The 72089-nt window shown below is 41.7% G+C and overlaps 1 long non-coding RNA gene across 1 annotated transcript; it reads left to right on the top strand.

Annotated features, from left to right (window-relative positions):
- The first annotated feature begins 35017 nt into the window (after nucleotides 1-35017).
- Nucleotides 35018-65339, top strand: LOC132822725 (uncharacterized). Its single transcript, XR_009645467.1, has 4 exons — nucleotides 35018-35246; nucleotides 45477-45583; nucleotides 45745-45922; nucleotides 64852-65339. It is a non-coding gene; the product is annotated as an uncharacterized LOC132822725 (long non-coding RNA).
- The last annotated feature ends 6750 nt before the right edge of the window (nucleotides 65340-72089 follow it).

Genomic DNA, 72089 nt, shown 5'->3' with positions numbered 1-72089 from the left:
ATGTCACTCCCCCTCCTCTCTTGCCTCCCTTTCTATCCTTCCTGTAGCATTTGTATCCTGGAACATTAAGCTGCCAGTCCTGTCCAACCCCAGAAGAAGATATCCCAGTCCCATGTTCATAACCATGCCCTGAGTTCATCTGCCTTCCTTGTTAGGCCTCATGCATAGAAATAAATGCAGTTTAATTTATCAGTCCTACCTTGATCTCTGCTTTGTTCCTGCCTGCCCTGACTGACTCGCTTCTTTTCTCAACTGTACCAGTCTCAGATTGATCTCTTTCCTCACTATCATCTTGGGTCCCAGCTCTCCACCGAACTAGTTTAAGTCCTCCCAAGCAGCTCTAGCAAATTTCCCTGCAAGTATATTAGTCCCCTTCCAATTTAGATGCAATCCGCCCTTCTTGTAACGGTCACTTCTACCCCAAAACAGCTACTAATGATCCAAAAATGTGACTCCTTCTTGCGTACACCAGCTCCTCAGCCATGCATTCATCTGCTTTATCCTCTTATTCTTGTCCTTACTAACTCGTAGCACCGGGAGTAATCCAGATATTACTACTCTTGAGGACCTCCTTTTTAAATTCCTGCCTAACTTTCTGTAATCTCCCTTCAGAATCTCAACCTTTTCCCTCCCTATGTCTTTGGTTCCAATGTGTATAATGACTTCCTGCTGGTCCCTCTCCCCTTTGAGAACATTCTGCACCCTCTCTGAGACATCCTTGATCCTGGCACCAGGGAGGCAACACATCATTCTGATTTTTCACTGCGGACCACAGAAACGTCTGTCTGTACCTCAGACAGGAGAGCTCCCTAACACAAACGATTACTTGGAATGCGAGCTACCTCTCATTACATTAGAGCCAGACTCGATACCAGAAACTTGGCTGTTCGTGCTACTTCCCTTGAGAATTCATCACCCCCTTCATTTTCCAGAACAGCATACTTGTTGGAAATAGGGCTAGCCACGGATGACTCCTGCACTACTTGCCTACCTCTCTTACCTTTCCTGGAGTTAACTCATCTATGAGACTGTATCTGAGACTTGCCCCCCTTCCTATAACTGCCACCTATCACACCTCCTTGCTGTTGTAAATTTCTCATTGCCTCTAATTGTTGCTCCAACTGATCCATTTGATCTGATAGGATTTGCAACCAATGGCACTTATTGCAGATATAAACCTCATATAATATAATTACAGATGTAAACTCTCCCTAAATTCCCACATCCGAAAAGAAGAGCATATCACTCTACTAAAGGTTTTTGATTCTTTCAATCTTCAGACCAAGAAAATAGCACTGTCTTATTCCTCTACAAAACGCTGCACCAGGTTAAATTAATAATTATTGCTTATATTTTAAATTTAATTGAGAGACATCACTCAATAAAACATATAATCAAGAAAGAATCCACTCTACTCACTACTGCAGACTTATTTTAAGGCCACGCTTAAAATCCACTTATCTGCTTCTGTGCTGTGACCTCTCCTAAACAGGTTCCTTCAAGTTGTGAATTTCACTGTTTTTAATTTTTCCCAGATGCACTCTGATGTCCAGCGACACATGAATTCAACAGCAAAGGCAGTAACTGCTAACTCTATCAGTTAGCAATGTGGATTTCTCTCTCTCTCTCTCTCCTGCGCTGACGTTACCTCAAAGTTTTAAATTTTTGTATTCTTAGAGGCATCCTTCAAAATTTCTTTTCATCTAGTAGAGAAATTGAAGGTTTGTGGTCTATTTCTATGACCACTTTTAGACCAAGGATGTAGATCCTCCTCTTCAATCACAGCAGATCAGTGGTCAGTAAAAGTGAATGGTCAGTGTGAGGGAAAATTTATCTGACTGAGGCAGAGGATGAGTGAGGAAAGCTGGGAATTTGGTTCAAATTAGGTATTTGGTGCAGAGGGGAAAGAGATAAAATGTGCAGAATGGGAGGTTTAGTGAACGGTGGGAGGAGGCACTTTTTTCTCCCACTGTCTCTCAACAAGTTCATTAATTAGTAAGAAATTGCTGTTAGGAACTGTTGTTAAATCACTGAATATTAGAAAAGCATATTATTTTTAAAGAAGTAGCTACATTTACATTTAATTAAAAAGCACCAGGAATAAGGGAAAGTCAATCCAAAGTAAAATAAAATTAACCGCAGAAAGGTGGCAGCTCAGTTTGATTGAGTGGAAAGTGTAGCCTGGAGTATGTGAGAACTCATGGGCCTCACTAATGTCCCAGATGAGCACATGTGCAGGAAGTGCTGACATGTGTAGAGATTTCAGCATCAGTGTTTGGTATTTGAACAGTGGTTGAAGTCACTGTAGTGCATCTTAAGGCTGAGAGTTACATGGATAGCATGGAAGGAGAGTTGGTCACATCACAATTTAAAGGCCTGGAGGCAAAAAGGGAAAGGGTGCCTGCCAGGCAATTAAGTAGTGCCGGAGTCGTCTAGGGTCTCATTCACAAATTGATTCATCATTTCAGAAGCTGTTGAGAGCACTGACTCCTCAAAATAAGAGCCACACTCATGAAACTCTCAGCAGCTTGGCTGTCTGGAAGAGGAGGAAGAAGAAAGGAACAGCAATAGTGTTTGAGGAAAGACATACATTTCATTGGTCATAGACATACCCCGAGGTAGTGTACTGTCTCCCTGGAGCAAGATCAAAAATATAAGAGAACTGCTGCAGGTCTTCCTTCTGCAGGAAGAGTGAACCCGTCAGAGGTTGAACAGCCAGTAGGTACAATTGACTTCGTAGGAAGGATATGTGTCCTTAAAAAGGAATTAAAGAAGATAGGTAGACCTCAATTGGAAGTTTTATTTATTTATTCATTCGTGGAATATGGGCATCACTGGATAGACAGAATTTATTGCCTATTCCTAGTTGGTCTTGAGAAGGTGAGCTGCCTTCTTGAACGGCTGCGGCCAAGTTTCTGTAAGTGGACGCACGATGCTGTTAGAGCGGAAAATTCCAGGACTTTGGCCCAGTGACAGTGAAGAAAATGAATATATTTCCAAGTCATGATGGTGAGTGGCTTGATGGGAAACTTGTAGGTGATGGTGTTCTTGCCTATCCCTTGATCTTATTCTTCTAGATAGTAGTTGTCCTGGGTTTAGAAGGTTCTGTCTAAGGAGATTTGGTGAATTTCTGGAGTGCATCTTATAGTATACACACTTCTGCTGCTATACGTCAGTGGTTGAAGAAGTGAATGGTTGTGGATTAAGTACGTTACTTTGTCCTGGATGGTGTCAAGCTTCTTGAATGCTGTTGGAGCTTTACTCATCCAGGCAAGTGGATGTATTCCATCAAACTCCTAACTTGTACCTTGTGGATAGTGAATAAAGCTTAAAGCATTGAGAATTCAGGAGGTAGGTTACTCACAGCAGGATTTCTAGCCTTTATATTTATCTGGCTAATCCAGAGCTGACACAACTGACCAACAACCACAAACACCTTCATTTGTGGTTGGTAAGACTCCGACTAGTAGACACTGTAGTTTCATTAGGGCTCCTTCAGGCCAAACCCGGTTATATACTGTCTTGATATCATGGCCAGTCACTCTTACATAACCTGTAGAATTTAGCTCTTTTGTCCATGTTTGAACAAGCTGTCATGAGGCCAAGAGCTAAGTGACCCTGGCAGATCTTAAAATGAGAATCAGTGAGCAGGTTATTGCTGAACAAGTCCTGCTTGATAGTATTGTTGCTGGTGCTGGTGCTTACAGATGCTGGAGAGTAGACTGATGCGCTGGTAAGGGGCCTGGCTGGATTTCTTCTGTTTATTTGTGTACAGGGTATAACTAGTCATTTTCCACATTTTCAGTAGATGTTAGTATTATAGCTGTATTAGAAAAACTTAGCTTGGGGGTGTGGCAAATTCTGGAGTACACATCTTCAGTTCTATTGCTGGGATGTTTTCAGGATCCCCTGAAATCTCCTACTTGAATGGGCTTTTTCAAGGGGTCCAGATGCCAGGGAATTGCCTATTGGAAGAATTTTCAATTTGTTAGGTAATTCGCATAGAATTTCTGCACTGGGGTTTTGGCATTGCCCCGATACGTGCTTCCTCTCTGTGCTGCTACAACAACTTTCTGGCTATTGGAGTATCCAGGCCACAGCTTATTGAATGTTAGCAACTAGTTACAAGTTATATTTATATGATAAACATTGATACAGAGAGTTGAAGAAGGTCCATATAATCTCAAAATAGTGAACAGTGTTCAGCACTCAGTAGTAAACACTTTAAGCTTTATTCTTTTTTTTGTTGCAGTCCTGTGCCAACCTCTCCACCAACTCATAAACCTGCCTCCCATCACTCCCTCCTACACCTCGAGTGTCCCCTGGGTACCTACTTTCATATCACACTTCCTTGTCTGAGCCTAGACAGAGATTAGACTTTTCGCTTAACAATCTCTCTTTGCAGACTCTCTTCCAGGCCTCCAGAGAATGGAGAGAGGGCTCGTTCTCACAGATGGCAAAAGTGAGGACTGCAGATGCTGGAGATCAGAGTTTAGATTAGAGTGGTGCTGGAAAAGCACAGCAGGTCAGGCAGCATCTGAGGAGAAGGAAAATCGATGTTTCGGGCAAAAGCCCTTCATCAGGAAAGACAGATGGCAACACAAAGCTCTCCTTCTCGAAAAGGTATAGTGGACAGCTCTTCAGAGAAGATGAGCAACTATGGGATCTTCTTGGACCATGGACTAGAAAAGGGTCAATGACCAGCTCTGATCTGGCAGAGTAAATTAGCCATTTAAAGAGCTGGATGCCACATGATGATCACAAGAGAATGAAAGACATTCCTATTTTGTGGAGAAAACAATGTCATGTGTTTGCAATCAGTTTTTTAAATTAAATATTCTTGTTAGTGTCCAGTTGGTACTCGTCAGTTCTGTGTATGGTTGAACATAGAGACCCAGTTCTGCCTGCTTTTCATATGTTGTCAAGGAGGTTGTCTGAGCTAACTCTCAACAGAGATTCTTGAATGGATGTAGGGGTACTCCAGGACCTGTAGTGATGGTGCAGGATCTGAATTCTAGGTAATGGTAGCTGATGGACATATGATCAGATACAAAGAGATGTCCTTTGGAACAGTATTTATGAACAAACGTGTGAGACAAAGGTTAACTTCTCTTTGCTCTTCAGGTTCCGAGTTAGCTCCAGGAGGGAGACTGGCAGGGGTTGGTAAACTTCCAAAACCAGCAGCGCAGTTTCAGCAATGGGAATATGGTCAGATGGCTATCTCACTCAATATTTATGAAGTTGCCCCTGGCATGAATCGAATACCTCTTATACTCTCGGGAAATGAGCCATAGTCCTGAAATCCAATGCTTTTGTTGCCTAGCTGCCTTCATCTGTGGAGCAATTGATCAGTTGTTCCCATGACAACTATTTTACACATATTCATGCCTCACATATCAGCAAGGACCTCAGAAATCCACCACTGGCAAAACAGGAGTCTTGCAGTCATTCAAGGTCATTGGCATGGAATTCCATCAGATCCATGTGACTTCAAGGTCCCACATAGCCTCTGTGGCTGTTTTCCCAGACAGCAGCCTCAGTTGTCTCTGGTACTAACCTGTTTGATATTTGCATCCTGAAGACACAGTGAGACACCAGGGCCCATCAGCTATGATGTTTTCCCTGGGTGGCTGACTCCTGGCCAGTCTCCTGTGCCGGTACTGCCTGCTGCTGCCTTTGCAGCCTCTACTGAGCCTGGCAACAGCCCTCTTTTGTCGAATACTCTGCTCCTGCACTCATGGCTGAGCAAATTGTGGGTGTAATGAGTAGAAATGAAGGTGATGGCTTTGGTCTTACTTGGAGGCATTTTGCACACATTCAGCACTTTCATATTCAGATATTGATTAAACAATCTAACAGCACAGAGGCAATGGAAAGTTAATAGAGAAGGTGAGGTGTAGCGTACAGGGTTTTTAAATTCATAGATGAAAATTTACACAAACAGCATTATGTAGGTATCAACAACATATAAAACTTAAGATAAGAAAGTATTTGTCATTTATGACACACAGTCTACCTTAAACTAAATTAAAAATTATGCAAGATATGGTGTCATCATGTGCATCTATATAAAAGAGTCACTCTGTGGAGTCTCATGGTGATCCACCTTCTCACCTTTCCTCCCTGTTCACCAATGTCTGGGTTTTCCAATGATGCATCTGGAATTATCTACTTACAGGTGGTAACATGCACACTGTCATTCTGAGACAAGCTGAAAAGCATTCTTATATTAAAGATCACTTACTGTATTGAGACTATTTCATAATAGTCTGAACAAAGTTAATTGAAGTAAAACTCCCTGAATAAGCTTTAACACCAGTAAAGCAATAGCCTGGCCCAAACTTTATTTAGCTGATTAAGGATAAGGATTACTGCTAACCCCTCCTTCATTTCATAATTGAAGGCTTATATTTCAGTGTGATGTCTTGGCCTCTAAAACACTCTTTTGAAATAACTTCTTTCTACTTCTTTGATACCTCAAAGGAAGCTCATTAAAATAAGCAATCTTAAGTGTGTGTGGTGCACCGAAGCAGATAGATCAGCATCTGTCATGCACCTTGTTTACTTGTTGCCCCACGCTTATCCCTGCCCCTGAGCTGAACACCAGCACAACTAGTAAAGGTGTTGTTTTTGGACTTCCAGAAGGCATTCGACAAGGCACCTCACAAAAGGTTGAGTCATAAGATAAGAGCCATGGTATTGGAGGTGGTATATTAGTGTGGATAGAGAATTGACTAATGGGCAGGAAACAACAAGTGGAGGAATGAGGGGTGTACACAAGGTAATGAGAGGCATGGATAGAGTAGATAGCTAGAGACTTTTCCCCAGGGCAGGATTGACTGCCACGAGGGGTCATAGTTTTAAGGTGTTAAGTGGAAGGTATAGAGGAGACATCAGAGGTAGGTTCTTTACACAGAGAGCTGTGAATGCATGGAATGTGTTGCCAGGGGTGGTGGCGGTGGAAGCAGAGTCATTAGGGACATTTAAGCGACTGCTGGGCTTGCACATGGATAGCAGTGAATTGAGGAGTTTATAGGTCAGGTTATTTTATTTTAGATTAGTATTAATCTAAAACATCATGGACCGAAGGGCCTATTCTGTGCTGTAATTCTCTATTTTCTATGTTCTAAGGGGCTGTTTTTCAGGTTGGTGACCCATGGGGGTCCCACAAGGATCAGTTCTAGGACCACAATTGTTTATAATATATATTAATGACTTGGAGGAAGGAAGGAGCCAAATTTGCAGATGACACTAAATAAGTGGAATTACAAGTTATGAGAAGGATACAGACAGTTTACAGAGAGATATTGACAGGTTAAGTAAGTGGCCAAAAAATGGGCAAATAGAATATAATGTGGGAAGTTATTCATTTTAGAAAGCAGATTAAAAGAACAGAGTATTATTTAAATGGAGAAGAACTGCAGAAGGCTGTAACACAAAGGGATTTGGAAGAACTTGAATATTAAACACAGAAAGCTAGCACATAGGTACAATAGGAAATCAGGAAGGCAAATAGAATATTAACCCTTATTTCAAGGGTTATGAGCATATGGGAAAGGGAGTCTTACTGCAATTGTACAAGATACTGGTGAGACCACATGTGGAGTACTGCAAGCTGTTTGGGTCCCCTTACTGAAGGAAAAATATCATTTTATTGAAGGCAGTTCAGAGAAGGTTCATGTGGATGATCTCTGGTTTGGAGAGATTGTCTAATGAGCAAAGGCTAAACAGTTTGGGATTCTACTCACTGGAGTTTAGAAGAATGAATGGTGATCTCATTGAGACGTAAAAGATTCTTAAGGAGCTTGACAAGGTAAATGCTGAGAGTTGAGAGTGCGTTGTTGGGAAAGCATAGCAGGTCAGGCAGCATCCGAGGAGCAGGAGAATCGACGTTTTGGACATAAGCCCTTCATCAGAAATTACACTTGTCAGCTGGGGGCTGAGAGATAAAAGAGAGGACGGTAGGGTTGGGGGTAAGGTAGCGGAGAAAGCAATAGGTGGATGAAGGTGAGGCAGAAGGTGATAAGTCGGGGGGGAGTGATGGACAGGTCAGTAGGGAGATGCCGAGTTGGAGGCTTGGGATTTGATAATGTAGGGGAGGGGAAATGAGGACGCTGTTGAAATCCACATTTATCCCATGAGGTTGCAGGGTCCCAAGGTGGAATATGAGGCGTTCTTCCTGTAGGCCTCGGGTGGTAACGATTTGCAGGTAAAGTGTTCAACCACGGGGCTGGTGGGGTTAGCGGGTACAGGTGTCCCAGAGATGTTCTCCAAATTGATTCACAGGAAGGCATCCTGTCTGCCTGATGTAGAGGAGACCATATCGGGGGCAATGTATGCAGTAGATGACATTGGTAGAGGTACAGGTAAATTTCTGACGGATGTAGAAGGTACCCTTGGAGCCTTGGATGGAGGTGAGGGAAGAGGTGTGGGCGCAGATTTTCCACTTCCTACAGTGGCAAAGAAAGGTGCCAGGAGTAGGATGCGGGCATGTGGGGGGGCATGGACCTGATGAGGGAGTCATGGAGGGAATGGTCTCTCTGGAACGCTGATAGGGGTGGGGAGGGAAATATATCTTTGGTGTTGGGGTCCGTTTCGAGGTGGAAGAAGTGGTGGAGGATGGTGAGATATATGAGGAAGTTGGTGGGGTGAAAGATGAGGACCCGGTGGTTCCTTTCTTGTTGCTTTGTGAGGGGTGGCTTTTGAGGGCGGTGGTGCATCAAGTGGAGGAGATGCGCTAGAGGACATCATTAACCACATGGGAAGGGAAGTTGCAATCGTGGAAGAAGGAGGCCATCTGGGACTTTCTGAGGTAGAAGTGGTCATCCTGGGAACAGATGCAGTGGAAGTGGAGGAATTGGGAATAAGGGATAGTATTTTTACAGGAGGTAGGGTGGGTGGAGGAGAAGTACAGGTAGCTGTGGGAATGGGTGGGCTTATAATAGATGTCTGTGGTTAGTCGGTCGCTGGAGATAGTGATGGAGAGGTCCAGGAAGGGGAGGGAGTTGTCCGAGATGGCCCAGGTGAATTTGAGGTTGGGGTGGAAGCTGTTGGTAAAGTTGATGAACTGTTCAACCTCCTCTTGGGAGCACGAGGTAGCTCCGATACAGTCATCGATGTAGTGGAGGAACCAGGTGGAGGATGGTGCCTGTGTAACTGCGGAAGATGGACTATTCCAAGTACCTGACAAACAGGCAGGCATAGCTGGGTCCCATGTGGGTGCTCATGGCTACCTCTTTGGTTTGGAGGAACTGAGAGGATTGGAAGGAGAAGTTGCTGTGGGTGAGGACCAGTTCAGCCAGGCAGATGAGGGTGTCGGTAGAAGGGTAAATGTTGGGACGCATGAAAGGAAGAAACAGAAGGCTTGGAGACCTTTGTCTTGGGGAATCGATGCGTTTAGGGACTGGATGTCCATGATGATGATGAGGCATTGGGGCCAGGTGAAGGGTGTAGGTGGTGTCACGAACGTAGGTGGGGAGTTCCTGGACTAAAGAAGACAGGATGGTGTCAAGGTGGGAAGAGTTTAGTTCAGCGGGACACTTGCAGGCTTAGACAAGGGTTAAGGGGGGCAGTCAGGATTGTGAATCTTCGGTAGGAGATAGAATCGGGCGATGCAGGGTTCATGGACACTGAGGTTGGAGGCTTTGGTTGAGAGATCCCCAGAGGTGATGAGGTTGTAAATGGTCTGGGAGATGATGGTTTGGTGATGGCGGGGTGAGGTCGTGATCAAGGGGGCAGTAGGAGGATGTGTCTGCGAGTTGGCACCTGGCTACAGTGGCATAGAGGTCAGTGCGCCACACTACTACAGCGCCCCTCATCCCTTTGTCTGTGGGTTTGATAGTGAGGCTGTGGGTTGGAGTGGAGGGAGGGGAGGGCTGTGTGTTGTGAGGGTGGTAAGTTAGAGTAGGTGAGTGAGGTGGACAGGTTAAGGCGGTCGATGTGACAGCAGCAGTTTGAAATGAAGAGGTCAAGAGTGGGTAACTGACCGGCAGCAGGTGACTGACCAGGGTGTGTTGGAGGCAGGAGAAGGGGTCCTCGGTGGGTGGGCAGGTGTCTTGGTTGAAAAATTGGGCCCAGAGGCGGATGTGGTGGAAGAAATGTTCAAGGTCGAACTCATTAATCTGGGAGTATAAACGGATAAAAGGAGGCCTTTGCTGAGGACTAAACGTTCATCCTCTGTGAGAGGCAAATCTGGGGGAATGGTGATCATACGGCAGGGCTGGGAGCCAGAACCTGGAGTGGAGCTGGAGCTGGAGGTGGGGACGGAGATAGTCACTTCAGTGGGTGTGATAATAGATCAGGAGTGACGACACCAGCAGAAGTGACACTCACAAAGGGAGCGGGAGTGACGTCACAAGTGACATGGGCGACGTTTCAGTTTGGTTCTCAGTTTGGGTGATGTCATTAGAGGTGGAAGTGATGTTGGCGATTAGAGTCTTCCATGTCTAGATGAGTGACGTCTTTAGGGGCAGAAGTGGCTGCCGTTGCGGTAACTTGGGGGCAGAAGTACTGTGCAAGGTAGGTATCATGTCAGAGAACTGAATGTTCCAAGTCATTGAGTACATTTAAGGTTGAGATAGATTTTTGATAATTGGGGATCTCAAGGGTCACAGGGAAAGGGCAGGAAATTGGCTGTGAGCAATGTAGGATCAGCCATGATTTTACTGAACAGTGGAACAGGCTCAAAGGGGCTGAATGGCCTACTCCTGTTCCTATTTTTCATGGTTGTATAGTTATTACCCACAGTTTGGAAGCCCTGTTCCACCAGCTAGAAGAACAATGGCAGTAGATGAAAACATGAAAACAGCACTACCCACAATTATCACTACTAGCCACATAACCATCCTGATTTGGAATTGTATCATTATTAATTCACTCTCACCAGATAAAAATTCTGCAACTGCCTCTCTAGCAACATGACACCAATTTGATTGCAGCAGTTCAAGACAGCAGCCAAACACTATCTTCTATTGGTCAATGAAGGATTGGCAACAGATTTTGGTCTTAGCAGCAGAGGCTCTCAAAACTTCACTGAGTAAAAATAAATTGCTGTTAGATCTTTATGCCACGAAGTACAGACAAAAAAAAATCCACTCTCAATTCAATGACATGTTAAAATTTGATATTCAATCCCTATACAAGTGCCTTAAGCTGAAGTTCCATTGAGGAATCTCAAAGCAAGATTTGAGTTTTCTATGGGAGCAAATAAGCCACTGAGCCTCTGTGTGAGAAAATGGTGCACAATGCTGGAGAGAGAAATGCTGTTGTTAAAGTGTTAAGTTTGACTTAGTTTTAAGTTGAGGCCTTGGGCAAATCATTGCATTTGGCCCGATGACCACATGAACATAGCAAAGTTTGTTCAGATTCTTCTCTCTACAGATCATGCATAATCTCGCTAACCATTGATTCGGTCCACATAATTCATTCCCTGGAGGGACTTTCTCTCTAACCTTCAAAAGCGAATCATTTGAAAGTGCAGAATGTCTGTGTTTGCTGATATGTCCACTACAAAAACTAGACTGCCTCCAAACAGACACTCTAGCAAGCTGAAAATGTATTGCTGGAAAAGCGCAGCAGGTCAGGCAGCATCCAAGGAACAGGAAACTCGACGTTTCGGGCATAAGCCCTTCTTCAGGGCTAAAGAAGGGCTTATGCCCGAAATGTTGAGTTTCCTGTTCCTTGGATGCTGCCTGACCTGCTGCACTTTTCCAGCAACACATTTTCAGCTCTGATCTCCAGCATCTGCAGACCTCACTTTCTCCTCGAAGACACTCCAGCAACACAGGTACAACTATTTCTGTTGTAGCATTTGATCATAGTTCAGTTTTACTGTTGATGCCAGAATTACCTCAGTCTATAATCAACTATAGTAGCATCCATTGAATGAGTCACAAGGTAATGCTGCAACACCACATTCATTTGCAAACTAATCTCTTATGACTGAGACAAAATCTCTTGCTTCTGATATGATCCAGTAAATAATTGCTACTTTCTAAGTGCTTGCTGTATACTTACACTTTTTTGACCCATAATAGTAAAAAAAATAGGAGGGTGCTGCTATGGGCTTGAGGGGGAAGTAAAAAAAGAACTTAAATGTTGTGAACAATTTTGTTTTAAAACATTCTTCTCCTTTATATACAGCAGCACGTCAAGCAGACCAGCTGCTGCCACTTAGAAGGCAGCATTACTCTTCCTGTGAAAACCCAGCTTTCCCACCACATTTTCACACACCACATTCACAGCAACCAAGAAACCAGCGCGCTCGTTTTTATCAAAAATGCTGCTGTGAAATTTGCACTAATTTCATGATTAAACCCCAAGGCTTTAAGTACTGAACACTACAAATGTTGAAACGTATCAACATACAAACCTTGTACACGTTACCACAGTACTTGTCAATATTCTGGAATGTTATAGAATCAAAGGCTGTAGCTGCACAGTATTGTTAACTTGAAGGTTACAGAAATGGCACAGTGTTGTGTAATGATTGAAGCCATCCACTTGGAGTATCATTGCACACTCAAGATTTACTTCTGCAATAAGCCTATCATTAGTGCTCTAATCACAAGCTGAAACGTGCTGTCAGTATTTGTTTTATGATTCCCATGAGCTAAATTAAATTGCTTACCTGAAAAGTCCTTTTTCTCCTCTTTTGGACAAATTTTACCCAATGCTTTGCAATGTCAATGTACAATAGGGTTTAATCTCCGACCCGCCATTCTCACCTCACCAGAGATTAGAGTTTGCATTTTCTCCCCCAGTTTGCTTCTAACACCATCTTAAAACATCATAAAATTTACTATTTTTAGAGCTTCAAAGTCAAAGTCAGGATCCAACACATAAGTCTCTTTAGAGTATCAAGAAAGAAAGCAGAGTTATTTTCCATCATCCACACCCATTATAGTACCTTGAGAAATTATTGGTTGTTCACCTCTGGACTCCCAGAGAGCGGAAGTCTATTCTTAAAACATATTAACCTGGAATAACACCCAAATGAGCAGGTATTTCATGATAAATTGTATTAATACACAGACATTCAATAGCAGGGGTGGAAGTTTCAAAGACCGTCAAAGATCAAATACACTGAGATGGCACCACAATTGTCTTCCCTACCAGAGTACAAAAAATTACAGATTTCACCAGCAGACTATGGGAGGAATCTCCATATGCTGGGGATCTACTAATCCACTGGATAAACATCCAGAGACTGGTCACTAAACAGAAGAGATCAAATATTCTACTAGATTGACAGTTAGGAAACAAAACTCAAGACCTTCTTTTATTGGTTTCACTCTAATTGCTAGCACAAAGTCAGTTTCTATGACAACGACATGCCTAACATCCGTGCTTTCCAGCCCCGTGTGTTATTTGAATTAGACTGAAGATTAAAACTGTCCCTCTTTCACTTCAGCAAAGTGCAGTCTACTTTCCTGTTATGTACATGATATTCCTCTAAAGCTTTCCAAACACTGTCAATCACTATCAAAATAGCCAACTTCAACATCCGTAATGCTGAGATCGACATTTTTGATGGACTCAATGTTCAGGAATATTTTGTTCCTCTCCTGTTCAGATTGTGACTAGTGAAGAGTTCTTTATCATCATAAATAATAATCAACAGTCTATCCATATTTTTGATTAGACTTACAAATTGCCTAATATTCTGTACATTTGCATTACAGCCCCTCGTAATGAATTTACTGGGCCTGTTTCCTCAACCTTCAAATGTTCTGACTCCTGTTTCATATCTGTGTTTTACAGAATATCCTGCAATGAATGATATTCTGTAAACAAAACTTGGAAATGTTGGCACTGTATTATCAATCAACTAACAAGAATGATCATTGAGAAATGCTTCACTGATTTTCCCTAGTGTAGCTTTGTTTATTCTTTTGATGCTTTTATGTATACAAGGGAAATGACTGAAGTTATTCCAACTGGATTGGAATGTATCATAGCACAATATTACTCCTAGATCAGTCTTGACATCTTGGTTTAAGTGTACCTGGTGTTCCTTTGAAATTATGCTTACTACACCTAGACTCATCCTAAACTCATTTTATCTCTGCTCTTGATTTTGTTGACTTTATGTCTCAACAGCTAAGCAGAATATTGTTAAAACATAGTGATAACAACTGTCTGCCTTGCTCCCAGAGATCATTTATTCAGACCCCTTGTAAGAATGATCACTGACAATGAATCACTTGAACTTTCAAGACAATTGACTGCATGTCTCCAAAATTAAATAAAATCAATTAATAAGCACTAATGGAATTTTTTTTAATCACAGTTCCTTCACATTTATGCGTCAAGCATAATAAAAATGGTTGAATTGTCATTCTTAATTATGTTTATCCATAAACTGTTCTAATGACCCATAAACACATAACTCCATCTTCAATAATGTCAAGTCTTGATAAATATTAATACTAAAAGATCTTATAGCTTGAAGGCTATTATATGCAATACATCAGTCAAATTTATGACAAATATTCAGAAGTATGGAATCTAAAATGGCACAAAGGTATTGAAATACTCCATTATTCTCATATTTAAGCACAATCTGAGCAATGTTAATTACTATATACTTTCAATGGGACATTGGTACATGAAGACTGTATCCTACATGTAAAGATTAAGCAGAAATCTTATCAACAATGTTTTGGAATATGGATAATATAGTAAAATATTCTTAAACTGACTTTCCTTTGGCTAACTTTGTAAAAGCACATTGTGTGCTTAAGTTTAACATAACAAGTATAATTAAGTCAAATTTTCTAATCTGGCTCAATTTTGAAACAATCCTTTAATTTCAACCAGCTTTTTTCTTTTTCTTCTAGATTTCAGTTTAAGGAATTTTGCATCAATGCTGCCTTTCAAATAGGAAATTTTACCATTAAGCAAACTTTTAAACCTCAAAGTCACACCATCAGGCCCAATTCAAAAATCAAAACATCTCAAAAAAGTATTTTCCAAAGACTTATATTTTATTTTATAGAGACTTAAATGAACAGAAAAATCAGTTATAGCATTGGTGTCATAACGAAACCATGTCCAATAAGTACAATTATGCGTCTGTCTCATATATATATTTTAATATATGTTCTGACATGTTGAGACACAAAAATGTCAAGCAAATGTTTTACTGAATTGTGTAGTATTTACACAGTTTCTTTGATGATGTGAAGCAGCAAAAATTACATGTTACTTGCAAATATATAATCAAATATAATGTTGAAAATTAAGAATGTCGACATAGCAGACATTGGGGAAGCAGTGGCATATAGTAATAACACTGAACAAGTAATTTAGAAGACTAGGCTAATGCCTTAGGAACAGAAGTTCAAGTCTCACCATGATGAAATTTAAATTCAGGAAAATTTGGAATGAAAAGCTGGTCTAATGGTAACCATTGTCATAAAATCCCACCTAGTTCATAATCTTCTTCAGGAGGGGTAATCTGCTGTCCTTACCTGCTTAGATGTAACTCTGAATGCTCCAAACTCACAACAATGTAGTTAACTCTTAACTGCCCTCAGAAGTGGTGTAGAGAACCAGTGAGCTCAAGGACAACTAAGGATAGGCAGCAAATGCTGGCCTTCCCATGCCAGAATAAAGCAGAAGAAAAAGACCTGCTAAGTCCTCATCATGAAAATGTTGCATTAAGTGAAGATACAAAATGCAGCCTGGCAAATAGCAACAGATGAGTTTTTCCGCCAAAAGGATTTCTGTATTTTCTGTTTCTTTCTGCAAAATAAATGTACATTTGATTACATTTTGTGCTGTAAGTTAATGCACTGCTGTTTGAAGATAAAACTGGAATGAACAAGTGTTAGGTGCCCACAGTACACACAGATAGCTGCATTAATATGTGATTTTTAACCCAGACTTAACTGCTCTATTATAGCCTATTAAAGTGTAAATCTGCTAATCCTCAATGAGTGCAAAAAATTGGAAATACAGATTGCTTCACTCTGTCATCCTCCTCAGACTGTTGAATGGAATTCATTAAAATGCAGCTAAGCATGTGCCATTTTTTAACATCATCTGTCTTCAATGGAGAGCATCTTTGCAGGAATGAATTACTAACGTGACCTTAATTTTACAAGTTGTATTTTTTAAAAACAAGCAAGGAGAGATGTTGACTGCACCAGTATAGATGGACAAGGACCTGTTGAGATCACAAGCAAACTTCATTTTATATATATATGTATATATATATGTATGCTTTGGCAAATTTAAACCATTTATACAATACTCATTGATATTTTATAAGAAGTTTACTGAGTAGCTATTTCCTCCGGTGTACTTTCTGTAAAGTCTTACTTCTGTTTAAGGTTTTGTACAAAAATGTAAAATTGTGGAAAATCTTTCCATGATGTCAGCCACCCCAGGAAATCAATGAATGAAAGAAGGACATCTGAAGGTAAAATTACCATGTAAGGAATACAGATGACAAACCTCTGTGCAGTCATAATTAAATCCAATAGGATATGTGTTCTTGAAGCAGTGTTAATAGATCATTGCCATACTTATCATTTCCATTGCCTTGGAGAATAATGAAATAGGTTGTTTGAGATATGAGAATTGTCAAAAGAGTTCCTGGAAGAGATCCTGGGAAAATAAAGAGCACAGGCATTTAGTAAATTAAAAGAAATGGGAATGGAGTAAATGCAGGAACCACCATTCCAATAAAAAAACATTTCCCAGAAGAACTGAGTCATTCAGCAAATCAGAGGTATTTAATTTACAACAAACCTAACAAGAAACTCCAAATCTCCTCAGTGGGTACTTCTCAGTGTGGAACACTCAGTGGTTAGGTAGCCAGCTCATTTTAATCATTTCCAGATTTGTGTGGGAGGTCAGGGCCCTGGGGTGTCGCTCCATGTCAACTTTATAAACAGTGCAGTTATTCCAGATGGCCGCTGGCTCCAGTCTGGCTAGCAGGTTGATTGGGCCAGACCAGAATAACAACAGGTGGAGAACAGGCCATGAGTTGCTCAGCATTCTACAACCACCCCCCCCCACCCCCCACACACACACACACACAAAACAGTTAACTTTTGATTGGAGGCAGTTAAGCACATAGAGAAATAAACACATAATTTCAGATGTGTTTATTTGGAATGATTTAAAGTCAAACCTTCACTTTTCTACAAAGAGGTCTCTCCTTGAGTCTGTCAGCAAATTGGTTTTCTATCAATTTAAGGAAGTTGCAAAATAGATTTGGAATTTTTGGTTATTCCAGCAATATCAGTTCAGAGCTCAACCAATTTACATTTCCTGTGCAAAAGGATTATTACAGTGGAATATCACTAATCTGAATTGGTCACAACTGATCACAGGCAGACCAGTGATTTGTTCAAACCAGTATATTGATGTCTCTATCATGGAGCAGTTTGAGAAGCCCCTCAATAGAAGGAAAGAGAGGCTTTTCATTTAGATGCAGCAACATAAACTAAGATGAGAGAGTAATGTCCTTTGAAGACAACTTTTGACCAAGTGTGGCACCAAAGAGCCCAGTTAAAATTAACTTTGATCAAAATTGGTAGGGAACTTTTCATGAGCTGCAATTGTGCCTAGCAGAAAGGAAGATAGTTTTGGATTTTGGGGCTAAATATTTCAGTTCTTCAGGGCAGTGTCCTATGTCCAACTATCTTCAAATGATCCATCAATGAGCTTCTCTCTGATCTTATGTGAGGAAATTCATCGATGATTGCAGCTTGTTCAGTACCATTTGCAATTCCTCAGGTACTGAAACTGTTTTGGAGTAAAAACCAGTACAACATTCAAGTTTGGGCTGAAAAATGACAAGTAATGTTTACTTAATACCAGGCAATGGACATGTTGAACATTTGCCACCATCCCTTGACATTTAATGGTATTGCATTGCTGAATCCCCTGCTAGCAATTTCTGGGGATACCATTGACTGAATTTTTAACTTAACCAGCCACATTAACACTGTGGTTACAATAATAGGTCACATGCTGGCTATAAGTTATGCATCTCGTGGTCCTCAAAGCTTTTTCACCACATGCAGGGCCTTTCAGGAGTGTGATGGAATATTCTCCTTATGTCACTTACTGCACAATTCCTACAACATTCATGAAGATTACTGTCATTCAGGATCAAACAACCAGCTTAATCCAAATGTTTGTTCAGGGGACACTGAGAGTACTTGTTTCTATTCGGCCCCCAAATATTGAGGGTTTCCTTGCTGGAGTCAAGTGAATATCCCTTGGCTACAGCCTCCAGGGATAGGAGGGGGACAGTCAGAGGTGCATGGCCTGGCCACCTTCAGAGCGTCCTGAGTGCTGACTTCAGAGGAGTGTGAGTGTGGTTCCTCCTCCTGGCACTGGCCTGTTTCATTGTAACAAAGGTGCACCTGGTATTTGCAGCAGGCACTCTGTCCACTGACATTGTGCTTGTGGTCCTGAGGACCAGTGGCTGGGGTGCTGCAGTGCAGTGGGGGGGGGGGGGGTGCTTCTCCATCACACCCTGAGGATGCTGGATCTGGCTCTCTGTGGCAGCCACCAGCCTGTCCATGGAAGTAGCCACCTGAACATAGTGCAAATTCTGGGCAATGAGAGCCAACATGGCCCACATAACTGCCTGTCATTCCTGATTCCTCTTGGGTATTCTGAGAAGTTTCCGGTTGCTGATAATACTGTGGTTGAGCAGGTGTCTGGTCTCTGGCAGTCCTCTGAGTGCCAGAGGATGACCATCTAAGGCTAACATTTCCACTGACAGGTCAGTATCTGAGCTGGTGTGGGGTATAGGAGGCAGCTTTGCCAAAGCTTCCTCTAAAGCCTTCATAGTCCTCTCCTCAATCATCAAGCACTTGGCTTTTGGGGGAGCTGGTCCTATCTCCGTGTGGTGGTGGACATGTCAGAAGTAGGGCAAAACAGAGAGAAGCTGTCAAAGGGGGTAATTAATTAGAAGTATTATGCAATGAATGACACTGACAGCGGGCTTAATGTGATAGTTCCATTGGAATGGAGAATGGTACGTACTCAGTTGGCAATTCATGGATGTCTCAGCATCCTACAGGAGTGGTCCCAGTCTTCTCCTACAAGGACTAGGATTCTCTCCTTGTAGGGGCTGAGATGTTGAATGTTGGGCACCCATCCACCCATATGGGCCCTATTGTTTATTCCTTCCTGTATCTCATCAACAGCACACCACCACTTTCTCAACAGCGATGTCTGTGTCCCAGGAATGAGTTTTTTTAAAAATCTGAGTAGGTATAAAAATGGAGACTGGCAGTCCAGCTATTTAGAAAATGTTTGTTGAATGATACGTCATTATGCTCCTGAATGATATATCATTTTAAAGGACAGAAAAAAGTAAATCTTATACATTATTAAATCCAGTCCCAACTCTCCTCGAATCTATGTCTGTCAGATCTTTCTCCCCTTTTCAAAGCTCCTTGATCTACCTTACAACATCAAAAATTTTATGATGATACATCAGGAGACAGGGCAGCATGGTGGCTCAGTGGTCGGCACTGCTGTCTCACAGCACCAAGGACCCAGGTTCAATTCCAGACTTAGGTGACTGCCTGTGTGGAGTTTGCACATTCTTCCTGTGCCTACATGGGGCTTCTCCAGTTTCCTCCCGCAGTCCAAGGGTGTGCAGGTCAGGTAGATAGGACATGCTAAATTGATCCTTTTTTTCTCACCGATGTACATTACCCGTTGTAAAGGTGGGATTACAGGAATAGGGTGGGGGTCTGGGTGGGATGCTGTTTGGAGGGTCACTGCAGACATGATGGGTCAAAAATCCTCTTTTCATGCTGTAAGGATTCTGTGCATTTTGTTCTTATTTTGTGCTAGAAGAGCAGTATCTCCTACATGTATTCTGTTCTCAGGACTGCTATCCACCTTCAACCAATCTGAATCACTCTAGCCTGCTTTCATCACCTCAAGGTTTGACACCTTCTGAGCTTTCATTGAAAAATTTTACTATCCATTATGTATGACTTTGGTCAAAATGCTAAAACCTGTGCCACATTGTCAAAAGGCCATCCACTCCTTTCACCTGTGTCATCTCCAAGTTCCTTTGGCTTCCTGTGCCACAATAGGTTGAATGTAACATTATTAACCTAATTTTCAACTTCACCCAAGCTCTCATCCCATTGTGTATGTCTATCTTTAGATCTCTGCCAATACAATTGCCTGAAAAATGGTACTTCTGATGAGAACTTCAAGAGGAATTTAAACACTTCTGACACAAGGTGATTGTGAACTATTCAGCTTTGTCCTTTTGCGCTCCTATGCCTGACTTGAAAGTGGATTCAAGGCCAGAATTAGGTCAGTTGTGATCTTTTTGAATGGTAAAGCAAGCTGAATTAGCTGCTCCTGCTCCTAATTCGTATATTTGTATGTTCCTCCCATTTGTCATTTAATTGCCCAATACTTTTATTTACAGAACAATTTCAGATGCTTTTGCAAACTATTGACAAATGAATGTCCAGCAAGATGTAGCAGTTGATGAGATTTTTGAGTAATGATTGACTGCCTGACTGGAGTCATAGAGTCATAGGGACGTACAGCATGGAAACAGATCCTTTGGTCTAACCCAAAGGATTAATATCCCAACTCAATCTAGTCCCACCTGCCAGCACCCGGCCCATATCCCTCCAAACCTTTCCTATTCATATACCCATCCAAATGCCTTTTAAATGTTACAATTGTACCAGCCTTCACCACTTCCTCTGGCAGCTCATTCCATACACGTACCACCCTCTGTGTGAAAAAAATTGCCCCTTAGGTCCCTTTTATACTTTTCCCTTCTCACTCTAAACCTATGCCCTCTAGTTCTTGACTCCCCCACACACAGGGAAAAGACTTTGTCTATTTATCCTATCCATGCCCCTCATAATTTTGTAAACTTCTATAAGTCACCCCTCAGCCTCAGATGTTCGGCTTCTCCCCATAGCTCAGATCCTCCAACCCTGGCAACATCCTTGTAAATCTTTTCTGAACCCTTTCAAGTTTCACAACATCTTTCTGATAGGAAGGAGACCAGAATTGCATGCAATATTCCAACAGTAGCCTAATCAATGTCCTGTACAGCCGCAACATGACCTCCCAACTCCTGTACTCAATGCTCTGACCAATAACGGAAAGCATACCAAATGTTTTCTTCACTATCCTATCTACCTGTGACTCTACTTTTAAGGAGCTATGAACCTGCACTCCAAGGTCTCTTTGTTCAGCAACAATCCCTGGGAACTTACCATTAACCATATAAGTCCTGCTAAGATTTACTTTCCCAAAATGCAGCACCTCACATTTATCTGAATTAAACTCCATCTGCCACTTCTCAGACCATTGGCCCATCTGATCAAGATCCTGTTGTAATCTGAGGTAACCTTCTTCATTGCCCAATACACCCCCAATTTTGGTGTCATCTGCAAACTTACTAACTGTACCTCTTATGCTTGCATCCAAATCATTTATGTAAATAACAAAAAGTAGAGGACCCAGCACCGATCCTTGTGGCACTCCACTGGTCACAGGCCTCCAGTCTGAAAAACAACCCTTCACCACCACCCTCTGATTTCTACCTTTGAGCCAGTTCTGTATCCAAATGGTTAGTTCATTAACGTATTTATCCAAACCTGGAACTCCCTGAAGTTTGTTTTCAAAATATTACATTTCAATACAATTTTGCCCACTGTTTTGCCACATTTAGCTCCCCAGGCAACAGTAACCCTCTATTATTTTGTTCACAGACTATTCAACCGTGTTATCCAACATAAATCTGTTCTATTTTCCTGGAGCATCAGAGGCTGAGGGATTACTTTACAGAGGTTGATAAAATCGTGAAGGTCATAGATAGGATGAATAGTGAAGGTATTTCCCAGGATAGGGGAGTCCAAAACTAGAGGCCAGAGGTTCAAGGTGGGAGGGGAAAGATTTAAAAGGGACTTAAGGGGCAACCTTTTCAAGCAGAGGGTGGAGCATGTATGGAATGAGTTGGAAGTAGTGGAGGCTGGGTTTCAATTCCAATTTCTAAAAGGCATCTGAATGGGTATATGATTCGGAAGGGTTTAGAGGGATATGGGCCTGGAAGAATTGGACCGAATGATCTGTTTCCATGCTGTACATTTTTATGTCTCTATGACCCTAAGTCACTCAATAGCACTCAGGGCCACACTTTCCTGTTGTATCACTTGTAGTAGATTTGTATTGGATGGTCAAGACAGCCTGATGTAATATGTTTTGCTCTCTCATTCCTTACACTCATCATTTAATCATTACTTTCTGACTTACTTCATTTTCTATTCTTCCGACAGCAGAGATACCTTGCGTTGAATCCCTGTTCATTTACTTCAACATTTGAACGATAGAAAATGACCCAAAAAGATCTATCAGAAACCAGCAGTGGATTGAAAACGAGTGAGACTTTGTAGCTGTATTGGAACTGAAGATTTTTAAAAGCTTGTCAATCAGAGACAAGCATCCAGTGACTACCAAACACCCAGTATCATCTACAGACAAGAAAACCTTCTGTGAATTCATTGTACCAAAATGGCATTCCATCACAGGTCATGTACGTGAAATGGCAGAACGTATTTGTAAATGTATAATTAGTCACAATACAGGTGTAAATAGAGTGTGGCGCTGGAAAAAGCATAGCAGGTCAGGCAGCATCTGAGGAGCAGGAGAATCCTAACAATGGGAACATTGAGATGTCCCAACTTTTCATGATTTCATAAAGTATATTGTTGATGGATTCCATACCGTTGAAAGAAACAGTCATAAAAGTGAAATATTGCTTCACGGTAGCTGGAGTCATTCCCATCTAATTTTCACATTGTATTTTTCCAACCTTGTAGTGAAAAGAACATGTGACACAGTGACAAATCATGACGCTAAAGCTCTTGATTAGTGCCTCAGTTGAAATTGCAATACAAATAAATACACATTGAGAATTTCTACCACAATGGGCTGAAGTGCACTGGATGGTCTATCAAATGGAGAGTGAGATCCGGATATAGAATTCCCATTCCCATTTCTAACACCAGTAATTTTCATTTATGCAGGAAATACAACTGGAGGGTCAAAATCTTTCGGTGCTCCCAGGACAGGCAGGTTGAAAGAGGAAGGTAGATTTTAATTGCGTCCCAGTGTCGGGGTGAAACTAAAATATTGTTCCCAGAAATTTGAAGGTTGGCAAAGTTTCTTGACAGCAACCTTGCATGCATCTGCATGGGAAGCATTCTCTTCAAAGGGTAATCCTATCAGAATTAAGTGCAGCTTTCTAATTATGTTCAATAAGAGCAAAAGGTACATGCTTTCCGATTCATGACAGCATATAAGTAGCATGTAAAAGGCAAAGCCATCAACTTGGTGGATTTGGTGTAAGTAACTGCTAGTTTTTCCTCTTTGGGAAGTGTCGATTGCAGTTTTGGTTTCCATATCTGAGGAAGGACGTTCTGTGATGGAGGGTTGCAGTAAATGTTTACCAGACTGATTCCTGGGATGATAGAACTGATGTATGATGAAAGACAAAATCGGTTATGACTATTCACTGGAGTTTCCAATATTGAGTGAGAACCTCATATAAACCTATAAAATTCCAACAGGACACGACAGGGTAACACAGGACCAAGGTGTCCAGAACCAGGGGCCACAGCTTAAGAACACTGGGTATGCCATTTATGAATGAGATGAGGAGAAATGTCTTTACCCAGAGAGTGGTGAGCCTGTGGAATTTTCTGTCACAGGAAACGATTGAGGCCAAAATTTTTAGTGTCTTCATGGAGAAGTTAGTATAGTTCTTCAGGCTAAAGGAATCAGTGTCTCTTCTCTGGCAAGACCACATACATGTTGTATGGAAAGCTTCATATACTTGTATTTTCAAGGGGTGCACATAAGTCTCACATTCACTGAATGAAGGGGAAATGCATTATAAAGAACTCTGTCATCTGGCCACCAGATAGACTTGCATTAACTGTTAAGACGGTTGCCTTGAATTTCTTCATGAGAATTGGATGAATATTGATGCCCAAGGATTAATTGCATACATATCATAGACTATTAGAATACCTACATTGTGGGAGCAGGCTATTTGTCCCATCAAATTCACACTGACCCGCTGAAGGCCATCCCATCCAGACCTATATAGCATCCACCTAACTTGCATATCTTTGCACCATATCAGAATACTCAGATGTCACTGCTGATAATGTGACACAATAAATAGTGCAGAATAGTACAATAGGGAATTAACCTTTATCCATGTCTATCGTTGAACCAGGATTATGATACATAAATCATGCAATGACTGCCAAGTGGGATATTTCATCATGTGTGATATTGAAAAACTAAAAGTAGATAAGCATACAAGGCAAGGGATTGTTCTAAATTGAATTTTAAAATATTTTAACAGATATAACTTCTTTATTTATCCCTTAATTCAATGAGATAAATTATTGGATTGTTTAATCTCTGGTGCAGACATATAAGTGAACAGCAGCTTGGACGAAAAGTTCCATTTAGCACTTATCATGAATTTAAACATTCTGGGCATGAAATCCAGAAAAGGAAAATCTGGAATTAAGGTGCTGGTCTCTGTTGAAACACTATAGAAATTCCAATACATATTTGTGCACCACAATTTTCCATAAAATTTCTAATTCAGTAAGGTGCCACATAGTACCCAGGACACTCAGTGAATGTCTTTGATTCTGAGCTCCAAGTTGGATAATTTGGTCAAATACACAAGACTTACATCCATATTTACCCTAGAAATGGAAACAGATTTTGTTCCTGTATAACTCAGTAATTAGCCAGCATAATCGAACTGAGCAATACAACCGATTCAACACTTTCCAATCCAACCTGACCAGGCCTCTGACCTGACAAAAGCAGACTCCAACCGAACATTATGAACCCCTGGTATGACAACCCTGTACCCACTCTCACTCCTGCTCACCAATTAGTTGTTCTCTCAGTCACCAACTCACTCATTCACTAGTCCACTCAAACCAACTTACTATACAGCAAATAATGGTGTAATTCGGAGGAGTGACAACATGTCTTTTTGTGCTTTTCAGTCTTCTGCAAGGATGGGTTTGCTGACTTAACCTGCCACAACTGCGAACAGAAGTGTTGGCTAAAACAACACAATATAATCAAGAGCAAAAATCATGGCAGCAACAGCACCTACACTGACTGGAAGATCTGGGCACTGGTTTTTAACACTTCTGGAAGGGTTAAATATATGTACATCGCATTCTAAACAGAAGATCTTCTGGTTGGCACCTGTACATATTTAGATTAATAGCAGTAAATTTCTCTGTTTCATCAAAACAAAATTAGGGACAATCTTTAAAGGACTCAACAATTCAACAAACCCCATGCAATTACTGAAAGCAGAAAGGTCATGAAGTAAACAAGAGTTCTAAAAGGCACAGCAGGGACTTTGCAATGAGCATTACAACCTGATTAAAAGAAAGGTTCAAACAGTTTTATCAGTCTTCAACACTCCTCAGCTTCCAAAGCAAGGTGTCATGAATAAGTAGCAGCAGCTGAGGTCCAGCGTGTCTCAAAAGAGTGAGCTCAAAAATACCAGACAGAACTTGAGAAATTCATGTAAAATAGTAGCCAGTTTACTACTATTCACTGATATTTTATATTACTAGTTGCCCACAAGCCTAATAATTCACTAACCAAATGTTACCTTATACGTTTATGCTCAGCAATTATTTTTATCACATATTGTAGGTTTGAACTTCAAAAATTATTTCTTAACAATATATTTACTGTAGCATGAGATTCTTAAGTATCAACAATCGAGTATAAAATTCAAAATATTTTGAATGCTTTGGCTGGGATTACTGGAGGGAATCTGTGATGTCGAGAGTTTGTGGAGAGCACATTTATAGATATGCAGCTTAAGAGTATACAGACAATGATGGAATTATTACCCAGCAGGCAGTCAAGAAATCAAGCAGGCAGTCCAGGGTTGGGGATAGTGTACTGGCATGAATAGAGAACTGGTTGGCAGACAGAAAATAAACACTAAGAATCAATGTGTCATTTTCAAGGTGGCAGTCAGTTACTAATGGATACTGCAGAGATCAGTGCTTGGCCCTCAGCTATTTACAATATATATAAATGATTTAAATGATGAAACTAAATGTAATATCTCAAAGTTTGCAGATGGTTCAAAGCTGGGTGGGAAGGTGAACTGCACAGATGCTTCAAGGGTTAATTGGACAAGTTGTGTGAGTTGGTAAATGAAAAATAGTATGGATACATGTGAGGTTTGTCCACTTTGGTAACAAAAACAAGAAGGCAGATTATTACCTAAATGGCAATAGGTTGAAAAAGGGTAGTTACATCAAGACCTGAGTATCCTAGACACTGGAAGTAAGTATACAGGTGTGCAGCAAGTGATGAGGTTTTGGAAGCTTTATCAGAGGAAGGATGTTCTAGCTATGTTGGGAGTGCAAGTTTACCAGACAGAGTCTTGGGTTGCTAGGACTGACGAAGAAAGATTGAATGTTTAGGATTATATTCATAAGAGTTTAGAAGAATGAGGAACAATCTCATATGAACCCATAAAATTCTAACAGGTCTAGACAGGATAAACACAGGAAGGGTGTTGCCAGAACCAAGGGCCACAATCTAACGACACAGGGTAGGCCTTTCAGAATTAAAATGAAGTTAAATCTCCTCACCCAGAGAGTGGTAAACTTGGAAGTTCTGTGCCAGAGAAAGTGATTGAACAAAACATTAAATGTTTTCAAGAAAGAGTCAGCTATGATTCTTATGGCTAAAGGGATCAAATGATATGGGGAGAAAGCAGGAACAGAGTACTGAGTTGAATGATCAGCCATGATCATGTTGAATGGCGTAGTATGCTCTAAAGTCCGAATGGCCTACTCTTGCTGCTATTTTCCACTGTTCTATGAGCCCCTGGGCAGCATCGTACTCTGAAACTAATGTTCAGTTCTGAAATACTGCTGCCAGTGACAAGGAGTGCACTTCCAGCCAAGTCCATGGTACCATGGATGGCTGAGCTGAAGGGGTCAGAAGGGAGACCGCAAGAGCAATTATGATAGGATGATCGATAATTAGGATAACAAACAGGCACTTCTATAGCCACAGACAAGTATCGAGGATGTTGTTTCGCTTTCTGGTGCCAGGCTCAGGGATGTCACTGAACAACTTCAGACTACCCTGAGGGAAAATAATGAACAACCAACCAGTACTGAAAGGTGTGGTACTGGAAGGGCACAGCCGTTCAGGCAGCATCCAAGGAATGGGACAGTCGACGTTTGAGCATAAGCTCTTCTTCTCCAGCTTGAAACGTCAATTCTCCTGCTCCTCAGATGCTGTCTGACCTGCTGTGCTTTTCCAGCACCACACTTTTTGACTCTGATCTCCAGCATCTGCAGTCCTGACTTTCTCCTAACCAACCAGCATTGGCCCACCTTGATATCAAAGACATAGGTAGAAAGAAGAATGTTTACTACAGTCAGAATTCCAGTTGCTAAATAGGCAATTACCAGGCAGACGTCAAAGATTAGAATTTCCAGATTACTCTGGTTTCGTGCAACAATGGGTATCGAAATAAGATGGAGTGAATGAAGATATATTCAGAAAAAAAGGATGACTTTAGATTTTTAAGACTTTGGGATCAGCCTTATGGGAGTTGGAAGCTGTAGAGGCTGGATGGGTTACATTTAAACTGAGTTGGGATCAATTTCCATGCAGATGATTTGCTTGTGCAATCAGGGAGGTCTAAATTAACTGTTACAAGTGTGAGAAGCAGGAGGTAACACTGGAGGGGAATACAAAAGTGCAAATTAAGATAGATAGGATTAGAGTAGGAAACATTAAGGTAAATTAGGGTTATAGCATATCTATGTGAATGCACAGAGTATGTTGAATGAAATTGGTGAGATGCTAGTGCAGATAGCTACATGAAAACAGGATGTTGTGGCCATCGCAGAGAACTGGCTGAAAGAAAGGCAAGAATGGATATTTAATATTACTCAATCTAGGGAGCTCAGTAAAGACAAGAAAGAAAGGAGCAGATGAGCCGCAGCAGTATATTGAAGGAGAATGAGGAAGTGTAGCACTAGAAAGAGAGGATGTGTCAGAAGTCAAGGACAGAATCTATTTGACAAGTTCTAAGGGAAGAAAAGGTAGAATTACATTGCTCAATTGAAGATACCAGCTTGCAGAAAAGATGTAGAGGAATAATTTTGCAAGGTAAAGGTAAGTTTGCAAACTCCCAGCAGATAGAATTGCTCTCATTGGAGAGAGACAACTGGTGGTGAGTTAACCTGAAGGTTCAGAAGGTGAGGCATTCACAGTAACCTCAGCTGGTACAGGAACTGAACCCTCACACTTAGCATCACTTACCAGTCATCAAGCCAATTGAGCTAAACAACAATTCAAGAATTAGGGAGTGCTTATAATGGAGAAATGTGATATTGCAAATATAGGCTGAGGTAGCCATGGTAGAAAACAGAGAGGAGCATGAGTCCATAGTGTCTGGACAGGAGGTTTCCTGTAGCTCTATGTTACTGACCTGACAAGAAAGGAGGCACTCCTGAACCTTGTTCTTGAGAATGAATTGGTTCTAGTAAATCAAGTTTCAGTAGGAGAATGATTTGTAGATACCGGTGTTGGATTGTGGTGTACAAAGTTAAAAATCACACAACACCAGGTTATAGTCCAACAGGTTTAATTGGAAGCACACTAGCTTTCGGAGCATTGACAATCACCTGATGAAGGAGCGTTGCTCCAAAAGCTCATGTGCTTCCAATTAAACCTGTTGGACTATAACCTGGTATTGTGTGATTTTAAACTCAGTAGGAGAATATTGAAGAGACAGTGATTATTGATTGTTATGTTTAAGTTGTTTATGATAAAGAAACAATTCAGAGTACCAATAATTAACTGGTAAAAGCCAGATTAAATGGAATGCCTCTCTAACCCAGATAAATTGGTATTAATTTATCTAAGTAATCATCTGCCCTGCAATGAGGGTTAATTCAAGGTGCATTTTCATGAAGGGAATCAGTGTTAAGAGGACATAATCCGGAACAGGAAAGTGAAACAAACACCCGCACTGACCAAGGGTCAGAGAGCAATATAAGGATATTTGGATTTCCAAAAGCCATCAGCAGAGTACATACTGCTCCCAATGCACACTCAACTTCGGAAAGATCAGCAACTTCTGCTCCTGAGTGCAAGGCTTGGCAGCTCTTGGCTAATGTGACAGGTTCTGCTGTATCCCCACGGCTTCATCATTGTCTTGCCAGCGCGGTAATGTTGCTTTTTATTTTGGTTGCCCAAGTTACTCCCCCTGCAGGATTCTAGGGTTCTGCTATCTCCATCCTTGCTCTATTTTGTGAAGTGGCATGAGAAGTTAAGCCAGTGGCCTGTTGGTCGACTAAGGGCCAGGACCTTTCCTTCAGTTGATGCCGCGCTTTTGAGGAGGTGCAGCACCTGCGCAGCGTGACCATGTCCAGCTCAGAGATGGTGGATGCAGGGTAATGGCACTTGAAAATGTCAGTAGAAAAGGTGCACATTGCTGGGACTCCAGGGACGATGTCAGCTGGCAACAACTGGAGGAGCAGAGAGGGTGAAGTCTATGGAAAGGAAAGATGAACTTTTGAAGCTGTTTCAGTTTTTAGTAATATCAGTTTAATATTAATTTATTGTGTGCATTACCAGTTACACAATTTATTCAGCAACTTATTCTGAAATCCAACATGACAAAATTACCCACATTTCACTGTACCGTGACAATGTTAAATAAATCTAATTCTAAGGCAAGTTAATGCAGAGCCCACTAGACAATGAAAGAGATAGAGAGTGAGATGATAGGTGGAGTAAAAAATGAAGTCTGCAGATGCTGGAGATCACAGCTGCAAATGTGTTGCTGGTCAAAGCACAGCAGGCCAGGCAGCATCTCAGGAATAGAGAATTCGACGTTTCGAGCATAAGCCCTTCATCAGGAATAAGAGAGAGAGAGCCAAGCAGGCTAAGATAAAAGGTAGGGAGGAGGGACTAGGGGGAGGGGCGATGGAGGTGGGATAGGTGGAAGGAGGTCAAGGTGAGGGTGATAGGCCGGAGTGGGGTGGGGGCGGAGAGGTCAGGAAGAGGATTGCAGGTTAGGAGGGCGGTGCTGAGTTGAGGGAACCGACTGAGACAAGGTGGGGGGAGGGGAAATGAGGAAACACTGGCACCACCCCCCACCTTTTCCTCCGCTACATCGATGACTGTATCGGCGCTGCCTCGTGCTCCCACGAGGAGGTTGAACAGTTCATCAACTTTACCAACACCTTCCATCCCGACCTGAAATTCACCTGGACTGTCTCAGACTCCTCCCTCCCCTTCCTAGACCTTTCCATTTCTATCTCGGGCGACCGACTCAACACAGACATCTATTATAAACCGACTGACTCCCACAGCTACCTGGACTACACCTCCTCCCACCCTGCCCCCTGTAAAAACGCCATCCCATATTCCCAATTCCTTCGTCTCCGCCGCATCTGCTCCCAGGAGGACCAATTCCAACACCGCACAGCCCAGATAGCCTCCTTCTTCAAGGACCGCAGATTCCCCCCAGACGTGATCGACGATGCCCTCCACCGCATCTCCTCCACTTCCCGCTCCTCCGCCCTTGAGCCCCGCTCCTCCAACCGCCACCAAGACAGAACCCCACTGGTTCTCACCTACCACCCCACCAACCTCCGCATACAACGTATCATCCGCCGCCATTTCCGCCACCTCCAAACGGACCCCACCACCAAGGATATATTTCCCTCCCCTCCCCTATCAGCGTTCCGCAAGGACCACTCCCTTCGTGACTCCCTCGTCAGATCCACACCCCCCACCAACCCAACCTCCACTCCCGGCACCTTCCCCTGCAACCGCAGGAAATGTAAAACTTGCGCCCACACCTCCACACTCACTTCCCTCCAAGGCCCCAAGGGATCCTTCCATATCCGCCACAAGTTCACCTGTACCTCCACACACATCATCTATTGCATCCGCTGCACCCGATGTGGCCTCCTCTATATTGGTGAGACAGGCCGCTTACTTGCGGAACGCTTCAGAGAACACCTCCGGGCCGCCCGAACCAACCAACCCAATCACCCCGTGGCTCAACACTTTAACTCTCCCTCCCACTCCACCAAGGACATGCAGGTCCTTGGACTCCTCCATCGACAGAACACAACTACACGACGGCTGGAGGAGGAGCGCCTCATCTTCCGCCTGGGAACCCTCCAACCACAAGGTATGAATTCAGATTTCTCCAGTTTCCTCATTTCCCCTCCCCCCACCTTGTCTCAGTCGGGTCCCTCAACTCAGCACCGCCCTCCTAACCTGCAATCCTCTTCCTGACCTCTCCGCCCCCACCCCACTCCGGCCTATCACCTTCACCTTGACCTCCTTCCACCTATCCCACCTCCATCGCCCCTCCCCCTAGTCCCAACTCCCTACCTTTTATCTTAGCCTGCTTGGCTCTCTCTCTCTTATTCCTGATGAAGGGCTTATGCTCGAAACGTCGAATTCTCTATTCCTGAGATGCTGCCTGGCCTGCTGTGCTTTGACCAGCAACACATTTGCAGAGATGATAGGTGGACACTAGCATTGAAAGCCAGGCTAAATATTGGGGGTTCAGAGAGAATAAAATAAGAAACACAAAGAGAAAGTTTGAAAAGAAATTGTCAGCTCAGATAATAGATAAGTCTGAAGTCATTTTGAGGCATTTAAATAGTGAAAAGGCCAGTGAGAGGAGGATAGGAACAAACTACAGTTCAAAAATTAAGTTTGAGATGGAACTGTATTCCAGAGGTGAAGTGGAAGTGCTGGCTCTTGATAGCAAGGCTGCTTTTGACCAAGAAAAGCATCAAGGAGGCCTAGCAAAATTATAGTCAATGGACATTAGGGGGCAAATTGTCATAGTTGTATGAGGTCAGTCATCTCCGCTCCAGGACACCACTGCAGGAATTCCTCTGAGCAATGTATGGGCCCAACATCTTCAACTGCTTCATCAATGCTGTTCTCTCTTTATTTTGGAGACCATCGGAGTCACATTGGATATGATACAACACCATATGCTGTACGCATATGGCGTCTCTAATCTAATAAAAATCACCAAGGTGCTTCTCAGGAATATTTTAGAACAAAATTTGACATCGGGCCACATATGGTTGTATTTTTGGTTAGCACTGTTACCTCACAGTGCCAGATTCCCAGGTTTGATTCAAGCCTCGGGTGACTGTCTGTGTGGAGTTTGCACATTCTCCCTGTGTTTGTGTGGGTTTTCTCCGAGTACTCTGGTTTCCTCCCACAATCCAAAAATGTGCAGGTTAGGTGAATTTGCCATGTTAAATTGCCCATAGTGTTCGGTGCATTAGTCAGAGAGAAATGGGTCTGGGTGGGTTACTCTTCGGAGGGTCGGTGTGGACTGGTTGGGCCGAAGGGCCTGTTTCCACACTGTAGGAAATCTAATCTAATCATGAATCATAGAATCCCTGCAGTGTGGAAACAGGCTATTTGGCCCAACAAGTCCACACCAACCCTCCAGAGTATCCCATCCGGACTCATTCCGCTATTACTCTACCTTTCCCCTGACTAATGTACCTAGCCTACACATCCCTGAACGCTATGGGTAATTTAGCATGGCCAGTTCACCTAACCTGTGCCTCTATGGACTGTGGGAGGAAACCAGAGCACCAGGAGGAAAGCCATGCAGACACAGGGAGAATGTGCAAACTCCACAGACAGTTGCCTGAGCCTGGAATCGAACCCATGTGAGCTAGCTGTGCTAACCATTGAGCCACCATGCCGCCCACAAGATGATCTAAAGCTTGGTCAAAGTGATAGATAATAGAGTCTTAAAAGAGGAAAAAGAGATATAGGTGGAATTTCCAACCTTGTGGACTCGGCAGATGAGGACATGGCCAGAAATGGTAGAGCAATTATAATCTGAGATGCTGAAGATGCCAGAATTTGATGAGCAAACACATCACAGAAAGTTGTGGTGCTGTGGAGATTCCAGAAAGAGGGAAGGGCCAGTTCATGCAGAGTTTTGAAAACAAAAATGAAATTTGCAAATGTTGGCATTACTTAACTAGGGGCCACTGTTATTCAGTGACCACAGGGGTGATAGATGAGAATTTTTATGAGCAAGGCTACAGACAGGAAAGTTTTGGATGACCTGAAGTTTATGGAGGGGAAATGTGAGAACCAACTTTTGAATGGTTGGTGCTTGGGAGTAACGAAGGCACAGCTGAAGATTTCAGCACCAGATGAGCTGAGACAGAGAGGGTTTTGGGCAGTGTTGAAAAAAATGGAAATAGCCAGTCTCAGTGATGGATTAAATATATAGTCCAAGTCTCATTTCTGGATTAAGTGTGGTGCCAACATTGTAAACATTTTGACTCAGGCACACTCCGCGGCACCAACCTCATAATACATGATCAATAGACAAGTATCTCAATCGTTGTGTAACTGTCATTTCTTGCCATGCCTGACATGTTTCTTCCCATTTTATGGTTCATGTAAGATTCCCAAAATGAATAAATAAGTTGTAGTTTAGAAGTGAGTGTGCTGGTTCTATTAAATGAATTGTATGTGAGTGAGGTTCCACAATTTTTTTGCTGGGCTCTTGTACCATAGTTGCCCTTTCTTCCACAAGAAATGCTTTGTGTAGCATACTGACTGAACATACTCATTTGTATTCAGAATTAAAATTAAATCAGTTAAGGAAATCATACCCAATGGGTCTACTCAACATGTCTATAGCCTTGATATTTAGAATAAAGTATTTCCTATCCAAATCTAATCACTATGGAGCTACACAGAGGATACGAACACCTGTGTGTGAATACAATAAACTTCATTTATTCTTTCAAAGAATACTTTTCTGTGGTCAATGTTCAAGGGGTTTCATTCTTGTTAAACTTTTCATAAAGTTTCTACTCTGTTGTTTTCTGTGACTGATGCTAAATATTAGCAGCACATAAATATTCACAAGGTGAAACAAAAGGTTCTTAGACTACTGCGGAAGAAGAGAAATTAAATACAATCCGTGTAATTTATTCTCAATGAAATTATACATATGGCTTTGGCAGTTAAGGGGTTAAGACCCATTATTTGAGAAGCTCTTTAATTATCCAGAGCCCTGAATTCAAAGTTGCACAGTAATTCAGCCCTAATGAAATGCAAAACAAAAATGTAAGTTAAATAATGCTTTACTTGTAACCACAGCGTATTCCATGCTCAGATATCCAGTGACCCACAACTTAACGAAAACATGCAGTTTAGGTGAGAATTTATGCCCCACTGTTCTGTAATTCTAATAAATTGCTTACATTGTTAAAATTTTGCATTTAAAAGTTCATTTTATGTTTTGTTGATTTATGATGATCAGACCAGCTTTCCTCTTGCGACCAATAAAAAGCACATAAAGCCATGCACAGGTCCATATAAGGAGGCTGAAACAGTATGGTGGTGTGTTGAATTGCACACAGTACCACAAGCACTTCCTTCAAGTGTTTGCCAGCTGTACTCTGGAGACAGCCAATTTAGTCGGTGGTTTGTGTGAAGAAATTATTTCCTGGACAGTTATCACAAATGTATAATTATAGCTCTGCTGAAAACCAAAGCAGAGAAGAGAGAGAGAAATGAAAGCAAAAAAGAAAAAAAACAATTCAGTATTTTCTTTTAAAATCGACCTATAATAGCATTAAATGTATACAATGTCACAGTTGTGGCGTAACATTTTTAAAAAATTATCATGAATCTATAATGAGTATAATTGTTCTCTTTAAAGAACAGTTTTCTGTTGTGTGTTTAAAAAAAAAGGCTTTTCTTAGTTTCAGGAATGTTCGAACAATAATGGTAGTATTGTTTCGAGCTGCTCAAACAGTTTCATATAACCCAGTTAGGAAAGGGTGACCATAGATGCCTTTTGGCCACATGTGTTTACATAAGGAAATGCATGTGGGTTTGGGATGGCGCCTCTTGTCAGCGGCCGCTCTCTGTACTGATGACCCTTACAGAGCTGCTTTTTGCTTCTGGGTACGTTTACTGCACTCCAGATGTGTGCTGGCTCCAGAGTGGCTGCAAAGCGCAGTGAACTGGCATCCCAGGGCTCATCAATCCGTGGGGTAGAACGCCACAGTGGTGCTCTTGGCGCAGGATACAGGAAGGAGCACAGATATTCAGTCTCAGAGCTTCCAGAGATGCTGGTAAGCACTGTGAAATTCTCATAGAATAAATGTCATTTTTATTGCTTGGCTTAAACTGAAACGTCTGTAAATCACACAGCACTCTGCTTGTTCACATACTTGAGTACATTGCACATGATTAGTGTTATGCATAACAGCATGTGACATTGAAACAGAAAAATATTGCAGTCATCTAAAGGAGTCAGTGAATACGTTTGTAGTTGAAGACAAAAGTTTTGTTTCAAATCTCCAAAATCTTTTCTGGCAAAGCCTTTAAATTGTATTTAATTTCTTTCTCCTTGTGAAACTCCAATGTGATTTCCTGATTAAAAAGTCTTGATTAACCCCTTGAGTACTGGTTGTTCCCTCATAACTCACAAACATTCTTGTTATACAATAGTTGCAAAATGGTTTCTGTTCATTTTATTGTGAACTAATGTAGCCAAACTGAGAAGAAACACCCCATCCCCTAATACAGCGAAGAATGTCTCCTGGGATTTCAATAGTAATCAATTAACTCTTGTCTATCTGTGCCTGAATTTAACATTTGTTGTTCCATAGCTTCATCTCTCATCCCTGTTCACACACAGCATACTTGTACACAATTCATTTTTAAAAGGTAATAAATAAATTTGAAAAACTAACAATAACAGGAAAGGTTGTATTACATGCACCTGTTTTGCAATGGTAAAAGATTCCAATTAGCAGGAGAACAGCCAACCATCAATTTGTACAGGTGTTGGTCCTATGCTAAATTTCTAGGTCCATTATTAAGGATTATTAAAATTAAGGATGTAATGTGTTTTGAAGGGAACATTTGAAAAAGTAAATTGCTACAAGCAGAACAGGCATTGTAGATAATTCTACAAAGACCCTGCAGCTGCCATTAAAATGTGGATTACAATAGTTCTTACCTTTTGAAATTTTCCTCTGATATTGCAGGAGCTGTGATCTACCCATCCTTTTAGCACCTTTGAGCTACCTGTTTGGATCTAGTCAGCAGCATCAGTTGGCAAGACAGGCAGCATAACACTGATCTCTGATTACAACTCTGCTGGGAGGAATGCAGTGCCAACCTAGCCCAATTAGTACAATACTTTGATTCACTTGCAAAGACAGCTGAATTGCTTTCTTTTATTACTAACATCCAGAATAGAAAAGGGCTTCACTAAATTTCTTTAATAAGCTCATTCGATTATTATAAGTAATACATACTCTCCAAACAAATGGCAAAATTGCTTAACATCAAATTTATATTCTGGAATTAAATTATATCCCCTTAAACTGGGCGGCACGGTGGCACAGTGGTTAGCACTGCTACCTCACAGCGCAAGAGACCCAGGTTCAATATCACCTCACGCAACTGTCTGTGTGGAGTTTGCACATTCTCCCCATGTCTGTGTGGGTTTCCTCCGGGTGCTCTGGTTTCCTCCCACAGTCCAAAAATGTGCAGGTTAGGTGAATTGGCCAGGCTGAATTGCCTGTAGTGTTAGGTGAAGGGGTAAATGTAGGGGAATAGGTCTGGGTGCGTTGCTTTTCAGAGGGTCGATGTGGACTTGTTGGGCTGAAGGGCCTGTTTCCACACTGTAGGGAATCTAATCTAATCTAAACTCAAACAATCACATTCACACAACAAACAAGTTTGCAGAAGTGTTTTTTTTTAATGTAAAAGACAAAGGGGAAGAAAACATGTCCGTGTGCCAAAGGTCTGAACTCAAAGCATAAAATGGGATGACATCTCATGGTTCCCATGTTTCCTGTCGATGAGATTGAAATGCTGACTTTGATAGAATGATGGAAAAGTTTCAGACCACACTTCAGTTCAGATGGTAAGTCTGTTCGATTTAGGTCCTTGAATAGAAGTAACAGTTCAGCTTTCAGTTTATGAGGAAGTCAGAAGTACTGATTTTTGAGAACTGTCTCAGGTTGCCAAAAATGCTTCATTGAATTTGAGGGACAGGAGTTACATGTATTTGGAAAGGCAAGGACTGATTAACGGTAGTCAGCATAGGTTTGTGCATGGGAAATCATGTTTCATGAACTTGATTGCGTTTTTTGAAGGAGTAACGAAGAAGATGGATGAAGGCAGAGTGGTGAACGTTGTTCATATGAACTTCAGTGAGGCATTCAACGAGGGTCCACATGATCGACTAGTTGGCAAGATTAAACGAAATGAAATACAGGGGGAACTAGCCATTTGAATACAAAATTAGTTCAAAGGTAGGAGACAGAAGGTGTTGATGGAGGGTTGCTTTTCAGACTGGAGGCCTGCGACTAGTGGTGTGACACAAGGATTGATGTTGGGTCCACTGCTTTTTATCATTTATATAAATGATTTAGAGTGAATATAGGAAGTATGGTTAGTAACCTTGCAGATGATAAAATTGGTAGTGCAATGAACAATGAAGAATGTTACCTCAGAGTAAAACAGGACCTTGATCAGATGGGCAAGTGGGGTGAAAAGTGGCAGATGGAGTTTAATTTAGATAAATGTGAGGTGCTGCATTTTGGAATGGCAAATCAGAGCAGAACTTGTGAGACCTTTGGGTACAGGTTCATGGTTCCTTGGAAGTGGAGTCACAGGTAGACAGGTTAGTGAAGAAGGCAGTTGGTATACTTGCCTTTACTGGTCAAAGTTGAAAATCACATGACCCCAGGTTAGAGTCCACCAGGTTTATTTAAAAATTGAAGCTTTCGGAGCACTGCTCCTTCATCAGGTAGCTAGTGGGGCAGGATACATAGGACACAGAATTTATAAGTAAAAAATCAAAGTGTAATACAACTGATGCGATGTATTAGATCAACCTGTTAAGTCTTTAATCACATAGAATGGGGATGGAGGTTTGGTTGATTAATATGTAAATCCCAGAATTCCTTTCAAGTCACTTTATTGGTAAATGCATTGAGCACAGGAGTTGGGAAGGAAAGTGAGGAATGCAGATGCTGGAGATCAGAGTCGAAAGTGTGGTGCTGGAAAAGCACAGCAGGTCAAGCAGCATCTGAGGAGCAAGAGAGTCGATGTTCCGGGCAAAAGCCCTTCATCAGGAATTTCCTGATGAAGGGCTTATGCCCAGAACATCGATTCTCCTGCTCCTTGGATGCTGCCTGACCTGGGATGGAGGAGTCCAGAACTAGAGGGCATTGGTCTAAGGTGAGAGGGGAGAGATTTAAAAGGGACCTGAGGGGCAACTTTTTCATACAGAGGATTGTGTGTGTTTGGAATGAGCTGCCAGAGGAAGTGGTGGAGGCTGATACAATTACAATATTTAAAAAGCATAAATAGGAAGAGCTGGGAAGAATATGGGCCAAATGCTGGCCACCAAAACTAGATTAATTTACAATATCTGGTTGGCATGAACATAGGGTCTGTTTCCGTGCTATAAATCTCTTTGACTGTATGTCTGTATGATTATGAAACTTTTCTGATTGTAAGGTTTCTTTTTCCTTGTTCATGATAGGAAGAGAATCTTCCTTTCTGCAGCTTTATAGATCTTTTCCTTCAACCCACACACATAGGTCCCTTGGGTAAACAGAGCTTAACTCCAGAAGAATGTTGCAAGGTAAAATGCAGGACACTGCCCCATCTCTTCCAATTAGGTTTGTCCAACAGTTAAACGAATAAACTCATTTATTATGTCTCCTAAAAGTTTTGCTTACCTACTTTCCGAAGTTATTAGACTGTTCAGTAATTAGCAGGTGAGCCTCAGGTCTCCCATTATTCAGAATATTGGTGAAGTCTTTTCTGTTACAATCTCATTTTCAATCCCTTCATGATTGGGAACTGTTTCTCCTTATCTAATTTCTCCAGATTCCTCATGGTTTTGTATGCTTCTATCATACCTCCTAACTTTTCCAAATTATTTTCGTAACTGAAATCTCTTATCACTGGAACCATTCTTAGAAGACACTTCTACACTCTTTGCAACGCTTTCACATCCATTCTGAATTGTGGCATCCAGGACTGGGCACATGCCCCATCTGAGGCCAGAGACTGATACAAAACAGCATAAACTCCATGCTCTATACTCTATACTTTTATTAATAAAGCATGGGATACTGAATGCTTTAATAATCCCTCTCTCACTTTGTTCTGTAAACTTTAGTAACTAATGGCACATGCATGGTTGAATTCCTCTATGCCTGTTGCCTGTGTTAAAGTTGTACACTTTATTTTATGATTTGGAGATGCCGGTGTTGGACTGGGGTGTACAAAGTTTAAAATCACACAACACCAGGTTATAGTCCAACAGGTTTAATTGGAAGCACACTAGCTTTCAGAGCGACGCTCCTTCATCAGGTGATTATGATGAAGGAGCGTCACTCTGAAAGCTAGTGTGCTTCCAATTAAACCTGTTGGACTATAACCTGGTGTTGTATGATTTTTCACTTTATTTTAGATTGTTTCTTCATATTATTTCTAACAAAATAAATCATCTCATGTTTCTTTGTATTGAAATTCATCCGTTACCTCTCTGCTAATTCAACCAACTTTTTCGTGTCTTTTGAAATTCTACTCTACCTTCTGTACAACTTCAAGTACAATACTTTCAAGTTATGCATTGTCCACAAATTTTGAAACTGTGACCAAGGCCTGTGTCATTAATGCCTATCGTAAGTTCAAAATATATCAGGAAGAACATGGATCCCAAAACTGAACCTTTGGGGAGTCCAGTGAAAATCTTCCTCCAGCCTGAAAAACATCCATTAAGTACTATGCATAATTGTTAAAATATCTTTTCTCTAGCATAGTTTTCCTGGGAGAGATTCTTAAAAACCCACAACCTTTATCAGCCAGAAGGATAAAGGCAGCACCTGCATGGGAACACCAGCAACTGAAAGTGACCTCTATGCCATACACCATCTTGACTACAGTATATCTATCGGCTTGTTCCTTCATTGTCACTCATTCAAAGTCCTGGAGCTCCCTTCCTAATTGGACTGTGAATATACCTACATCTTATGGATTACAACAGTTCAAGAAAGTGTCTCTCCACAATCTTCTCCAGGACAATTAAGGATGGGAAATAAATGCCTAATCAGCAATGCCAACACTCATGAATGAGTACAAAGAAAATTCTCAAAATTGGAAATTGGCAACAATAATTGAAATGTTTCTCCACAAACATAAATAATAATCTATATAAACAAGGAAACCCAATCCTTGCATCTTGTTTATACTTAGGATTGCCAAACTAAAATCAAAGAAGAAATTCTAGTGAGCCAATACTTTTATTTAAATTCAAATTTTCTTCTTTTAAGATGGCATTTCATGTTTTTTGTTCTTTTTAAAAGCGTCTTCCCATCACCTATTATTCAGGCAAGCAGTGGCTTACTCACACATCAATCTCTCTTTCTTCATTAATCTGACCGCTTGAAGTATGAGACGTCATCTTAAGGGACTCAAAGCCCACTCCTCCCTCTGTGTGGGGAAGTGACCTTTGATCACCATTTTGTTGAACAGCCCCTAACCCATCCTACTTCTCCCTGACAAGACAGTGAGTTGGTGAATTAACATTTTGCAAAAGCATGATGGAAACCTGCACCTTAACGATTGGCTTAGAGTATGAATGCACCTCTATGTTGTGGTCTGCAGGTTTCCAAATTTATTACATGTTTACGAAATAAATTTCAGAGAAAATAGCTGGCAGTAATGTCAGTGCATTAATTCATGCTTCAGACTTTGCTGACACGCATAAATGATTTTCTTGCATTTTGTCCCCCATACTCCTTAGTTATTTTACTGTGAACTCAGCAAGCTAGTTCTCTACTGCCCCTATGTTATTCATACAATTACTGAAAAACCTAAAAACAAGTGGATTACTTAGTATTTTTATAATTTGGTACATAGATGTCAGAGAATAAATATATATGCATTTAGCAAAGGAGGCAACTGAACAACAATGGCAAAACAAAGTAGAAAAACAAGACAAGCAGAGGGTTCCAACTCAATGAGGTCCTCTTCATATGGACATGATCAGGAGCTTCTGAAAAACAATGGAGTTTAACTTCTTCAAAACTCTGGTCAGGCAGCTTCACTTTCTACCTCAAATAAATACAGAAATTGCTACAGAATATCAACAGATCTGGCAGGATCTGTGGAGGAAGGTAGACCTGAAACATTAAATCTGCTTTCTCTCCCCACAGATGCTGCCAGACCTGCTGAGTTTCTCCAGCAATTTCAGTTTTTGTTTCAGATTTCCAGCATCTGAAGTTCTTCATTTTTCTTTGTTCTTATTTTCAATTTGTTCATTCTAATGTCGCTCAGCATTTGCTGCATAATGTGGTGCAACTACAGTTCAGGTTAATTAAAGCTGTTCACGAGGTAGTTCAACTGCGCAGGGCTGTTTGCAGTAAAACGTCCATTGACATCCTCTCATTTACCATTTACCAGGCTTCAGATTTCCATGGAGTCACTTGCAGAATTTGACAGAAGCAAGATGCTACCCAATAATTAAAGGAAGGGGAAGATGACAGTAATGTAATTTGGGTGAATCAATACAGCCACTTTCAACAACATAAACAGCCTGGTTAGAAAACATCAGTTTCTTGAAAGCTGTTTACCTTACAGACCACGCTGCCTGGCAGAATAAGGCAGAATATTTTGGACCCACTTGGAGATTTTAGAAGGGTGACCAGGGAAATTAACTAAAGGGAAGGCAAAAATATCAGTTGCCCTACAGCGGGTTGACATTTTGGTACAGTATTAGGTTCTCAGAAGCTTTCAGGTGAATCGAATCTCTCTCCTTTGCATTCATTAATACTCATTAACATCCCAGCCACTGGAATTACACTTGTGAGCACAATTGTGTGGGTCGTCAATATAAAGCATTTGTATTCGCAAACCTGACTGTGCATATGAGGCATTTTCCTGGCAGAGTAGATTTTTCAATCCAAGTTCTGGTGAGTAAAAACTTCTTTATTAGTGTGACTCCTGTATAGCCAAGCTATTGCTTTGTGCAACATTTACAGTGTAAGGAATTAAACCTGACCGGATCAATCAGCTCATACGAAGTCTCAGTCACATGCAGTCCTGCTTGTTGTTATTCATGTTTGCAACACTGAGAATGAAGACTGACTGGGTCAACAAGATTGCCAGGATGAGGCAGCTTCACTCACTGACAGCAACAATTCTGACTCCGGCAGGCATGTGTACCTTAACTCAAGAGGAGGGCTTCACTCAAAAATAGGGCTTCATTCAAGATATTGAGAAATAGCTCAGATAAATGGAATAGAGTGGTAGGGAATGGAACATAAAGGGAATGTTTATTGGGTACTCATAAGAAATAGGAAAAGGAAGAATCCCAGTGATAAGGGAGAGAATTGAAACAGAAATTGAAGAATACAATTGTATTAGCTCTCAATGAATCCCTTAGCACTGAAGTGAAGCACTCACTGCTAAATGAGGGTGATAAAGCTCAAACAGCTCCTAACACCAACATCCAACCATACTCTGTGAGTCATTTAACTCTGAGATGACGGGCACCTCAGACTTTGTGACAGGAGGGATAGTGTTGGGAGATGGGGGATATCCCACATACAACCTTGCAGAAGTATTCACAGATCTGTATATCTGAATGTGAAGGACATGGAGATGAAGCCAATATGCAGGCTGCAGATTTCGAAGTCATACGATTGTATCACAAAGGAAGGGCATCGATAATTAACTGGCACATGCAAGCAAAGCCATGCAAAGATCAGGGTGTGCAAAAATCCTGCACATGACAGAATGAGGAAAAGGAAAACGAGACATGGATCATGGAAGACGGATGTCAGCAGGCAGAGAGGCTGGAGGGTAGGTTACCACACAACACGAGAGCAGCTGATAAGAGTCCCATGGGTAGTGTGACTAAGTCAAGATCATAAATGGAAACAAGTACAGAGCAACCTCGATTATCTGAACCAGATCGGCAGACACTATTTCATTCGGATAATTGATTATTCAGATAATCAATTTGACCTTAAAACATGTGAAGCCATACTGATCTAAAGCTGCGCTCTACCAGAGAGTTTGTTTAAATCTATAATTTTGATGTGTCTGCTATTTAAACAAACTAATCTTTGCATTCTGCCATATTTTTCATAAATGGCCTGTAAAAGTGATGGGAATAAAGCACTTACTTTCACAAAGGGCTGTGGAACTAACACTTATGTAAAAAATATCCAGTCGTTGATGCTTGAGGTGCCTGTGTTTTTTTGTTTTTGCCAGCATTTTCACATTTCATCAGTACAGGTAATCTGAATTCACTTACCTCTTGATGTAATGTTTTTATGGGACCTTGGGATCTTCTTTGGATAATCCAAAATTCGGATAATTGAGGTTCCTCTGTATTTAATTCCTGACATTTCTTCACAGCTCATTATTTCTATTCCAGACATTTGACCAACTTACAGCAGCTGTGCTAGCATTTTTGAGAATAAGAAGGAGGAGGAGTGGCACTGTGGTTAGCACTGCTGCCTCACAGTGCCAGAGACCCGGGTTCAATTCTCGCCTCAGGCGACTGACTGTGTGGAGTTTGCACGTTCTCCCTGTGTCTGCGTGGGTTTCCTCCGGGTGCTCCGGTTTCATCCCACAGTCCAAAGATGTGCGGGTCAGGTGAATTGGCCATGCTAAATTGCCCGTAGTATTAGGCAAGGGGTAAATGTAGGGGTATGGATGGATTGCGCTTCGGCGGGTCGGTGTGGACTTGTTGGGCCGAAGGGCCTGTTTCCACACTGTAAGTAATCTAATCTAAAACTTCAGCAATAATGGTCTCTACATCAGAGCAGGATCTCTCTACCCCCGTTACAGAAACAGGGAGTGCACTGAGGTATGAAAAAAGAAAATGCATTGAGGCCACTTTGGTGGAGCGGGTGAAGAAGACGATTTTGCCTTTTTGAACTTTGTTCAAAAATGTCATTGAATGTAACATACATGCACTTACTTTTGAGTCTCTGTCTGGTGTTCAGTACATTGTCCTATCTTATGAACACACAATAAACTTCATGGAGTGGGGTTTGTGCTGAGAGACTGTCTCATAAGCAAGAAGCAGGGAAAAATTGTGTATACATGCCTTTGTGTGCTGCTCAGACCGTTGACCTCCTAGATAAAGGTTCTTAATGTTCGGATCCCTCTGCATGCAACAGTGTAGCTACCAAATTGTTGCTCACCAGTGGCTATGCCGGGAGGTACTACTTAGAGAGAGGATCAATGCTATTGAATGGCCAGCCAGTCTGCAACTTAAAGGCCAATGTGATAAATAGTTCAGGAGCTGTTGACCCATGTTTTTGCCTTTTAATTAAAAGTCCAATAAATTCAGTGTGCTGCATCTCCCTCCCTCACTTACTGTGGCCATTCCAAGTGTGTACACAGCTATATTCTTCTCCATAACTGACTTTCAATTTCCAACACGATGAAAGGTGACAGTGAGTGCTCCTCCTGCTCCAGTGGTTCCCAGCCTCAGCCTGCCTGTATCCCCTTCCTCATCACCTATACTGTCAAACCCATTGGATTCCCACTTCCACATGTCCTCTCCTAACATGTGCCTAGGCCTGCCTATCCTTCCCACTCAGACTGAGATGCCCATGTTTAGTGTAATCATTCAGGTACTCCATCTCACCCACCTTGAAACCAGGATGGACGAATTCCCCTCCCTCGTTACACCCTTCACAGCTATGCTGTACTGTATCAAAATCCTGTTGCCCCCTTCATAACTAAACTGTGCCTGTGCCCAGAGCCTGCAGCTCTCAGCCCCAAAGACAAAACTGCTGAGGCTCAGTGCAGTGGTTGCACCCTGCAATTTCAACTTTTGATATCCCTGGTTATGAAGCAGTCACTGTGCTACTTATAAGGTGAGAAAATAATAAAAAGATTTGTCTATGGGACAATAGTTGTCAAGGTCACCACAGTTGGAGGTTCTGAATGAAATAATGATTTAAAATAGTTAAACTCTGAAACCACATTTCTCCAGAAGGGCTGGGGATAAGTTAAGGCAACATTTTGACCTTTCCTCACCACCACTGTCCATTTCACCATTGACAGACTTTATCATAGAAAGTGCAGCACTAAAATGACACCATTTCTTTAAATGAAATAGGAAAGCCTCTTTAATAGGAACGATATTATGGAAGAGAAAATATTACATTTGTAGCCAAATGCAAAAACTTACTTCAGTGCAAATTAGTGCTCCCACTGAGAGAGATTAGAGATTCACAGCCAGCATGTTTGAACTAAGTGAAATCAGAATTAAACAATGATTTCTATCCCCTCCCCAGGAAGGATCTGTTCCATTTTCCAACTTGCCAACTGGCTCCAAATGTAACCCTTCGCTGCAGTCTGAGGAAAATGCATTCCATTGAGCAACAAAATGGATTCTGTCCAGGTATTCAGCAGTTAAATAGATCAGCAAATTTCAAATCTGTTTCTGAAGATCATTTGGGAAAGGGCGATTTTCCCTCAGAATTTGTGTCACATAAACTTTCATTGTCAGTTAAATCAATACAATGGCTAATATTCTTCCTAATCACAATTTGTCCTGTACAGGGGACTAAACCTGAATCTGTGCGATACTGATGAATGGCAGGATCCTGGATGAAATATTGACAGCAGAAGCAGCAAATTAAGTGGCTGCCACCAGAATTGCCAGCCAATTAAATAGCTTGGCAGCCTTGGCAGTGCCACTATTAGAGATGGCCACAGCTGAGGTTGCAGGAAGAAGGGGGTAAGTACCCTTAAAGGCAGGGTAAATCTTTTTTTAAATAAAAGTGCTAAGTCCAAACAGACAGACACCAGAAAGGGCAGTAATGAGCCATGCAGTGACAGTATCAGAGTTGTAGGGGGATGGGACTCATTCCTGTAGGAGGTACCTTCTGTGGGTCTTCGATCGACCATTAAGGAAGGCCATCACCACATAAGAGTTAAACCACTGGAAAACTACATCAGTTCACTTGGAGGCCTTGCCTTGCAGTGGGCAACAGCATGTCTGAACAAAATAAAATTGGAATCCAACCACCATTTCTTTCCCCTCCCCAAGAGGATTTTGTTTCATTTTCCAAATGCCAGTGGGCTATGAAGTGACAGTTATGTGGGAATTAATTGCTTTAATGACTTGTCATCCCTAGTTGCCAAACAGCTGCTCCTCCCATTAAGAATACGCCACAATTACAGGAGGATATCAGGCTCCCCTCCTGACATTTCTGTTGCCATTTATGAGACGTCCCAATTCCTTAGTCCATTTCCAGATACATGAGCAAATTTGGACCCAGTACATCCTGTCTAGCAGTGCAAGTTTACATCTACACAAACACTCTCTCTAACCTGCGTGGCTGCACATGCTCACAGCCACTCCAAATTCCGCGCATGGTGATTGGTGTTGTTGGCGCAGTGATCATGGCATTGTCTTCAAGTTCTGGAGGTTATTCCTATGCATATACCTCAGAGGCCACCATAGATGGAAAGAAAATTAGAGGGCACACTGATATGAGCTCACATTCCCTTACTTTCACACCAGTTTGAAACTATTAGTAACCAAATTTTCAAAGAGTTTACATATTGTCCAGTTTTTAATCATTTTCCCTCATTCTGGTAGAGCTAGGTTACCTGAATTCACATTTATGTAAATAAAGCTTGGTGATTGTCCATCAGAAAGTGCACAAAGGTGATTATTTACCTACCCTCTGATAGGGGAGCATCTCACTCCCATATGAATCTATTCCACTCCTATGTTATGAGGATTAGGTGAAAATCTCACCAAGCAGAAAACTTCAAGTAAAAATCTGCATGTTACAATTTCATAGCGTTACTCTAATCCTCAACCATGTCACAGGTGAAAAGTGCTCCCATTGTGAAGCTTATTCTGCAAATCTAAACCCATCATTGAATTTAATAAACCACCCTTATTAGATTGAGAATTGAGTTTATTCACAGCCATTATTCTCTTCTTGCCGCCATCCCTTTCCTATATGACACAGCACCATTAATAAAAAATGTCAAAACAGAAACATTATCCCTCGGAAATTCTGCGTTCACCAAGGGAAGCCTGAATGGGATCATCTGCCAAGCCTGGGATTTGAGATCAGATCTCCAGCTGGGGATCCAATGTTCCAGCTGGATTCCAAACTTATTAAATGTTCTTGGCAGGAGAAAAACTGTCGCACTATGTGCTGTAAATATAGTCTATAATCAATTCCTCTAATAAACTCTTTACTTTAAAAAACTTCTTACATCTGCATTTATACAGCATTTTGTTCAAGAAAGATATTTACGAATTTAATTTTATGAAAATTAATGCTGTATAAATGCAACATGCTTTAAAGCCACCTTTCAGCACAGCCTCTGTAACTAGCAGGGCCTTAGGGTACAGTAAGTGAATTCACATGTAAACTAATCTGTGTTCTCAAGGCTATTTGAACTCAAAAAAAAAGTGCTCGTGCATGGCTTCTCTATGATTATTTCTCCAGCCAGCAAAAAGTAAAGAAAAAATAGAAATAGAAGAAATAAAATAAAAAACAGAAAAGAAATAAGTCCAGGTCAAGCTCCCACGCTACCTATTTTAGTTTATAGCTAAGCAAAATATTTTCCATCACATAACTCTGAGAGTCACCCTTGTGGGAACCATATGATTTTTATATTGTTTCTGGGTGTGGGATGAGTAGTCACGTTTCCTAACTATAGGGTTCCAAAATATTCCCTTGCTTTCCAGAGTCCAATGTAAAATCCCACCAGGTCACTGAGTTTACGAACACCTCTGGGAAGACTTTAAGCTCATGGTCCTGGTGCTCCTAAGCATTGCAGTTACAGTTTCCCAGCTGGATTAAAATACTTTGTTTCTTTAACACGAATAGTGTTGCCATGGTTACACATTAAGAAGTGCACTTCAAGTATGAGGTGTTGATACAAATTATTACATTGTTCAAAGTTTGGGAGAAGATTTGTAGCTCTGGTGCTCATTGTTGCATCAAGACACAACACACTGCAGCACACCAGAACTGCAAAATGAGGAAGAAGAACACCTATACAATGTATTCGCCAAAAACGGATACCCCCGCAATTTCAGATGCCTAAGGGAAAGACAACGGAATGAGGACATACCACGACCCAAAGGACTAGCCACACTACCATACATCAAAAACATTTCTGAACTGACAGCTAGACTACTGCGACCACTAGGACTCACAGCACACAAACCAATACCCACTCTCAGACAACAACTCACCAGGACAAAGGACCCGATACCCAGCATGAGCAAAACCAATGTAGTGTACAAAATCCCGTGCAAGGACTGCACACAACACTACATAGGACAAACAGGAAGACAGCTAATGATCCACATCCATGAACACTAACTAGCCATAAAACGACATGACCAGCTATCCTTAGTAGCCACACACTCAGATGACAAGCAACATGGGTTCGACTGGGACAACACTACTATTATAGGACAAGCCAAACAGAGAACAGCCAGGGAATTCCTAGAGGCATGGCACTTAATAAGCACATCGACCTGGACCCAATATACCAGCCACTGCAGCAGACAGCTGAAACTGACAACTGGAAGCGGCAGATACAAATCACTATAAATGCCGGAGGAAAGATCATAGAAGCGCTTCACAGGAGGCTCCCAAGCACTGAGGATGTCACCTAGACAGGGGACAAAACGCCTGCAACACAAATTCCCAGCTCGGCGAACAGAACCACAACAAATTATTACATTATTCCATTGGAATATTGGGATTTGTGTGAAAGACAAAACAGGAAAAAAAAGCTATTCCCACAATCATCAAGTTGCTGCATTGAAAGAGATTTTCTAATGGAAGTTTGGAGTGGAGGTCAGGGGTATTCCTATAGGAAGAGAAGATAAATCACCCAGCTTCTCTTTCAAATCTCGTAGCAACTGAATGAAGAATCACAATTTGAAAAGCCATTTGCACTCTGAATCCCTCTTAGGCTTTGAATTTCACACACTGCAGGATGATCAAAAACAGGAAGCACATTTTAAGAGTGGTGCATGGTCAAAGACATGATTGAAATAATCAGAAAAAAATCTTTTTTTGAGACTTGACTGAATGCTGTTAGCCAAGCTGCTCTCACTCCCGTACGAATCTATTCCACTCCTATGTTGTGAGGCTTAGATGAAAATCTCACCAAGCAGAGAACTTTAAGTAAAAGTCTGCATGTTACAATTTCATAGCGTTACTCTAATCCTCAGCCATGTCATGGGTAAAAAGTGCTCCCATTGTGAAATGGTTGAAATAAATAGTTTACAAACACATGAAATAATAAACGTTTGAAAGATGGCACATCATGGGGATTAGCCATAATCATTCAGCTGATGTATATCGGCTTCTAGTATGAGCGCCCAGACACCTGACATTTATGGCATTCCTGACTCACCCAGTGTTTAATAAAGTATTCCTGTTGCTCAATGTGCACTTGAATCTTGTGTACAAACTGAATGGAAGGTGTGATAGAGTCTCACGCTATATGTTAATAAACGGTATTTTCAATAGGGAAGTTTGAATCATCATTCAAAACCTAAGTATCTATGTCAAAATTAATATGCAGCTGATGATGAGAATCTGAATTACATTTGGAAAATAAGGGGAATACTCAGCAAGTTGGAGAGAGAAAAAGAGAGTTAGCATTTCAGGTCAATGAACCCTTCAGCAGAGCCCGTCAATATCAAATAAGCACCGATGAAGAGGCCCATTCTTTCAAATTAGCTCGAGTGGTTGTACTTTGCAGATTATACTGTATCGCTGATCAACAGTTTTCTTCCTTGTGGGTTTTTTCTAGACAAGGTAATTGTTGCCACTCTGTTAAGCCTCTCTGATAAGTGCTTAAAGCTGTACTGGAATTTAGTGCTGATTGTTAGTGCTGCTATAACTCTTAGTTTATTTCATAAAACGTAACCAAGGATATGCCCATGAGCAGGTTCTGAAGAGGAGGAGAAGAGGTGACATGATAAATGTGTGAATACTTTCAATACTCAATTTGGATGATTCCATATGTTGTTATTTGTGTAGTTTATGTAGCAATGGAATCTTTTATCTTGGCCTGTCCATAGAAATCCATCTGCATTGACTACCTTACCGGAAGGAAACCAACACTAAACTTTTTCATGCTGCTGCAACCTGATGTAAATCTGATCTCTGGTGCAGATAGGGCCCAGTCAGTTACTGGGAAGATCACTTTGAACTTATATGCGGGAACCCTCTTATCACATTACCCAATCTTCAGACCACATAACAGTAAACTGGTAGCGTAAGCATTGCTCACCAGGACACAAGATGTTAAGTACATCTGGTAAAGTAGGAAAGTTCAACCCTCAACAACATGCTGGAAGAGCCTGTTAACAAGTTGGACTTGCATGATGAAGAAGATCAATTTAGTTAGGTGCACACTCAGTGTTTTGCAGCTGAGATCTCATTATTCATCCACTAAAATATTATTTTGAAAGTTAAATAAAATACTACAATTTCTGAAGTAAAAGAAAAAGTAAGGTATTATTCTGGGAAATACTAGCATGTATTTCGCAAGAAGTGAGCATTCAATTAATTTTATTTAGTGAGGAACCACATACAGTGTGAACAAAACAGTTTGTCATCGGAATTGATTCTAGAATAGTGAATTTTGTCACTTTGATGTGCTGCATTCCTCTTTATTGAAAATAAGCAACATCTTCTTAAAATATGGCCCAATCTTCTCATGTTTCGTTATAGATGTATGAATCTGCTGAAGTTCAAAACATGAATATACTCCATAAAGAATTAAGCTTGGAGTTTCCAATCACTCAATAGGGTTACAAATTGCACTCAAAATTGCACCAGTTTCAAGAAGCATCTTTTTTCTCAAGTTCCATTCAAATATGGTTATGTGGTACCTGAGACAATTTGGAATGGGTTTGTTGCAAAAGAAACAAATTTCTTTTTGAAAATGACTAAAAAATATAGCTTTTTTTGTCATTCATGGGATATGGTTGTTGCTGGAAATTCCACCATTTATTGCCCATTGTTAATTGCCCTTGAATTAATCTTGAGCTAGATCATTTCAGAGGGCTCTCAAAAATTACATTGCTCTGTACCTGCAGTCATAATTCAGCCGGATCAGTTCGGAATGGCAAAATTCTTTCCCAAGGGACATTAGTGAAAGAGAGATTTTTACATCTCAGCATTTCATGGTTAGTTAACTTTATTTTAATTCAGATTTTTTAAATTAACTGCATTTAGATTTCCCCAGTATGTCACTTATTTTCAAAATGAGCTCTGTTGGCACCTTATGGTATTTACCATGCCTGTCGATATTTAGTTCTGGGTAAGCAAGGGTTGTCTGACGTATCTTGCAGTCATCAATCATCCTTTGTCTTTCATTTGTTTTGGAGAAATTTAATGGTTGTTGATAGAGGATATATCAACATAAATAACAAAATACCTGCATGTTACAGCATGGCTCCTACCAACCAATTGTAGAATATTCAAGCAGTTTGGGAGATGGGAAGACAATGCAGATCAACCCTGTATCTTCTAATATAATTATATGGACCTCTGCATGCACAGCCCATCTCTAGGTAGGGTATTACACTTCTCCTCTTTTCTTAAGGCTTTTAGATTTATTGTCCAACATGTCAGGCATATGCTACAGTGTGCATTAGTGTACAGCAGCCAGTTTCTCAGTAAACCCTAAAAATAAACTGTTGAGATGTATCCTTGCATGTATAAAAAATGCTAAAAGGATAATGTTAAGATTCTCCTCAGAAGTTTGTAAACACAATGCAATTAGTTGAAACTTCCAATGGTGATTCATTCAGCCTTGGGCCCTGGTCCATATTCTGGCTGTAACTATATTCTAGCAGAATTTGTTTCTTAATCACCCATGGGACGTGGGCATCACTGACTGGGCCTACATTTATTGCCCACCCTTAGTTGCCCTTGAAAAGATGGTGGTGAGTTGCCTCCTTCAATAGCTATAGTCCATATACTGTAGATAAACCCACAATGCTCTAATGCTTGGGGAATTCCAGGATTTTAACTCAGTGACAGTGAAAAAAAAGGCGACATATTTCCAAGCCAGGATGGTGAGTGGCTTGGAGGGCACTTGCAAGTGGTGTTGTTCCCATGTATCTGCTGCCCTTGTCTTTCTAGATGCAAGTGGTTTTGGTTTAGAAGATGCTGTCCATGGAATCTTGGTGAATTTCTGCAATGCATCTTGTAGATAGTACACTGTGGCTGTTGAGCATCTTGGTGAAGGGAGTGGATGCTTGTGGGTGTGGGGCCAATCAAGCAACTACATTTTCCTGGATGGTGTCAGGCTTTTTGACTGTTGCTGGAAGCACATCCATCCAGCAAGTGGGTAGTACTCATTATTTCTTGAGTTATAAAGACATGCAAAGGATCGTGGAAACATAATTTGCATTTCATATTATTTGAAATTCTTGAAATTCTTCCTGCATTGCAATTGTATGGTCTATTTCAAGTAAAATATACTGAAGAAAATTATAATCAATCAAAAACATTTTTTTAAGAGTCATTTTCCAAAATCTTCTGTGCTCTGTGTTATCAAGGATACTGTGGCTCAGTGGTTAGCACTGCTGCCCTACAGGGTCCCAGGTTCAAGTCCAGCCTCGGGGAACTGTCTGTGTGGAGTTTGCACATTCTCCGTGGGATTTCTCCCGGTTTCATCCCACAGTCCAAAGGTGTGCAGGTCAGGTGAATTGGCCATGCTAAATTGCCTATAGTGTTAGGTGCATTAGTCAGAGGGAAATAGGTATGGGGGGGTCAGTGTGGCTGGTTGGGCCGAAGGGCCTGTTTCCACACTGTAGGGAATCTAACCTAATCTAACCAAATGAGGATTATGTGCAACACCCATCTGATGTGCCTCCAAACTGGGCCCACCAAGAACAAGGTAAACAGCCTGGAGAAGTCAGAACAATGGAGTAATGCAGGGATCAGTACTCAATACTCAGTCAGAAGTCATGTGACACCAGATTACCATCCAACAGGTTTGGACTATAACCTGTTGGACAACAACCTGGTGTCTTGGAGAAATTGGGGACTGCAAATACTGGAGAGTCAGAATCGAAAAGTATGGTGCTGGAAAAGCATGGCAGGTCAGACAGCATCCCGAGGTGCAAGGGAGTTGACATTATACTTCAATAAAACATCAATTTTCCTGCTCCTTGGATGCTGCCTGATATGCTGTGCTTTTCCATCGCCATACATTTTGGCGATAACTTAGTGTCGTGTTACTTCTGACTTTGTCCACGCCACTGGCACCTCCACATCATGAGCCCTAGTACAGTTCAAAACATAGATAAATAACCTGGCAACAACCACATCTTGCAAGTTCATCTGTGCTGATGACAAGATTCGGCATTCTGCATGCTGGACCAGATCCTTATAAAATTGTTGGATTTTTGCAGTATACGGAGTCTCACATTGAATCTCTCTAAAACCACACCCAGTATACTCCACCTCCACAATATCAGTGCCAAAGATGAAATGGATATCTACATGGATGGTCAGAGGTATCATCTCAACTAAATCGATTTGGGTGTGATTCCAGACAGAATTTTGACATTCTATGAGAAAACAACGGCAAAGGTTAAAATTGTAAACAACCAATTAACCAGACTCACTGGATCTAAGTGGGGCACTCCTGCAACAATGCTCTGGATCTCAGTATTTGTCCTAGCATTCTGTGCAGAGGAATAATGTGCACCTGTCTGACCTAGGTCATCACACATACATCCTTCTAATCTCAATAAGATGCAACTATGTACATCATAACTGGAATCATCAACTCAACACCACTCACCCACACAAGTACCATGAAACCGTATTGAAACTGTGAAGAAAACCCCCAGGCTGGTTGAAACCATCCATGTTGTACCTCACTTTCTACTCCTCAATAATCTGTTCACCCTGACTATTGTCCATCTCAGTGCTCCATATGGACCAACTTGCCTGAGCAAGACCTCCCAGCAGACATCCTTTGGATCAAGGAATGGGAAACATAGGAAATCACTAACAAGTTCCTCGTGATGAACCTCATTTGTCAAATGGCAAGCTTTGAACTCACACGAAGTAGTCCTTGTGGACAGGCTTAGCACAAATCCCTCATTTTGGAGAGTCTCACCAATCGTACATGTTAACAAGCAGATTTCCCTTAGCAGACAAATGAGAACATGATTGTCGGGCTCTGGGGTCAGCTTAAACCATTTCTACAAATCTAAATCAAATGTCTTGTGAGTGATAGGCATTTCTTCTGTCTTCAAACTGTCTGACTATAAGGGGTAATTGTGGCTTTTGGTACTGCATTTATGCTTTTGAGGGTCATTGTACAGATTTACAAATAAATTGTTACACAAGGGTTTCTTAATGGCATTTCTGAACTAACCCTTCCTTTCACTGCCTTATGATTTGCTGCATTTCCAGCTTTTCCCAGTTCTGCTGGAAGACCATTGATCTGAAACATTTGGTTTGATTATTAGCCAAAACTGGGAGCAAAGGTAGTAGCTGCTAGAATCAAGGGATGTAGCCTGTATGCCAGTTTCTGGGTTCCATGTCACCCTGAGTTACATTCCTAGAGACAGAATGGAAGGGAGGGGGGCAGCAGGTCAAACCAGTTAAGGGCCATTCAATGGAGGGCAACCAATTAGAAGTTAAAAATATCCATAGTCATTCAGGATTCTGATCCGTTGGACAGATACTCACCCACTATCCTACCCCCGGTTGGGCATTTTCCTTCCAAGATTTCTCCTGCCAGGAAAACTTAACCCAAATTCCTTTTGTAGTTTTATCATGCAAAGTTGTTATCATTGACTGCATGATGATCTTACTGTGTTTAATCTCAAGGTGAACATACCCAGTGTACAATGAATGACCAGTACATTTTAAAGGTTCAAATAGAAAAAGCTATCTGATTCTTATTATGTGCATTCTTTTGGCTGATGTATGTTCCAAGTGTCAAAAAATAAGTACATTTCAAAAAGGGCCATTACTTCTAATGCATAGGAATTTAAGACTCAGCAGAAATCCCATTAAGTAGAAAACCGTGCTGTCGCACAGGATGAGTTTAAAACATTTTCCTTGCCAAAACAATTTCTTGTGATTTTTAAGTTTTCCTTTGCACTGTCATTTCCTTCCTGGATATTTCAGGTGGAAGTATCCCAGGCCCTGAATGAAGAGGACCAAGGTGGGAAATTTGGGAGAATCATGTGAGAAGCCAGTGAGATCTTTCTCGATGTCAAGACCAACAACTCATAATTTCCAACCAAGTTCCGCGTGCCAAGACAAATTCATGCTCGTGAACAGCAAGAGGCCTGTTAATGGGAATTATTGCTCATTATCACTCTCATTCATTTCTACCTTACTCACATGCAGCCTCCCATTCTTCCAACTGCTGGATAGAACCTAGATGCTGAGAATTCCTGATTTGAAAGCCAGAGCATGTCTGAAAATGTGTTGCTGGTTAAAGCACAGCAGGTCAGGTAGCATCCAAGGAATAGGAAATTCGACATTTCGGGCATAAGCCCTTCATCAGGAATGAGGAGAGTGTGCCAAGCAGGCTAAGATAAAAGGTAGGGAGGAGGGACTTGGGGGAGGGGCGATGGAGATGTGATAGGTGGAAGGAGGTCAAGGTGAGGGTGATAGGCCGGAGTGGGGTGGGGGCGGAGAGGTCAGAAAGAAGATTGCAGGTTAGGAGGGCGGTGCTGAGTTTGAGGGAACCGACTGAGACAAGGTGGGGGGAGGGGAAATGAGGAAACTGGAGAAATCTGAGTTCATTCCTTGTGGTTGGAGGGTTCCCAGGCGGAAGATGAGGCGCTCCTCCTCCAGCTGTTGTGTTGTTATGTTCTGCCGGTGGAGGAGTCCAAGGACCTGCATGTCCTCGGTGGAGTGGGAGGGAGAGTTAAAGTGTTGAGCCACGGGGTGGTTGGGTTGGTTGGTCCGGGCGTCCCAGAGGTGTTCTCTGAAGCGTTCCACAAGTAAGCGGCCCGTCTCCCCAATATAGAGGAGGCCACATCGGGTGCAGCGGATGCAATAGATGATGTGTGTGGAGGTACAGGTGAACTTGTGGCGGATATGGAATGATCCCTTGGGGCCTTGGAGGGAAGTGAGGGAGGAGGTGTGGGCGCAAGTTTTACATTTCCTGCGGTTGCAGGGGAAGGTACCGGGAGTGGAGGTTGGGTTGGTGGGGGTGTGGACCTGACGAGGGAGTCACGAAGGGAGTGGTCTTTGCGGAACGCTGATAGGGGAGGGGAGAGAAATATATCCCTGGTGGTGGGGTCCATTTGGAGGTGGCGGAAATGACGGCGGATGATACGTTGTATACGGAGGTTGGTGGGGTGGTAGGTGAGAACCAGTGGGGTTCTGTCTTGGTGGTGGTTGGAGGAGCGGGGCTCAAGGGCGGAGGAGCGGGAAGTGGAGCAGATGCGGTGGAGGGCATCGTCGTTCACGTCTGGGGGGAATCTGCGGTCCTTGAGGAAGGAGGCCATCTGGGCTGTGCGGTGTTGGAACTGGTCCTCCTGGGATCAGATGCGGCGGAGACGAAGGAATTGGGAATATGGGATGGAGTTTTTACAGGGGGTAGGGTGGGACGAGGTGTAGTCCAGGTAGCTGTGGGAGTCAGTCGGTTTATAGTAGACGTCTGTGTTGAGTCGGTCGCCCGAGATAGAAATGGAAAGGTCTAGGAAGGGAAGGGAGGAGTCTGAGACAGTCCAGGTGAATTTGAGGTCGGGATGGAAGGTGTTAGTAAAGTTGATGAACTATTCAACCTCCTGTTAGTAAAGTTGATGAACTGTTCATCAACCAACTGACTCCCACAGCTACCTGGACTACACCTCCTCCCACCCTACCCCCTGTAAAAACTCCATCCCATATTCCCAATTCCTTCGTCTCCGCCGCATCTGCTCCCAGGAGGACCAGTTCCAACACCGCACAGCCCAGATGGCCTCCTTCTTCAAGGACCGCAGATTCCCCCCAGACGTGATCGACGATGCCCTCCACCGCATCTGCTCCACTTCCCGCTCCTCCGCCCTTGAGCCCCGCTCCTCCAACCGCCACCAAGACAGAACCCCACTGGTTCTCACCTACCACCCCACCAACCTCCGTATACAACGTATCATCCGCTGTCATTTCCGCCACCTCCAAATGGACCCCACCACCAGGGATATATTTCCCTCCCCTCCCCTATCAGCGTTCCGCAAAGACCACTCCCTTCGTGACTCCCTCGTCAGGTCCACACCCCCCACTAACCCAACCTCCACTCCCAGCACCTTCCCCTGCAACCGCAGGAAATGTAAAACTTGCGCCCACACCTCCTCCCTCACTTCCCTCCAAGGCCTCAAGGGATCCTTCCATATCCGCCACAAGTTCACCTGTACCTCCACACATATCATCTATTGCATCCGCTGCACCCGATGTGGCCTCCTCTATATTGGGGAGACGGGCCGCTTACTTGTGGAACGCTTCAGAGAACACCTCTGGGACGCCCGGACCAACCAACCCAACCACCCCGTGGCTCAACACTTTAACTCTCCCTCCCACTCCACCGAGGACATGCAGGTCCTTGGACTCCTCCACCGGCAGAACATAACAACACGACGGCTGGAGGAGGAGCGCCTCATCTTCCACCTGGGAACCCTCCAACCACAAGGAATGAACTCTGATTTCTCCAGTTTCCTCATTTCCCCTCCCCCCACCTTGTCTCAGTCGGTTCCCTCAAACTCAGCACCGCCCTCCTAACCTGCAATCTTCTTTCTGACCTCTCCGCCCCCACCCCAATCCGGCCTATCACCCTCACCTTGACCTCCTTCCACCTATCACATCTCCATCGCCCCTCCCCCAAGTCCCTCCTCCCTACCTTTTATCTTAGCCTGCTTGGCACACTCTCCTCATTCCTGATGAAGGGCTTATGCCCGAAATGTCGAATTTCCTATTCCTTGGATGCTGCCTAACCTGCTGTGCTTTAACCAGCAACACATTTTCAGCTGTGATCTCCAGCATCTGCAGACCTCATTTTTTAAGCCAGAGCATGTACCTGGATCTCCAGCTCACAGCTTGTTCCTCTGGAATTCCATCTTGGACATGCAGTGCCAACATGCCCATTATCCATAGACATTGTCATCTGTGCCAACCTTCCTGCCCCATCAAAGCAAATCTCTGATTCACTTACAGTATATTCCTGCACTGTAATGCTGAACTTTGGACTGCATTTGCACCTCTCATTGCCATGTTGCTGCAAGGACACATTCCTCACAGGGATATGCATCCAGCTCAAGGCTTAGACAAAGGCACATCACAGGGCTCACTCTCTTTGCTCAATAATTTTGTGCCAACCTGGATGCTCAAAGCATCCCTGCCTTGCCTTGCATTTTTGCACTTTGCCCCCTCAGCCACATCTTAAAGGCTCACAGTAATTCTGTCTTACTTTGCAGTTTAGCCAGACACAGAGCAAGGCAGTGGATCAGCCCTGTTAGCAATTATCAGTCAAGAGAGATTACATTTTGCTAAAAGGTACAGTGGCATATCAATCTCTCACTTGCAGCCAGGTGATTACCTGATATAGTACATACCAAACATACTACATCTACGTTAACTGATTGGCCATGTGTCACAGACTAAGGGAAGTAGTCCTCAGTCAAGTCACTGGAGACACTCTTCAGTCCGAGATTGCTGTACAGTAGGTCAAGGGCAGGTTCTGAGGTCAGTCCATGGGATTGAGTATGGTCAGGTGGCTGGTCGGGCTGGCATGGTTAGGATGCTTATACGTCTGTAGTCCAGGACACAGGGTAGAGCATTTACTGTGTTGATTCATCCTCATTTAAAGCTGAGAGTTTATCCAGACTGAAATATATTTGTATCAATAGGGGTTATTTCAGATTGATTCTGTTCATCTGAAATGAATCTGAAATGTTAAGTTCCAAAAGATTAATTCTTTTTTAAGCTTTTCAAAAATATTATACCATGTTGTTGAATGCTATGAAATAAATCAGCCATCTTATATTGCTTCTGCCAAGGATTAATGGCGTTAAAAGTTGAGGCATGGGGTGAATTTACATTTTCAGCTTATACTGTACCTAGTTTTCACAAAATCCCTGCAGTGTGGAAATGGGTCCTTTGGCCCAACAAGTCGACACTGACCCTCCAAACAGCATCCCACCTAGGCCTATCTTCCTACCATTACCCTGTAACCATACATTTCCCATGGCTAATGATTCTAACCCATACATCTGTGAACACTATAGGCAATTTACCATGGCTAATCCACCTAACCTGCACATCTTTGGAATGTGGGAGGAAACTGAAGCACCTGCCAGAAACCCACACAGACATGAGGATAATATGCACACTCCACATAGACAATTGCCTGAGGGTGGAATTGAACTCAGCTTCCTGGCACTGTGATGCAGCAGTGCTAACCACTGAGCCATCATGCCACCCTGTTTTTGACAGAAGGACACAGTTAAAATCACACAACACCAGGTTTGTTTGGAAGTACAAGCTTTCGAAGCACAGCTCCTTCATCAGCTAGCTGTCATTTTGACAGAAGGGAAATGAGACTCTAATTTCTATAATCTCTATTTCAGATGTGAAGACGTAAATCATCAGTTTCCTTTTTAAAAAGTTATACTCTGAATACTTCAATTATATTTTCATCTTTAAAGAATTGCAATTTTGTAATTAATCACTCATATTTGGTGCATTACAGGAAGAGCCAGGAATGGCAAGATATCAAATACATCCATATGAACTCATGAACAAACACATGAACCAAAGAAAAAATAGAAAATCTGAAATTGCAATGTCTTCATAGCCTCTGTGTCCAAACATAAATCTGTCATTAATTAGTTCGATGGTGCCTGGTTATGTGACTGCACTAATAGGCACAGCAGGGCAAGGCAGGGATGTTGTCAGCATGCAGGTAAGGATTAAGTAAGTGAACACTAAAAGAGCAATCGACCAGCCCTGAGATACAACCTGGTCCAATGCACAAGTTGAGTGCCTGTCCCTGCTGCATGGGTCCCTTTTACAGCCTATACTAGTTACTGGTGCACCCTGCAGTGCTAGTCTGTGTTTGCAGAGCTCAGTGCCAATGAATCAGAGAGAAGTGTCATGATGGTCATGAGGGGTTGGCAGATGCCCAATGCCAAGGTTTGTGGACATGGGGCATGCGTGGCTGGTGCCATTGAGTTGAGCCCTGAGATGCAGTTTGTTCGTGCATAACCTGGAGGTTATTTGGAGTAAGCGAAAACCTGCACCTGCTGTAAATTCTGCCAAGTTTTCACCATACCTGGCTATTTGGCATGTTTGTTAAGATAGAAAGTTGAATATAAATAAGGTGAGTTAGCTGTCAATAAGTCGTTTAACGAGCAACAATCCTCCTTAATAAGCAACTTGTCCATGTCTTCCACCTTGCCACTTGTCAAAAGCATAGAAGATGGAACGAGATGTTCTTGACATCAAGCTTGGCTTCACCAGACGTCTCACCTATAAATCTCACTATTTTCCACCCCTTTAAGATTCTGCCCATTAATTCTGTTACTTTGTCCTCAGAAGTTGCCTGACTGTTTAAGGTTTTCCAGCATTTGCTGTTTAAGTGCCAGATTACCAGCATCCACAGTACTTGCTGTTGTAATTTAGTTTTTAATGGTATTGATTAAAGGGTAAGTATTAGCGAGGACACTGAGATAACTTCCCTGCTCTTCTTCGCATTAGTGCCTTGTGGAATTTGACAGCCTTGTGGCAGGGCTGACATGGTCTCTGAGAAAATCAAGGAAAAAAGGAGCAGTAGAACCGAAAAGAACCAAGGTCAGGATAAATGGTATGTATTTATAAGATATTAGAAAAATGAAGGGGGTCTTACATCTTGAATTTGTTTTCTAAGACAACTTCTATTTTTCACACGTTTAGTGAATAATCCAAGAAATAAGCACCAGCAGCTTGGCCCTCCCTCATTCACATGCTGCTTCAGGTGAGAACTTGCTTTGGTCCTGGCCAACCTACATGAGCAGACCCCAGTCAGTGGAGCTTAGGTTCTGAGCTTTGGAGCTTGTGGAGCAGCTGATGTCAATGCAGGCACCTTCAAGAGGCTGAGAGCTTTGGACATCGAATGTTTCTGGATTTCATCACCCTGTACCGTATTGGCGTGCAGAGAAAGAAGGGGCAACTAACACAAAGTCAAATAGAAACAAGCAGGTTGTGCAGGTGCTTCCTAAGTGTATTTCACTGTCCAACTGGTATTCAGTTCTGAATACTATTGAGGATATTGTTTATTCTGGGTGACTGCACCTAGAGATATCTCCAAGGTTCAGCAGTATCTGGTTCAATAGTGCAATGGGAAACAGGATAGGGCGGCATGGTGGCTCAGTGGTTAGCACTGTTGCCTCACTCTGTCAGGGACTCAGGTTCGATTCCAGCCTCAGGCGACTGTCTGTGTAGAATTTGCACATTCTCCGCGTGTCTGCATGGGTTTCCTTCAACAATCCAATCCAAAGATGTGCAGCTCAGGTCAATTGGCTGTGCTAAATTATCCATAGCATTAGATGCATTTGTCAGGGTAAATATAGGGGAATGGGTTAGGGTGGGTTAATCTTCGGAGGGTCAGTGTGGACTTGTTGGGCTGAAGGGCCTGTTTCCATACTGTAGGGAATCTAATCTAAGTTTGGAAAGTAACATTGATAGAAGATTCCATAGATTAGCGATCTGAGAGATCTTGCTGCAAATGGAGCATTCCACAATGATATCTTGCCTCCTTGGTGCCAGAATGAAGGTACTGTAAAGTACTCTGAGGGGAGAGATCATGGTCCAGGTCAGAGCCATGTCTGCAGGAATTTGAAGGCCATATCAATATTAATGTCGCAAGTAGAAAGGATTGAAGACTTGCAAGTACATTTCTGGAACGTAGCAACAAAACTAGTAAACAGGATCTCAAAAGTAAAATCCCCCCACTCATTCGAGTACTGTGTAGAAAGTCAGAGGAAGTGAATGCATGGCTGACTGAATGAATGGTGCAGGAGGGAATATTTTAGATCCCTTGGGCAGTGGGGTCAGTTTTGAAGGAGATAAGACCCATGTACATTGGATGGGTCACACCTGCATGAACCAATATTGTTGTGGGGAAAACTACTTTCCCACTTATGCTCCACAGGCATGCACTTATACTCAAACCAGCATTAAACATTGGCCCGGTCTGACTCTTCCCGTTTGCAGATTCAAAGTGCCTCTTACTCTGGCTCCTGTTCGTGGCCTTTGACCAGAGCACCAGGAATAGGAGACCTTGCTTACAGTGACAATTGTTGTGGGGAATATCACCAGTCTCGGAGTCAGAATCAGGATTCAATGACAGAGTTTATTGTACAAAGAAACTGGAGCTCCAGGGAGAGAGAGAGAGAAAGAGAGAGACGTCCGGCAGCACGGCTGTCAGCTGCAAGCCTTCTCTTACCCTCGGAGCAGATGATATTTTATACATTTCATGGCATAATGGTCCAAATATTGAGTCTTTGTTTGTATAGCATGGTTTGTTTACAGAAAACATTACAGAGTCATTGTCAGTTTCAGCAGCTACGCAGAAGTCCATTGCTGAGAAGGAAGATCATGTTCCATCACTGCCAATCTAAGGTATTAAAACTTGTATACAAGCAGCCTCAGTCTCATTTCTATTGAAGGTGATGGCTGGACTCAGGCACTTCAGTGGGCAGTAGATGTTACTGATGTGTATTCTCTCCCCCACCCGCCTTCAACTAATTATCTATGTTCTGTGTCTATTGTGCTAATATTCTGTTGGCCTCAGGCTGTATCTGTGTGTGCTTTGCTGCACTTTTCCATGTAATGCTCAGCAGCCATCTTGTGTGCTCAGTGACCAACTTATGGCTCAGCAGCCATCTTGTGTCTCTGTGCCCGATGTCAGCGTGCCCCATGACAACTCCCACTTCAGTATCAATTCCATTCTGGGTGACTCGCAAGTTCTCTTGGGGAGGGTTTAAGCTAATTCGGCAGAGGAACCTGAAGAAGGACGGATAAACAAGATGCACGAAGAAGAGCAAGGAGCAGATTAACACTACATTAAAAAGTAGCAAAATCACCATATTCTTCCCACCTCTCATTGGTGGGACAACTGGTGATGGTTTAACCTGAGGGTCACCATGCCTCAGGCGAAGGGAGAAGTTGAGAAGGAGAGTCCTTCATGGCAACCTCAGCTGGTACTGAAATTGAACCCACTGTTGAAATCAGCCTGCATTGCAAATTGACTGTCCAGCCCACTGAGCTAACCAACAATAGTAAGATGGAATTAAATAAAGTAATTTAGACTGAAAACATTAGCTTGCCTTCTCTCCACGGATGCTAGCTGATCCATTGTGATTTCCAATATTTTTTTGGTTTCAAATAAAGAATAATTGCATTAAGGCCAAAATTAGGCTTACAATCCAGAGACGTATGTGCAAAAGATATGGACATAATGAATTTCAGGTGTAAACAGGCACAGGGGAAGATAATGTCATGACAAGAATGGAGATCTGGCTCATAAAAGGGCAGCAGGTTCCTAGATACAATGCATTCAAGATAGTGGGGAAAGGGAAGAAACATGGAGGAGAATGTTTCAGTACTGGAGAGAGAGGATATCCTGAAGAGGTCAAGGACAGAACCTGCTCAAGTAGAACCAAAAACAAGAGGTACCATTGCATTACTGGAACACTATATAGGCCACCAACTAGTGAGAAAGATAAAGAGGAGCAAATTTATGGAAATTACACAGAAGTAGGAAAACTATGGAGCTCATAGGAGTTCTGAGCCGAAAGATTAACTCTGTTACCCTTTCCACAGATATTGCTTAACTTGCTGAGTACTTCTAGCAGTTGCTGTTTTAATTTCAGATTTCCAGCATCTACAATGTCTTACTCTTGTACTAAATTGGAATGAAGACTGGTAGACAAATCTGTAATAGACTACCTTGAAAGAAAACATTGTTTTGTTCCTGCCAAGGTACATTTTCAAGAAAGATAAAGCTAGGAAAGCTCCTTTGATAAAGAAGGAGTTAGGAGTAATGTGAATCAGAAAAAGGGAGCATACAACAGATTGAGAGATTGCCAAAGGCATAGGGTATAGACTGGACAAGTCTGTAGAGATCTGATAGAAGGCAGTGATTGATGAATTTTGAGTAAAGTAACAGTGATTGGTGGAGATTGACAAGGTCAGAATGATGTATGGGTGGAAGAAGTTGCGGCCTGGAAGAGTTTTAATTTAGCAAAGTGGTGCTTAGAGGGATTGCATGCATACTTTTGAATCTCTCTGTCTTTCCCTTCACACCACTTGTCTTTCTGTTTTAGATTTGTGTTTGGACATCACCATTAAGCTACCAGAATGCAGTCTGTTGTTTTGTAACCTTGGTTTGTCCTGTGAAGCACTGAGGGGCTGCTTGCAATTGTTCTAGGAAATCATATATTCAGTATTGTTTTGTCGAAGGAGCCCTGGCAACGTTGTTGCTCAGATCCAATGATCTGGACGTGGCTATCAAATATGGCCAGCTTTATTCAATTCCAGTTTTCCGAAATTGAGATGAAAATTTGCCAGCTTGATTGTGAGCTGCTTTAGGAACTCCTCTTCTAGGCCGAGCTGCTTTTGGACTGAAACATTGCTTCTCTTTTTTTTGGACTAGGTGTATTTCCATCACCAATTGAGCAAGTCATTGATCTGCCTAGCAAGCATCGGTATCCTACATGGATCGAGTGATAGACATCATTCTGATCTTTGATTCAAACAGTTACCTAATCCAGGGGTGTCAGTACTTTCCAGATTCCACTACCTCATGGAATGACCTGCCTGATTTGCTCAAACATCCGTGATTGAGTATAAGCCTGTTCAGTCACATGAAGACCCATGGCAGTAACTCACAACCCTGAGGAGGCATCATCCTCAAATTGAAGGTCAGCCACAATGGCTCAGGAAGCTAATGAAGGAAAGAGTATTGGAAGATTTGATTCATAATTCAAGAGTTGAGAGAAGTGAACACATGGGTTATATTGTGGAAGTGGAAGTAATTAAGATAACATTTCAATTAAATGTATTGAAGCTATGTGAATACACTGAACAGATATTTAGTGTACTACTTCTAAATAAATAAAGACTTCCTTTTATTTTAAATCTTGCATGCCCTCAGGACATCCCTCATTGTCAGTGAACTGTTTCTGATATATAGTCACTGTGTAGTACAGGTACTGGATGTTTAGCATGCAAGAGATTTCTCTATTGGTGATAAAACACTACCACGACTACATAATCAATGAATGATTCAATGTTAGCCTCATATTTCTGATGTTATCATATATTACAGTAGCATTGATTCATTTTATTCAGACAAGATTTTTAATTTAATACAATGTTTTTCAAAATCCTCTCTCTCATTTGTTAATTTCACAATTGCCAGAAATTCAACTCTGCTAAGCTACCAATTTCATAAATGCTGAAGCCACAAAAATAGGTTCAGATTTTCCAGAGTTTATAGTGAAAGGCAATCTTCAAAAAATACTTTTGCTGCTTCCAAATTCCTAACAGACATATTTATGGCAATCTGCTTTGAATTTTAAACATTGTCCCCGAAAAGTTAGCTTCTCTCCGTGTAAAATGAGCACATTCCAGATAGATGCTCATTTCACAAAACTATTTGAATTTCGCAAAAAAAAAGCTGTCCCATTCTCTTCTCCACTGTTCTTTGATTCCTGATACCAGAAAAGAAACGTTTACAGAGGTATCACAGTGTCTTATGACCTTTTAGAAAGCCTTATCTTAGAGGAGGTCATGCAGATACATCAAACTCTAAGCACTGACCTCTGATTGCCATCTCATCACAGGACTTCATTCACCAGCTGTGCATTACCAGCATCTTGCTTCGACTTGTCACACAGCCTGACAAACGAGGCAGGATATCTCCACTAGCATAGCCGTCTCCAATTAAAGAAAGGGTTTTTATCCTGAGACTGAGAATTAAGATGGCCGGAGGTGGGATAGCTTTATTTCAAACATGAAAATATATGTTACAATTTGACTATGAGTTCCATTGCTGAAGAATCTGAGAGTTTGGAACCAGTAGAATAGCAAATACTGTATGAAGAACTCCTGTTTTACAGCTGTAAGACAGGCAGAAAACATATCAATTTAACAGAAAGATGTTGGAAAGGTCTCACTTATAAATTTATGGAGACCCTTAGTTGAGACATCTTGAATTCCTCTTTAATATAGTCACGAGGAGTGAAATTGTATTTGGAAGAGCCTCTAAAAATTAATTATCATTGACCACGGGCAGGCCTTAGAATCCCTACAGTATAGAAAGAAGATATTAGGCCCATCAAATCCACATTGACTCTCGGAAGAGCATCCCACCCCAACACCAACCTGCCATCCTATCCTTGTTACCCCATTTTGCTAATCCACTTAGCCTGCACATTCTGGACACCATAGGGCAATTTAGCATGGCCAATCCACCAACTCTACACATCTGTAGGCTGTGGGCGGAAAGCAGAGCACCACGTAGAAACCCATGCAGATACAGGGAAAACATGCAAATTCCTCGCAGCGTTGTCAAATCAAAGTTTTTCAGTTGTTTCCAAATAAAGTTAAGCAAATGTGCCTTTTTCAACTTGCACTCTTGGGGTAATAGAAGGAGCAGTGTGTTCCCTGACTCTGCAATCCAGGTAATGGCTCCCAAATTATCCAATGCGATCCTGATCTGGAAGTTATCTAAGAGCTGCTGAACGCTCTCTGTGACCAGGAATGAAACAGGTTATCCATTGAATTGCTATTAGGAATAGTTAATACACATCAGAGATACTATATCGCCTCCGTAATGGTTTAGCTTTGCAAACCTTCTTCACTTTACGTTGTTAATCATGCCTCACAAATGTAGCCCTTTGTTTTTTCACATATAGGACCTGGTTTTGAATCATCAAAATCTCCATGGGGAAATTATAAACCAAAATAATTAAATTTACAGAATGATGCGCAAAGAAGAATTTACCAATAAGGTTAAACTTTGTCATTTTTATTTTAAGACAAATCAGAATAATGAAAATTAAACATGAATTAATAGACATTTGATAGTTAAAACAAAAAAGTAGATTCCACTATAAAAAGCCAATACAACAAAAATATATCTTACAAGGCCTGTAGCGTTCCTAACACTCACCACTCAAATATGAGACCTAATACTGACTTAGGTGCATAATATGCTACTCTTTATTCACATGGGGTAGGTCAGGAACCCTAACCAATAACAGCTCTACCTGTGAATTTCATAGCTATGATTATTATCAACTTCTCTAAAAACTCTCTTAACATTGTTGATGGAGTAGCTTTCCAGAGTTTCTTTTCAATTGACCAGCTAATAACACCCAGTAAGTACATGGTTTGTCCACTTTTGGGAAAACACCCAGCTTTTCACACATATTTCCAGCCTTTAGATCTTTTTAATCAGCTCACCCACTGCCTCCAAGAACTCTTGACTCATCCTTTGCCAAACAGTAAAACTGAATCTTTCCTGAGAGTGATTTGTTTCTTTTCTTCCAGTCTAATTCTACTTCATAGTTATGCCTGCATCTATGTGCTGAACACTTTCCTCCTACACTCTGCTGCTTGTAGCTCTTCTTTTATGGCTCTGCAGCTCTCCTTTGTGTCTGCCAGCCGGACAACTTCTGGTCTTAATTTCCTTCCTTTTGTCATAGCTTCCAGGTCAAGGGTCACCAGGTCATGTGAACCAGCATTTCATATCATGCAAGAAAGATACAATTGATCCTTTCACAATTCTTGGAAACTCTTAAACACCCTTTTCAAACATTCTTAAAACAATTACAGATAGCACAAATATTCTAAACAAATCAAAAATTTTCCCCACCGTACTACATCCAGGTCTAAAGTAATCAAATGAAGCAAGATCTCAGGTGAATATTTCCTCACTCTGACAACTGCAACAATTCTAAGGGAAACTGATTTAGCCAAGTTCAAGTATGTTTCTAGAATAGCTGCAGAATGGATAATTTTAGTTCCAACTTTGCAACCCCAATCAGAATTGAAAATGGAACTAATGTCAAGGAATCACTAATTTATTGCAGTCAATAGAGAATGGAAGAAAGGTTTAAAGATTTTATTTTAATAAGTGGGATTGATGGAACATGAAATGTTTTTTGCAAAGCAGCATCTGAGGAAGAAACCTATGGCAACAAGCAAGTTACAAGCAGTGCACGAACATCACGTCTTTATCAATACATCATAGCATTATTTCAGTTTCTTCATCAGAATTATTTTTCAACTGAGCTCACGTTAGCATTGCGATAGTGAAATCTCATCATTGTTGAAAACTGTCTGCTTGCAGTATTCACCTGAGAAAGAAATCAACAGTACACTGGAACATTGAAAGATGTGAGCTAGTTTGGTGGAGCAGTCAATTGGTACCTCATTGCAGAATGCTGGTATGGTCTTCAATTTCACGTATCACATATTGTCAACCTCCTTCAGGTTGTCAAGTGTGCCACAATTAAATGTCATGGGCTTTTCCTTCAGTGAGACATTGTTCCTTGATTCCATTTTTGCTACTCACTTGTAACTTACCACAACAGAATCAAGAGCTACAGAGACTTAGCGGGGATAAAGGTGCTGATGCAATATTTTTATTAGTTAGAGGTGAATCTAGTGAGAGGACTAGATTAGTCAAACATAGCCACATGTTTAATCTTACCCCCGCCTTGGAAAATGTTCTTTAGGAAGGAATACATATAAAATTACTGAATGAAAACACATTGTGGCTATATGTGAAGATCAACATTTTTTCCTACTGACCTTAATTTGAGGCAATGCCATGTAAAATGCAAGATATGCTAATATCAGTGCGTTACTGCAAGCATAACATAGAAGCAGACATCACACACTACCAAAACTAATCCTAGACTATATTTGTACTTCTGAATAAAATAAGATACAGTATTTACTTTGGATTAGGCCCAATGAACTATTATTGGAATTTTAGAAGTCTGCAAAATGTAATCAAAGTTCAATGTGCATAGACAGTTTGTCTGCAACAGCATGTGCAACTCTAATAGACTGGAGAAGTTCTAAAGTCATTCTCAACAGCACGAAAATATCATTCAGTTACTCCTCTGAAAAGGAGTCTGTTCAAAGGGCTGCCACCAGTTTGGGGGTCTGGATAAAAAATGTTTTGTCCTTTAATTTGTTGTGAGGTCAATGACCTCAACACCAGCTCAGTAGGAACCCAGGAGACAAGCTGCTGTCCTGGTGATCAGACCTAGTGGCTTGTACAATCAGTAACACAGTTTGAAGCTAATCCTTTCACTATTATGTGCTGGACGCATACTAAAGCAAAGCTGCATCCTTAACACTTCTATTAACATCAGCACTTATTATAAACAATGAGAAATGGACGTCAAGACTTTCATCTCAGTAGAAAGACACTGTAATCATTTTTCTTCCAAAATAATGCCTGCCCCACATAATACAGCAGCTGCTCTAATTTGTGTGTGGACCTACATTAGCAACAAACAACAAACTATTGTGTTGTACGAGGATTCCAAAACGTTCCAGTGTAAAAGTCTCACTGAATAAAAGCTGTGAATGAATTGACTCAACAATGCTGCTCAAGATCTAACAGATTCCTTTCAAGTATTCAGATGAAAACATTTGCTTCGAGATGAAAAGGATTAATGTAAATACAGCACTTAGCAATCTTAAAAAGTCACTGACATACCTAAGCAAACTACTAAATACATCCACTTGCATAACTAATTCATTAAAGCTTTAATACCATACACAAACAATGAATTAATTGGGTTAGACAAAAGCCTATATCCAAGGTGTGTAAATAGATTAAATAATCAATCAATCTGAGATTTCACATAGGAATATGCAATTTCTGATTGCTCTGCTAAGGTGTAATATGATATCTAGACCAACATTTATCAGAGCCAACAAGAGTCCAACTGCCAGGGCGGAACGTTTTGGCTAAGCCTACTTCAACTGCAATGGGACTTGGGCAGTCGTTTACTATGCCAGCATGATGAGAGTACAACTGTGACAGTGCACCTGAAAAACTATGTGTGTGGGTTCTGGTGGCACTAGGGCCAGTCAGGCAGGCTCTGATATGGGTTGGGGGGAGTAATGGGGGGGTGGAGAGTGGACATTGCCACCTGCCAGTGGTGCCATAGCTGCAAGAGCTGCCATTTTGTGTGGGAAACCCCTCCATAACTGTGGAGTGTCTGGGAAGGAGGCTTCTCATTCCAGATCCTGCTGGGAGACCACGAGGGTTCACTTGTTTATCTCTGCTCAGGGTGACAGGTTGTACCCAACACGCTCCCCCCTTCCCCACTGCTGGTAAAATGGGTTCCTGGTGAGCAGTTGATCTGTTTGCTTGCTCACCTCGCACAAAATTACTTGGCAGTGAGAAGATGTAAGTTATCCCATCTCTACCTTGATATTTTGCCAGTCCTCCCATCTCCCAGCCCTAATTTTAGCCGCTTTTATCAAATATGGAATGTGTCACCGTTTTGTTTCTGCTTACTCTACTTCATCTACAAAATAAGTAACTTTGTTTTATCTCAGCCTTGAAACAACTTAAATATCCCCTTTGTCTTTTGCACTGGGCTCCAGACTTCCTCAAAATTGTAACATGAAACATTTTCCAAACCCTTAACTTGAAGCATTAACTCTGTTTCTTTCTCCACAGATGCTGCCAGACGTGCTGAGTTTTTCCAGTATACTCTGTACTTGTTTCAGATTTCTAGCTTCTGTGTATGTTGACCTTAATTCCTTATAGAGTGTTAAGGTAAGGGATGGCAAGGATTGTCAAAGGGGCTTTGGAACAAGTCAAAAGGGATAATGGAAGGGGTGGGAAGGTAGGTTGAGTGTGATGTGAAGATGCAGCGAATGGGATGGTGTGGGGACAAGAAAGCATGTTACAATGAATCAAAGACATCCCAATATTTCTTGAATGCAACAAGAAACATTTAAATTACAATCTTTAAAATAAACATGTTTTGCTCCATAGCTTTATTTGTCTCCAGTCTACATATTAGAGAGAACTGCTCATATAATTAATGAGTAGATTGGGGATGATTTTTATTACAGCATTAACTTCCAATCCCAGTGATGAAATGAAACAGGTGGGGACGAGAGAGTAGCATGTCCATCTGCAATAATGGACCAATGTACAATTGGGGAGGCTGCGCACTTGCTAGTCTCATAGATATTTTCTATTTGCCTCCCCTGTCTCTTTAGGGCCCCAGTGCTGGTTCAGCTAGTGAAGAAGCTGTTAGCTTTCTAACTTTCTCGCACTGGCATATCATCAAATGTATTTAGTGAGGTGTAACCATGAGACTGTAGAGGATTGTATTGATTCTATTGGTCTCCTGCTTGATGGAATTAAATGCATAAAAATTATTTCATTATCTCAAGAAAGCTCTACAATTGATATTGTTTGAAACCCTAAAGATTAATACCTTATTTCTGTTCTTGTCTTTTGATCCATATAATGAGATTAAATTCCATAAAGCTTTCCTCAGGTTAATTGAATAAGTGCACCAAATTATCTTGAGTTACACTTTCCCACTTGTTCAGAAAATGTTTCTTTCTCTCATAAGGAAATGTTGATAATAGATAGGTATGACTGAGGCAATCATGTATTGTCATGGTTACTATAATTTAGAAAGAAGTTGTGTGAAAGAACATTCATTCCACGCGTTAGAGAATAAAAACTTTGTTCTTCATTATGTGTTTGAAGATAAACCAGACTGCAAAATCACTATTTAAAGAGTTAAAAATTCAATATTGTAACAAGTCATATGACAATCAACTGGATTAAGAAATTCCACAGCATAAAGGGCTCGAATCCTGTTCCCT

This window comes from Hemiscyllium ocellatum, chromosome 15 (assembly GCF_020745735.1).
Source record: "Hemiscyllium ocellatum isolate sHemOce1 chromosome 15, sHemOce1.pat.X.cur, whole genome shotgun sequence".
NCBI classification, from domain to species: domain Eukaryota; kingdom Metazoa; phylum Chordata; class Chondrichthyes; order Orectolobiformes; family Hemiscylliidae; genus Hemiscyllium; species Hemiscyllium ocellatum.
This window is presented reverse-complemented; position numbering and strand designations above follow the sequence as displayed.